At 43.0% G+C, this 70037-nt stretch overlaps 4 protein-coding genes across 4 annotated transcripts; all 4 read right to left on the minus strand.

Moving 5' to 3' along the window:
• Window positions 1-25: 25 nt before the first annotated feature.
• LOC148973612 (alpha-2-macroglobulin-like protein 1) lies at window positions 26-9336 on the minus strand. Its single transcript, XM_089119239.1, has 34 exons — window positions 9176-9336; window positions 8587-8770; window positions 8361-8517; window positions 8183-8235; window positions 8057-8077; window positions 7802-7967; window positions 7644-7728; window positions 7455-7569; window positions 7253-7373; window positions 7065-7174; window positions 6822-6992; window positions 6522-6749; window positions 6235-6447; window positions 6004-6156; window positions 5427-5552; window positions 5257-5350; window positions 4097-4241; window positions 3789-4014; window positions 3585-3708; window positions 3349-3470; window positions 3216-3267; window positions 3041-3124; window positions 2778-2954; window positions 2591-2666; window positions 2357-2513; window positions 2203-2277; window positions 1472-1634; window positions 1215-1399; window positions 922-1143; window positions 735-856; window positions 552-633; window positions 391-474; window positions 204-309; window positions 26-123 (listed from the first exon to the last, which is right to left on the minus strand). Exons 1-34 carry the CDS (start codon window positions 9256-9258, stop codon window positions 83-85), a joined length of 4323 nt encoding a protein of 1440 aa, XP_088975365.1. The 5' UTR covers window positions 9259-9336; the 3' UTR covers window positions 26-82.
• A 4576-nt stretch (window positions 9337-13912) lies between these two features.
• Window positions 13913-23246, minus strand: LOC120481284 (alpha-2-macroglobulin). The gene is made up of 34 exons (XM_089119238.1): window positions 23086-23246; window positions 22498-22681; window positions 22272-22428; window positions 22094-22146; window positions 21968-21988; window positions 21710-21875; window positions 21551-21635; window positions 21362-21476; window positions 21160-21280; window positions 20972-21081; window positions 20729-20899; window positions 20429-20656; window positions 20142-20354; window positions 19911-20063; window positions 19336-19461; window positions 19166-19259; window positions 18000-18144; window positions 17692-17917; window positions 17488-17611; window positions 17252-17373; window positions 17119-17170; window positions 16944-17027; window positions 16681-16857; window positions 16494-16569; window positions 16260-16416; window positions 16106-16180; window positions 15358-15520; window positions 15101-15285; window positions 14808-15029; window positions 14623-14744; window positions 14440-14521; window positions 14279-14362; window positions 14092-14197; window positions 13913-14012 (listed from the first exon to the last, which is right to left on the minus strand). Exons 1-34 carry the CDS (start codon window positions 23166-23168, stop codon window positions 13972-13974), a joined length of 4323 nt encoding a protein of 1440 aa, XP_088975364.1. The 5' UTR covers window positions 23169-23246; the 3' UTR covers window positions 13913-13971.
• A 4547-nt stretch (window positions 23247-27793) lies between these two features.
• On the minus strand, window positions 27794-37087 carry LOC148973613 (alpha-2-macroglobulin-like protein 1). Its single transcript, XM_089119240.1, has 34 exons — window positions 36926-37087; window positions 36315-36498; window positions 36090-36246; window positions 35912-35964; window positions 35786-35806; window positions 35528-35693; window positions 35370-35454; window positions 35181-35295; window positions 34979-35099; window positions 34791-34900; window positions 34548-34718; window positions 34239-34466; window positions 33952-34164; window positions 33721-33873; window positions 33266-33391; window positions 33096-33189; window positions 31922-32066; window positions 31614-31839; window positions 31410-31533; window positions 31118-31239; window positions 30985-31036; window positions 30810-30893; window positions 30547-30723; window positions 30360-30435; window positions 30126-30282; window positions 29972-30046; window positions 29239-29401; window positions 28982-29166; window positions 28689-28910; window positions 28502-28623; window positions 28319-28400; window positions 28158-28241; window positions 27971-28076; window positions 27794-27890 (listed from the first exon to the last, which is right to left on the minus strand). The coding sequence occupies exons 1-34, from the start codon at window positions 37006-37008 to the stop codon at window positions 27850-27852; spliced, it is 4323 nt and encodes a 1440-aa protein (XP_088975366.1). The 5' UTR covers window positions 37009-37087; the 3' UTR covers window positions 27794-27849.
• Window positions 37088-41582: 4495 nt separating this feature from the next.
• On the minus strand, window positions 41583-50886 carry LOC120481260 (alpha-2-macroglobulin-like protein 1). The gene is made up of 34 exons (XM_039674819.2): window positions 50726-50886; window positions 50132-50315; window positions 49906-50062; window positions 49728-49780; window positions 49602-49622; window positions 49344-49509; window positions 49185-49269; window positions 48996-49110; window positions 48794-48914; window positions 48606-48715; window positions 48363-48533; window positions 48063-48290; window positions 47776-47988; window positions 47545-47697; window positions 46971-47096; window positions 46801-46894; window positions 45652-45796; window positions 45344-45569; window positions 45140-45263; window positions 44904-45025; window positions 44771-44822; window positions 44596-44679; window positions 44333-44509; window positions 44146-44221; window positions 43912-44068; window positions 43758-43832; window positions 43027-43189; window positions 42770-42954; window positions 42477-42698; window positions 42292-42413; window positions 42109-42190; window positions 41948-42031; window positions 41761-41866; window positions 41583-41682 (listed from the first exon to the last, which is right to left on the minus strand). The coding sequence occupies exons 1-34, from the start codon at window positions 50806-50808 to the stop codon at window positions 41642-41644; spliced, it is 4323 nt and encodes a 1440-aa protein (XP_039530753.2). The 5' UTR covers window positions 50809-50886; the 3' UTR covers window positions 41583-41641.
• Window positions 50887-70037: the final 19151 nt, after the last annotated feature.

Here is a 70037-nt window from a genome sequence, read left to right on the forward strand (position 1 = left end):
AGTCAACAGAAACCAGCAACAAAACTTATTTAAAAAAAGGGTTTATTTGATTCATGTTTATAGCCAGTTTTGCTCTGCACAATCATGGACAGGGGGACGTGTATGTGGTCTCAAACTGATCACCTGAGAAAAAAAAAAAAAAGACAGGAAATTAGACCACGCATAAGCAATTCAGCCAAACGCACGAGTCAATGAAGGCCTACTTGTCTGATAGTAGTCATAAACGTTGATGACTGCTGGCTTGAGATTTTTGACTGCAAGAACCCGTTTTAGCCGAAGTGTGTAAGTTATGGGGAAGCCTTTGAGAACCTGCAATACAGAAGAGATGAAGAGCACAGAAGCACACAGACATGAAGGAGATCGCTAGTAATGTACCCAGTGTAGTCTCACCTCTTTCAGATACACTAGGACACGATCATCTTCAGCATCAACACGCTCCACTAGCGGAGCGAATGACTTGGGTGGAAAACCAAGCTGAGAATAAAACATTTACAGAGAATTACATCAAGGAGCTTCAAGCATCTTACAAGTCATCTAAAATCCATACAAACCGGTGACGTATCTGCTGTAAAGCCCGACAGCAGCTTAATGTCCACGATAACCATGTTAGTACTTGCTCGAGCACCATTGTATCTGAATGAAGGGGAATAAAGAGGTTTAGACAACAGGAACACGCAGCTTGAATGAGTTAAATCTGCTCATGCTTGTAGCTTTAAGTCCAAAGATGTCCTTACTTCACTGTGAAGTTCAACATAAGATTCGCCCCAAGCGGTCTGCAGTCTCCGGTCACCTTCGCTTCAACACTCAGCGTCTTGGAGACTTTAATAGGTGTCGGGATGTTGTAGAAACACGCAATCTATGATAAAACCAAATTAGTATGTGCACAATAGAAACAGAAATGGAGAGGGTGAAGATACAAACCTGCACAGACACACAAGCGGATCCTGACGCTTTAACGCTATATTTGCCTGGAACATTCTTCAGCGGCTTCTCCTGATACAGCAGCCGGTTGTCCTTATTCACACTGAAGCTATAAGAGTCTCCTCCTTCTACTGAGGACTGTACGGTAACGGTGCTGGAGCCAGTCAAACTGAACACTTGAGCAGCGTACACAGACAGGGCATGAAGAGCCACCACAGTGTCCTAAAACAAGCAAATGATTAAACTCCACTCACATATGGTTGATTGTGCTTATGTTTGGTAGTCAGAGGCACCTGGGTGGAGGAAAAGCCTCCATAGGGATTCTGCTGGGTCACCAGCCAGTTGACGATGCGGTTAGCATAGCTCAGAGAAGCCGTTGTGAGGGGCTTAACTGTGAGAACCGCTAGCAGCACGTACGAGCTGATCTCCACCGCCACAGTATCACCAGATTTAGTCTGAGACCAATGGAGTTTATTGCCTTAGGATGAGATGGAGGGGTTAAAGTTCATGCCAAAGAACCTGATAAATATCAGTGGCTTGTAAATTTCACCTTCAGAAATGGCAAGATTCTGCAAGGTGGTTAGAAGCTGTGATCGAGTGGCGGTCTCTTTAGCCAGACTGAAGGTGTAGGCCAGAAGAGCCGTAGTGTAAGTGTTTCCTACGTTCCCAACAACAGGCCTCAAGCAAGACAGAGCATTGGAAATGACGGGATCCTGAAAAATCAAAGCAAGCGTCAGACTAAAGCCAAAACAGGATGGTCATCTGTAATGCTACGTTCACACCGGACGCGAATAGCGCATAAAATTCACGTCTAGTTTGACCACTTTGTGTTAATTCAGGCATCAAGGAAAAAAAAAGAAAAAAAGGCTGCCAACAGATTGAGTCGGACGCGCGTAAATTTCTCTTCAAACTTTTGTTTTTACACGTCAGAATCAAAATTCGTTGGCGCCCATTTTTTTATGTCGATTGAGAGTGTCACCGCTCTGCATTTGCTATAGAGAGCAGAACTGCGGTGTGGGGATCATCGTCACCATATTTGTGTCCACCGGACCCTTTGGAGGCAAACCGTTTGGCGAGTTTCACCATTTGCTCGCTCCAGGAGCTGTGCTGGATGACGGCCGCTGTCACCGGTACTTCCGCCTGTCCTGCGCCCAGTTTGATGACCTGTTGTCCCACATTAAGCGAGAATCACCCTCACCCACTAATCGGTCATTTGTTATGAGATCAATTGAGTCCGGTGTGAATGTAGCATAAGGAGCTCATACAACGACTGAAGTTTACCGTGGACGGGACGCCCATCTCAAGTAGTGATGCAGTAATGTAGGCGGTCATGGTAATGTTATCGTCAACTCCACCCTAAAACACAAGGAAATGGGTTAAGAAGAGTATAATCACTTGAATACATTATGGTGCATTTGAAGAAACCCATGACCACCTTCAGTTCATAGTGGTACAGAGTTCCCTGCTGCATGAAACAGCCGTCTGAAACCTGCTGGCTGACCAACCAATCCTGTGCACTCTGAAGGACATTCGGATCGATGAAGACGAAGCTCCTCGCCAGGCCAAAAGATCTCATGACAAAGGCGGTCAACCTAACCATGGAGGAAGTTTCATGAGAAGCTAAGAAAACAAATGGATGACTTAAGTCTAGAACCAGCATGAAACTCACCATGTATTCGATTCATCATAACCAAATGTGCTGTATGATCCATCACTGTGCCTGTAGTTTAGTTGTGCTTGGCATCCTGTTCAAGTCAAAATCCACATGAAATTAAGAGTCACGCTCCAATGGGAAAAGAACTGAACGTTCTTTGGAGGGAGTTTAGAAAGTAAAGTTAAGAGATTGTCGTCCAAACCTCTTTGAATGTAGCCTGTGGCCGTCTCTCGGACGGCTGCAGTGAGTTGCTTCGTGCCTTCCAGGTACTGCAGTATGTAAATATTTGGAGCAAGAACCCCCATATTCTGTTCTCCACAGCCATATGGCATCTGCAACAACCCATCTAGATTATTCAGTGAACGACCCATTATGTCTCCTACGAGGGGAATAGAAACAAGGGGGTCAAGCCATGTTATTCTGCTGAATGTCACTGTTGGTTCCTCCAAAATTGACCTGCTTTACCTAGGACTGAAACGGAGCATTTGGCTGATCCCTGGATCACATTTGTAGGAAACGTCAGAGTCGCATCTTCAGAAAGGACATTTCCTGCGGTCCAAGAGGAACAGGTCAGCACAGAGCTAATGTTTGGCTGTAGGCTAAGGGGGATATGTTTGAGAATAATTGAGTGCAAACAAACCCTTTGGACACAGTAACCAACTCTGGGTGTTTGTCCTTTCAACTCCTTCAGGCTATAAAAGCAATAAAAACACCACATCAGTAAAGCAGCATGAGCTCCATGATCAAACTCCAGACGGCTGGTTAAAACTTACCAGGACAAGTAGACTTCGAGTGACTACGTCCACGCGTCCTCTCGTTGGCACAGTCACGATCTCAGTGCCACATCGATTCTGGGACGACTCAGCTGAAGCACTGACAGTCACATTAACAGCTCCTGCAGTGACAGACAAGTGGTGCTTAAATTAAAGTGCTTTAATTCAGATTAAAGTTACTATTGTGCATCCCTATGGTGAGTAACACCACAATTGAGACAAAGTCCAAAACTGACCAAGGAGAGACGCTGTGAAACCCCATTTAAGGGTTATTCTCCCTTTGGCACAAAGACAGGACGAAGACAGATCATTCAGGGGTTTCAGAGTGAAAGCCGAGGACTGAGCTGGAGTTACTCGAACCTGCCAATGAAAGAACATATGAAGCAAAGTCACAACGGCTTCTCTATACAGATCTATTTTATAAAGAAACCATGACAGACCATGATGCACTCGGACAGATAGCTGAAGACTGTGGCCTTGAGCTCAAAAGACTCGCCCCGGACGATGGAGTACGGCAGCGAGAGCTCCAGGAAGAAGGGCTGGAAGACCGTCAGCAGAGCAGGGGCAGCAACACCGAAACCATTGGAAGACAGGCAGAACGCCTCCGTCTCCCATGTGGTGATTGTGTCAGGAACCTTGAGGGGAACTTTTGTGGATCCAGTGTCTCTGAGGAACGGATAGCAGAAAATAGAAGCAAGTGGGCAGGAGTTAAAAACTAGGCAAGTAGCTTTAGATACGTTTTACATACCCCACTTGAGCAAGCTGCCAGATCCAGGTTTCTGGAAAGTAAACCCTGATGGTCACATCATTAGTGGAGCTGCTCTCACGCAGACGTGGTTCTGATACAGAAACGGATTCCAACGCAGATGCCGCATAGGACCGCGAATCAAATACTGAAATGAGACAACATTAAGACTAGAAGTGCCTGCTTTTTGAATACAAATTCTGAAGGTATAAAAGATCAAACCCTCTTATTGGAGTTAAAGGTGAAGTGAGTGATTTTTAGTGGGATCTAGTTGGAAAATTGCCATCAACAGAAGTTACATTGCCGTCAGACGATGACATGTCTGACAGAGAGTAGCCAGTTAAGCAATGAGATTTCTTTACAGAGATAAATTAGGTTTAATTCAGTAAAACAATGTCACTGCGAATAATTCTGTTACTAGCTCAGTGTAAGTTTTATACAGTTTAGCTTGCTTTGTGACAATGCATTTGTCCGTTTAGGGCCACTGTAGAAACATGTCGGCACAAAATAACCATTTCAATGTAAGGGGAACCTGTTGAGCATGTAAATGAAATGGCTCATTCTAAGGCCCTATTTATACGAGACCGCTCGCAGGTGAAAAGGTAAAAATATTTGACCGGATGTGCCTTTCATTTACATGGCGACGGTGTTTTTGGGGCTTAAAAACAAAGTGAAAGCACCCTCCAGAGTGGACATCTTAAAAATGTTCCACCGCCGTGTTCCCGTGTAAGCAGAAGAAAAAAAAAAAAAAGTCTGCTTGTCAGTGAAGGTTGTACGCAGGCACACGGACTTGGCGTTGTTGTGTGGCAGTGCACCACCTAGCCGCCTGAAGCACATTCTACATTGAATTCACACTTTTGCGTCAATATGCACGCGGATTTCCCACCGAAAAACGCAGAATAAGTAGTGATAACGCAACGGCACTTTTGCGTTTTCTCTTCAGAATCGTTTCAGTGTAAACAGCCTTAGATAATAAAAATTTAACGGCTTATTATTTAAGGTCTTTAAACTGAACAGTTATGTATGCAACATTGCATTTGTCGACAGATCCTCCCAAATATTACACAATACACCTTTAAAAAAAAAGATTGGGATCAAATGCAACACTTTAGGCTCAATAAGTCAGTTTACATGAAAAGAACTTAATGACTGCATAGACCTACTTCTGGGGTAATTACGATAATAAACCAGGTCTTTGTACTTCAGACAATCAGGTTCTCGTACATCCAGATTTGTTGCGAGCTTCAACCCCATACTCTGCCAGAGAAACAAGACAAAACTGAAATCAAGGATCCTGTAATATTCGGTGACTACATGGTCATGAAGGACTTACCTTGAAACTTGTATAGGCATGATCTGTAGGAACAGCTCGACGGGGTCGAAGTGTAAGACACTCCTGTTGATCCTCAACGTTGAATGGATAATCTGATTGCGACCGCACCGGGAGCAAGTTAAACACCTGCGTTCATGTAAAAGCACTATAGTTACTTGTTTCAAGATTGTTTCAAAAGCAGCTTTACAGTGATGAAATGCAACAAAGTTTATTTCTAGAAGAGCTTAGTGTCTGAGTCCAGCCTAAGTTCAGTGATGGACTTTAGTGATGGTTAAGCTGCTCTGGAGAAAAGTGTTCTTATCGTCCAGTTCTGTTCTCATATGGTGTCAATGCAAGCAGATAGTTGAATGTTGAGTGATACAGGTGTTACAATGCCACGCACTTCTAGGAAATTGAACTAAAAGCACTACCATTTGGTCTGTTGGTCATAAGCGTTAAAAATGAGGGTTTTTAAAAATAACAGCCACGTCGTAATAGTAAGGATTTGTCTAACTGATCCAGAAGGACACTCAAATCCTAAAGTTGAACCTGGATGTCAAATAAAGTCCAACAGGAAAACTAAACCGCACATGGGTACCATTTCAGGACTCAGGCGTTGAGTCCCTGGCTTTAAGATCTGGACGCTCTGATCTACAGCACTGAGGCCACACAGGGATCCCGCTTGAGCAGAGACTGTCAGAACATTTTCCTCACCAGGAACCGCCTTAGCAGGAGAGAACTGTAGAGACACCTGGAACAAGGACCAACACACTGGAAGACATGTCATCGTTCCCCACTTAAAGCCAAAAGGTGCTAGTGCACATCATACCTTGTTTTGAAAACACATTTCAGTGTCAAACGACGCTGTACCAACAACTACACTCTGACTGGGCAGAACACAGTAGACCAGAATCTGCACTACTGGAGCCATATCAACATTGACAGACAGTTGGAACGACACAGAGCCAGTCGTGACGGCATTAGAAGCCCTCGCAGTGACCGGCTGAGATCCATGGAGGACGATCACTCCTCTGGACAAGACCTGACAAAAGAGACCGGTGCATAAAATGTGCCCAATGAAAACAGAAAACAATAAAATTAATATTTTTTAGTCACCATATAGATGATGTCGGTGTTGTAGTTGCCAGTTTCTCCAACAAAAGAATACTTGACGGTCACTGGAAACGCAGCACCACATTTGAGCGGCTGCTCAAGCTTCACTATAGTCAGTTCACTGAACTTTTGGCTGTCAGGAGCAGAAGGTTGGAGGAGCCGAACAACCCTCCTATCTGTGCTGAAGTACGGGGATTTATAACCATCAAAACTTGCTGGAGTTGCGCTTGCCTAGAGAACAAATGCAATTTTAGTCTTGCGAGAGAAGTCGTAACTTATAATGAGAAAGGAGAAAAATCGTACCACCAGATTTAGATCGGCCTTGGGAAGTTTTGCAGTTTTGAGGGAAAACGTGGCCAGTCCGTTCTGGTTAGTGGTTAGATCCAGCAGGAGCTCATCAGGCCAATTGTTCCCATTCAGGAGATACACTGCTTTGTTTGCAATTGGAGTCCCATTGAAAAAAGACACCAAGACCTTTTGAAAAAGACAAGGCTAGGAAAGCGAACCAATATGGAGTCTTCTGTAACGTCATGAACTTTTACTTGCCTTTCCAACAATCGGTGATCCAGATCTAAAAGTCTCTGGGAGCTCCACAAATGTGATATTCCCAACTTCAAACGTAATGGTCACAGTTGTGGATTTTGATACAACTTCGTCTGGGACGAAAAAGCACAAGAATAAACCAAACAAACAAGTAGACATGCGTCACTAGTTTAAATCAGCCTATAACTCACCCGTTCCCTCCTCCGTGATATTCACGTTAACTTGAAACATATCTTCCATGTTTCTCTCAAATTTGGTGTTGAAAAACATAGAGGTCCTGAAGGTAACGGAGACACAGCCTGTGGCATTCATCTGCTTTCAGAACAGAGATAGTCAGTGAAATGTCAAGCAGAAGCAGAAGAAAAGCCTTGCTCTGAACGGCAGGAGTCACACCTTAACGGTTTTATTCTGGCACAGACGAGTCAGGCCAGGAACCTCAGAGAACTGATATGGCTCACGGCATACTTCCACCAACGCTTGACCAGGTACAGGTTGGCCATATGTATATCTGGGGAAGATATGTTACAAGGAATGAGATAAAGACCCATCCACCCACAATACAGGAATGGAAGAATCACTCACTTGGCACAAGCCTCAACTTTCAGTCCCACAACTCCAACGCTGTACGTCTGTGGTGTTTTTACGGTCACGTCAAACTTGGGTAAAACTAAACCAGAAACAAACTGCTTAATGAGGACCTCAGCTCTGCTGTTATAATTCGCTCTCAAACATTGACTTACCGTATTTTCTCACTTCAAATTCCTGGGAGATCTCTCGGCCATCAATAAAAGCCTTTAGTGTGTACATGCCTATCGGAGCCTCTGGGTTCAACTCATGAGAAAGCTGCAAGATCCAACCCGTTGAGGCAACGTTTGTCCACTGACCGATCCGGTAATTTTGATTATCCTATCAAAAAAATAACTCGGTAAAAGAAACTTTATTTCTGCAAGTCTTTAGGTTCAGACATAAAACGACTAGCACCAGAGCAAACTCACCTCCACCACCACAAGACTGTACTGTAAAGACAAATAGAAGACATTAAAGTTACATGAATGAGGTTAACAACCTGCATTTAACTTGTTTACCAGTAAAATAAATGGATGGGACAGATGCAGACATACCATTTGATCAAGGGGCACAAATTTGGCATTCATGGTCACAACTCTGAAATTCACTGCAAAAGGGAAAACCGATAAGAACTTGCATCCATTACATGATGAACTTGAACATGAAGTCAGTCCATTACACTACAAGTTCTGATCACTTCTAAGACTCAAACAAGGGTCCTTCACAGCTCACCCGTTTGTCCTGGATTGTAGATGGGTTTGTCCGTCTGGATGAAGGTCAAAGGTAGATAAGATCTGAACATGACTTTCCTCTCCTCGGTCATTTTGAAGGTCCTCCCTTGGACTTCCACCTTAAGCGTCTGCACAGATTCCACATCACCTAGTGGAGCCTGTAGAGAAGTGTTGTTAAATAAATAAAAAGCAGAAAAAAATACTGCATGTGCTGCACAATGACAGACCTTAAAATTAAAGCAACGGTGAAACTCGGTCAAAGAAGTGTGCTGCACAAGTGGAGTCGTCTTATTTTGATCATCAAGCAGAGAAACAGTCATCTTGAGACTCTCATTGGGCTTTAACAGACTCGCACACAGTTTGGCATCCGAGCCGAACTCAATCACAGCAGGGAACGACACCAAGAAGGCTCTGTGGAAACATCAGTAAGACGTTTAGTACAGGAAATCAGAACTGAACATAATCATGCAAGTGTATAAAATCAGAGTTGCCATGATGTTGTACTAGGGACTACAAACACAACAGTAATTGCTGAGAAATGCCAATGCCAGCTCACGACCAATCGTACAACAAGTGATTAAGGTGGCTTCATACGATTTGTCTAAACCCAAGTGATTAGGTTCAGGAGTAGGTAATCCATACTATTGAATACAAGTTTGGCAATTCATAAAAAAAAAACGTACAAATTAGCAAGAATCATGCAAATTCGAGTGGGAATTAACGAATTAACGTGGGATCAGGTTAGAAATGCATTAACTTTGAATCAGGTTAAAAGAGATGGTATACTTTCATTCACTTCAAAGCACATTTACTTACGGTCCTGATCCCTGTCCCTCAAAAGCAAAGAGGAAAAGGGCTAAAATGAGCCCTTTCCATACACAAATCTCCCTCACAGCCATGAAGAGCGATCATCCAACACTAAACGTGAAACAAGCGTCTCTTTCAGAAACCCCACAGAACCCAACAGCTCCTGTCAATCTTCTTCATGATTGCAGCTATATTTAAATGCTTAATTGTCGCGAGGTATTCATTAAGCTCGTTAATTTCAATGATTAACCTAACCTGGAATTAATTTAGTTTGTTTATTTTTCCATCCTTTTAAATACATGATCCTAAATACAGCTGATATAACGTACAGATAATTAAAAAAAAAGTTACATGGGTCCAGAGTAAAATAATGTTCACGTGTAAAAAATTCACATCAAATAAATTTGGCCTCCTTTTACGAAGAAACTTGGCAGATAATTGTGGCAGTGAAAAAGTTTAAAAATGGAAAAAAAAATATATATGTTATAGAGGTTTAAGTTTATAAAATGGTTTATGAATGTTATTTTATATAAAATATGAAACTGCTAGAAATCTTAATAAGTTGCTCCAAATTTGAGGTTGACCTCTATGTAAAAAAAAAAGGTTTTCAGTAAGATTTTTTGGGGCGCAGCACCAGATTTCCCCCATGGATTTACTAAAGATGCAAAGAAAACTACAGTGAGTTAAGTGTGTCACAAAAAAGAGCATAGCAACCTACAGCCAACTACAGGACATTTTTTTTTGTTATTCTGTTAATTATTTAAGTGAAATATATTTAATTTAGTCCTATTTAATTAATTCATTTTACTGATTTATTTCTGTTTTTCTCGGTTCACAGAAGCGTTGCAGGTGCGTGATGTGTAGGAATCCTAACACAAAAGTATTTCCAACTAAAAACACAAGAAGGACATTGTCTTTCACTTAGAAGCTTAGCTTTCGTTTTGACTCTGAGTTTCTACAGACTGCTGCTATATTGAAGACTGTGTTGAAAACAGGAAGAAGAACTCTGTTCCAGTGCTGGTGTGACAGCGCAGTCAGCGATAGCCCAGCCGCAAGCATTTACAACTTACAACTGCTGTTTTCACAACATTGCTTGTGTGTGTGTCAGTCTCGGTGAGTGTGTACCCCAATCACACCGCGGGGGTGCTTATGTACTGAAGAGTTTTTTATTTTCTATTTTTTTTGTTTTCATTAAAAGAGCAACACAAGGACCCTGCGTCCTTTTCAGGATGTCATTCCGCTTGTGCGTTTCTGGATATGGTCATTCCCTGGCACCAGCAGACGGCCACAATAGTTGAGCATTCGGCATGCTGAGGCAGTCTTTGTGAATTGCTCATGTTCCCATTGCGGATCGATCTGAATCTCAGAATAGACCTATTTCAGTACATGACCAGGGTGATCTGAGGATTACCCTGAGGGCTTCCTCGCTGAGGCAATGTCCTTGGGTCCCTCATGCCTCACAAGCGCTGCCGCCGTTGGAGCCTCCAAAGTAACGCACTGGCCCTTTTCTCCATCTGACAACCAGATGTCAATCGCAGCATCAGAGGGGGAGCTTCAGTCCTCTGCAGATGAGGATTCAGCTGCGTTGCCCCCTTTGGGGTGTGTAGTGTTGCCTGAGTCCGATCCAGAATGGGCGGCTATGCTTTCCCAGGCTGCCAAGTAGGTCGGGCATGCGTGGAACCCTCCACCACGTCTCGAACCTTCCCAGTTGTCCGATTGGTTTCTGAATTTTTTCTGCCCCAGGTACCATTATTTCAGGAAGTGGGCTTTTCCTCACTATGACATGGACGGTACCATATAGTGCCAGAAGCCGTCCTAGTGGCTCCTCCCTCCTCACCACCCTTGACAGCGGGGCAACTAAGGCGTATGTGGATATCCAGCCAGTGGAGCGTGGTTGCGATGTAGCTGTGTCCAGTATTCGTTTCCTCTTGGCAGGGTAATCCACGCCTCCTGTCCAAGGACTTTAATTTTTTGTCCGATGTCTCGGCATAGACTTTTAAGGCCGGCTTTTGGAGGCTGCTTCCGCCCTCCATGCCATGTCCAGCAGTCCCAGGCGCTCATGGACATGAACGAGGGTGGTTCTGACCCAGAGCTCCACCCGTGTTCTGGCGGACAGTGCACCTACTGGCGAAGGACGCAATAGAGCCGGTCCCTCCAGCCGATATGAAGACCGGCTTCTACAGCCCGTACTTATTGTACCCAAGAAAGGTGGTGGATTATGACCAATCTTGGACCAGCATGTACTGAACCGGTCCCATCACAGGCTGCCATTCAAGATGCTTAAGCTGAAACGTATGATTGGTTTGCAGCGATCAACCTGAAGGACGCGTTCTTTCATGATTCTCCCTCGACACAGACCGTTTCTTCGCTTTGGGTTCAAGGGATGGGCACATCTTACACTTCGGACTGGCCTTGTTGCCCGCTGTCTTCACGAAAGTTGCGGAGGTGGCCATTGCTCCCATGTGCGAGCGTGCTGTTCTCATACTCATTCATTCTTGACGACTGGCTTATTCTCGCCCAGTCGAAAGAGCAGTTGTGCGAAAGAGCAATTGGGAAAAGCGACCTGATTGTCAGATTCCTGAGGTGGGCGAGGAGACTAAATCCTCCTCGCCCACCATCTATACCCTCTTGGGATTTGTCTCTGGTCCTTTTGGCTTTTCATCAAGAGGGTAGGCGACCTACATTCATTTCCGGTCGATGAATCGTGCCTAGAATTCGGCCTGATCTTGAGACCCTGGCCTGGATATGTGCCCAAGGTTCCTACCACTCCCTTCTGGGACCAGTCAGTGAACCTGCAAGTGCTGCCTTCAGAGGACGAAGACCCTGCCCTGGCTTTTCTCTGTCCCGTCCGCGCTCTGAGCCTGTACGTGGACAGAACACAAAGCCTCAGGACCTTAGATCAGCTCAGTCTGTTATAGAGGCCAGCAGAAGGGATAGGCTGTCTCCAAGCAGAGGATGGCCCACTGGATAGTGGATGCCATCGCCTTGGCTTATGGAGCCCAAGGCGTGCCTTGCCCACCCGGGTTGAGAGCCTACTTCACTAGGGGTGTCTCTTATTCCTGGGCGCTGGCACACGCGCCCCGGTGACAGACATCTGTAGAGCTGCGGCCTGGGCAACACCTAACACGTTGGCTAGGTTTTATAACCTACGTGTTGAGCCGGTTTCTTCCTGTGTGCTCGCTTTAACTAGCCGGTAACACATGAAGTTCCCGCTCTAGTATCGGCTTGCTGCTCCATTTCCCTCCACATGGAGTAAATACGTGCAACTCTGCTCCAGTTGAGTTCCCCACTTAGGCGAACCCTGTGAGTTCCTCCGCACCTCTTCGGCAGTCAGACATTGTGGAGCGTCTGACACCAGGCCTAGTGCTCGTATGCTTGTGTAACTTGTGCTTGGCCAGGTTCCATATGTGGTGATCCCATATGTGTATTCTTGCACGACCATTTCCCTGCGGTGAGTCCGCTCTGCCGTCACTGTCCTGTGCAGCCTCCCCCTTCTCAGGCTGGAGCCACCCCAGTCACATTGTATATGTTGCACTGCCCCTTCCAGCCAGTGTCAACCTTAATTTCTTTTCGACTGAAGAAAAGACATGGACATCTTGGATGACATGGTGGTGAGTAAATTATCAGCAAAAGTGAACTACTCCTTTAACTGTTTAATTTCCTACAGTCAATGTGCAGGGGTTTAGTACCATGTGTTTACAAGGCAAAAGGCTGTGAATGTTAGTTTGACAGAAAAAAAAGTCATACATATTTTCTTCCACACACCATTATTTTGGTACTTTATTATTGTGAAAGCATCTGTATAAAAAGAACCATAATTTTCCACTGAAATTGTTTTGAAAGGTAAGAGAGGACCCACCAAATGAAAAAGTGCAAATAACTATGTCTTTGATGAAACAAGGGAGATGTCTCCAGATAAGGGTATAAACATAAAACCTCTTCTCATAAAGATGAACAGAAATAGCCTTCAAACGGAGCGTAAAGGCAAATAGCAGAAATCCTCTTGGGTGATACACAGAGCAGAGAACAGCAGATAAACCAGGGTCTGGTGGGATCAAGCCTCAGGTCTCTCAGAGATTTAAAGGTGGGCAGGGGGCTGGGTTCAGGTGCTGGACGGCCTTCTGCACTCTAAAAAAATACAGTTGTTTCTACCCAACTTTGGGAAAAGTTCCTGCGGTGGATGTGGCTATAACTAGATATTTACAGACAGTCACTTGCTGTGTTGGCAGTTTTTAGCCAAACACTACAAATGTACAGTACTTTGTGTACAGTACACATACTTGCCAGAAGAAGAAATTACTCTTTATTTCAAAACATTAGAAACAGAAAAGAAACAGGCAGAAAAATGAAATGTTTGTCTAACATTTTTAAAGTTACTACTAGTTTTACAATGTTGTTAGAACATTCAAAAGTAACACTCCCATAGTGTTTTAAGAAGGATAAAAATGGAATGTCATGTTTTTTTAGAGTCCGTAAAACCAAGAAATGTTTTAATGTTCAGAGAACATTCAAAAATAGTATTCATGACTTATTTGGAACGTTAGCAAAACGTTCTAAGAACCTGTTTTTGTTGGTTGGGTGTGATGGAGCAGAGTTGCACGCACTTGCTCCATGTGGAGGGAAGTGGAGCAGCAAGCCAACACTAGAGTGGGAACTTCCATCCATAAACCATTTGTAATATTTCTTTCATCACTGTAGAGCAGCTTCCAGACTCAAACTTTAATCAACAGAAACCAGCAACAAAACTTATTTTTAAAAAAATGGTTTATTTGATTCATGTTTATAGCCAGTTTTGCTCTGCACAATCATGGACAGGGGGACGTGTATGTGGTCTCAAACTGATCACCTGAAAAAAAAAAAATGACAAGAAATTAGACCACGCATACAAGCAATTCAGCCAAACGCACGAGTCAATGAAGGCCTACTTGTCTGATAGTAGTCATAAATGTTGATGACTGCTGGCTTGAGATTTTTGACTGCAAGAACCTGTTTTAGCCGAAGTGTGTAAGTTATGGGGAAGCTTTTGAGAACCTGCAATACAGAAGAGATGAAGAGCACAGAAGCACACAGACATGAAGGAGATCGCTAGTAATGTACCCAGTGTAGTCTCACCTCTTTCAGATACACTAGGACATGATCATCTTCAGCATCAACACGCTCCACTAGCGGAGCGAACGACTTGGGTGGAAAACCAAGCTGAGAATAAAACATTTACAGAGAATTACATCAAGGAGCTTCAAGCATCTTACAAGTCATCTAAAATCCATACAAACCGGTGACGTATCTGCCGTGAAGCCCGACAGGAGCTTAATGTCCACGATAACCATGTTAGTACTTGCTCGAGCACCATTGTATCTGAATGAAGGGGAATAAAGAGGTTTAGACAACAGGAACAAGCAGCTTAAATGGAATTAAAGCTACAAGCATGAGCAGATTTAAGTCAAAGATGTTCATACTTCACTGTGAAGTTCAACATAAGATTCGCCCCAAGCGGTCTGCAGTCTCCGGTCACCTTCGCTTCAACACTCAGCGTCTTGGAGACTTTAATAGGTGTCGGGATGTTGTAGAAACACGCAATCTATGATAAAACCAAATTAGTATGTGCACAATAGAAACAGAAATGGAGGGTGAAGATACAGACCTGCACAGACACACAAGCGGATCCTGACGCTTTAACGCTATATTTGCCTGGAACATTCTTCAGCGGCTTCTCCTGATACAGCAGCCGGTTGTCCTTATTCACACTGAAGCTATAAGAGTCTCCTCCTTCTACTGAGGACTGTACGGTAACGGTGCTGGAGCCAGTCAAACTGAACACTTGAGCAGCGTACACAGACAGGGCATGAAGAGCCACCACAGTGTCCTAAAACAAGCAAATGATTAAACTCCACTCAGATATGGTTGATTGTGCTTATGTTTGGTAGTCAGAGGCACCTGGGTGGAGGAAAAGCCTCCATAGGGATTCTGCTGGGTCACCAGCCAGTTGACGATGCGGTTAGCATAGCTCAGAGAAGCCGTTGTGAGGGGCTTAACTGTGAGAACCGCTAGCAGCACGTACGAGCTGATCTCCACCGCCACAGTATCACCAGATTTAGTCTGAGACCAATGGAGTTTATTGCCTTAGGATGAGATGGAGGGGTTAAAGTTCATGCCAAAGAACCTGATAAATATCAGTGGCTAGTAAATTTCACCTTCAGAAATGGCAAGATTATTCAAGGTGGTTAGAAGCTGTGATCGAGTGGCGGTCTCTTTAGCCAGACTGAAGGTGTAGGCCAGAAGAGCCGTAGTGTAAGTGTTTCCCATGTTCCCAACAACAGGCCTCAAGCAAGACAGAGCATTGGAAATGACGGGATCCTGAAAAATCAAAGCAAGCGTCAGACTAAAGCCAGAACAGGATGGTCATCTGTAATGCTACGTTCACACCGGACGCGAATAGCGCATAAAATTCACGTCTAGTTTGACCACTTTGTGTTAATTCAGGCATCAAGGAAAAAAAAAAAAAAAAAAAAAAAAAAGGCCGCCAACAGATTTCGATTCGGACACGCGTAAATTTCTCTTCAAACTTTTGTTTTTACACGTCAGAATCAAAATTCGTTGGCGGCCATTTTTTTATTTTATGTCGATTGAGAGTGTCACCGCTCTGCATTTGCTATGGAGAGCAGAACAGCGGTGTGGGGATCATCGTCACCGTATTTGTGTCCACCGGACCCTTTGGAGGCAAACCGTTTGGCGAGTTTCACCATTTGCTCGCTCCAGGAGCTGTGCTGGATGACGGCCGTTGTCAGCGGTACTTCCGCCTGTCCTGCCCCCAGTTTGATGACCTGTTGTCCCACATTGAGCGAGAAATCACCCTCACCCACTAATCGGTCATTTGTTATGATGTCAATTGAGTCCGGTGTGAATGTAGCATAAGGAGCTCATACAACGACTGAAGTTTACCGTGGAGGGGACGCCCATCTCAAGTAGTGATGCAGTAATGTAGGCGGTCATGGTAATGTTATCGTCAACTCCACCCTAAAACACAAGGAAATGGATTAAGAAGAGTATAATCACTTGAATACATTCTGGTGCATTTGAAGAAACCCGTGACCACCTTCAGTTCATAGTGGTACAGAGTTCCCTGCTGCATGAAACAGCCGTCTGAAACCTGCTGGCTGACCAACCAATCCTGTGCACTCTGAAGGACATTCGGATCGATGAAGACGAAGCTCCTCGCCAGGCCAAAAGATCTCATGACAAAGGCAGTCAACCTAACCATGGAGGAAGTTTCATGAGAAGCTAAGAAAACAAATGGATGACTTAAGTCTAGAACCAGCATGAAACTAACCATGTATTCGATTCATCATAACCAAATGTGCTGTATGATCCATCACTGTGCCTGTAGTTTAGTTGTGCTTGGCATCCTGTTCAAGTCAAAATCCACATGAAATTAACAGTCACGCTCCAATGGGAAAAGAACTGAACGTCCTTTGGAGGGAGTTTAACAAGTAAAGTTAAGAGATTGTGGTCCAAACCTCTTTGAATGTAGCCTGTGGCCGTCTCTCGGACAGCTGCAGTGAGTTGCTTCGTGCCTTCCAGGTACTGCAGTATGTAAATATTTGGAGCAAGAACCCCCATATTCTGTTCTCCACAGCCATATGGCATCTGCAACAACCCATCTAGATTATTCAGTGAACGACCCATTATGTCTCCTACGAGGGGAATAGAAACAAGGGGGTCAAGCCATGTTATTCTGCTGAATGTCACTGCTGGTTCCTCCAAAATTGACCTGCTTTACCTAGGACTGAAACGGAGCATTTGGCTGAACCCTGGATCACATTTGTAGGGAACGTCAGAGTCGCATCTTCAGAAAGGACATTTCCTGCGGTCCAAGAGGAACAGGTCAGCACAGAGCTAATGTTTGGCTGTAGGCTAAGGGGGATATGTTTGAGAATCATTGAATGTAAACAAACCCTTTGGACACAGTAACCAACTCTGGGTGTTTGTCCTTTCAACTCCTTCAGGCTATAAAAGCAATAAAAACACCACATCAGTAAAGCAGCATGAGCTCCATGATCAAACTCCAGACGGCTGGTTAAAACTTACCAGGACAAGTAGACTTCGAGTGACTACGTCCACGCGTCCTCTCGTTGGCACAGTCACAATCTCAGTGCCACATCGATTCTGGGACGACTCAGCTGAAGCATTGACAGTCACATTAACAGCTCCTGCAGTGACAGACAAGTGGTGCTTAAATTAAAGTGCTTTAATTCAGAATAAAGTTACTATTGTGCGTCCCTATGGTGAGTAACACCACAATTGAGACAAAGTCCAAAACTGACCAAGGAGAGACGCTGTGAAACCCCATTTAAGGGTTATTCTCCCTTTGGCACAAAGACAGGACGAAGACAGATCATTCAGGGGTTTCAGAGTGAAAGCCGAGGACTGAGCTGGAGTTACTCGAACCTGCCAATGAAAGAACATATGAAGCAAAGACACAACGGCTTCTCTATACAGATCCATTTTATAAAGAAACCATGACAGACCATGATGCACTCAGACAGATAGCTGAAGACTGTGGCCTTGAGCTCAAAAGACTCGCCCCGGACGATGGAGTACGGCAGCGAGAGCTCCAGGAAGAAGGGCTGGAAGACCGTCAGCAGAGCAGGGGCAGCAACACCGAAACCATTGGAAGACAGGCAGAACGCCTCCGTCTCCCATGTGGTGATTGTGTCAGGAACCTTGAGGGGAACTTTTGTGGATCCAGTGTCTCTGAGGAACGGATAGCAGAAAATAGAAGCAAGTGGGCAGGAGTTAAAAACTAGGCAAGTAGTTTTAGATATGTTTTACATACCCCACTTGAGCAAGCTGCCAGATCCAGGTTTCTGGAAAGTAAACCCTGATGGTCACATCATTGGTGGAGCTGCTCTCACGCAGACGTGGTTGTGATACAGAAACGGATTCCAACGCAGATGCCGCATAGTACCGCGAATCAAATACTGAAATGAGACAACATTAAGACTTGAAGTGCCTGCTCTTTGAATTGAAGTTCTGAAGGTATAAAAGATCAAACCCTCTTATTGGAGTTAAAGGTGAAGCGAGTGATTTTTAGTGGGATCTAGTTGTGAAATTGCCATCAACAGAAGTTACATTGCTTAACTGGCTAGATATCATCGTCTGAGACAGCAATGAGGTTTCTTTATAGAGCCAAATTAGGTTTAATTCAGTAAAACAAGGTCACTGCGAATAATTCTGTTACTAGTTCATCAGTGTAAGTTTTATACAGTTTAGCTTGATTTGTGACAATGCATTTTGTCCGTTTAGGACCACTGTAGAAACATGTCGGCACAAAAAGACCATTTCAATGTAAGGGGAACCTGTTGAGCATGTAAATAAAATGGCTCATTCTAAGGCCCTATTTATACGAGAGCGCTCGCAGGTGAAAACGTAAAAATATTTGACCGATGTGCCTTTCGTTTACATGGCGACGGCGTTTTTGGGGCTTAAAAACAAAGTGAAAGCAATCTTAAATCTTAAAAATGCTCCACCACGTTCCCGTGTAAACGGGGGAAAAAAAAAAAAAAAAAAAAAAAAAAAAAGCAAAAGTCTGCTTGTCAGTGAAGGTTGTACGCAGGCACACGGACTTGGCGTTGTGTGGCAGTGCGCCACCTAGCCGCCTGAAGCACATTCTACATTTAATTACACACTTTTTCGTCACCATATGCACGTAGATTTCCCACCCAAAAAAACGCAGAATAAGTAGTGATAGCGCAACGGCACTTTTGCGTTTTCTCTTCAGAATCGTTTCAATGTAAACAGCCTTAGATAATAAAAACATAACGGCTCATTATTTAAGGTCTTTAAACAACTGAACAGTTATGAATGCAACATTGCATTTGTCAACAGATCCTCCCAAATATTACACTATACACCTTTAAAAAAAGATTGAGATCAAATGCAACACCTCAGGCTCAAGAAGTCAGTTTACATGAAAAGAACTTAATGACTGCATAGACCTACTTCTGGGGTAATTACGATAATAAACCAGGTCTTTGTACTTCAGACAATCAGGTTCTCGTACATCCAGATTTGTTGCGAGCTTCAACCCCATACTCTGCCAGAGAAACAAGACAAAACTGAAATCAAGGATCCTGTATTATTCAGTGACTACATGGTCATGTAGGACTTGCCTTGAAACTTGTATAGGCATGATCTGTAGGAACAGCTCGACGGGGTCGAAGTGTGAGACACTCCTGTTGATCCTCAACGTTGAATGGATAATCTGATTGCGACCGCACCGGGAGCAAGTTAAACACCTGCGTTCATGTAAAAGCACTGTAGTTACTTGTTTCAAGACAGATTGTTTCAAAAGCAGCTTTACAGTGATGAAATGCAACAAAGTTTATTTCTAGAAGAGCTTAGTGTCTGAGTCCAGTCCTAAGTTCAGTGATGGACTTTAGTGATTGTTAAGCTGCTCTGGAGAAAAGTGTTCTTATTGTCCAGTTCTGTTCTCATATGGTGTCAATGCAAGCAGATGAATATTGACTGACAGGTGTTACCATATCACGCACTTTTGAAAAATTTAACTAAACGCACTACCATTTGGTCTGTTGGTCTTAAGCTTTAAAAAGGATGGCTTTAAAAATAACAGCCACGTCGTAATAGTAAGGATTTGTCTAACTGATCCAGAAGGACACTCAAATCCTAAAGTTGAACCTGGATGTCAAATAAAGTCCAACAGGAAAACTAAACTGCACATGGGTACCATTTCAGGACTCAGGCGTTGAGTCCCTGGCTTCAAGATCTGGACGCTCTGATCTACAGCACTGAGGCCACACAGGGATCCCGCTTGAGCAGAGACTGTCAGAACATTTTCCTCACCAGGAACCGCCTTAGCAGGAGAGAACTGTAGAGACACCTGGAACAAGGACCAACACACTGGAAGACATGTCATCGTTCCCCACTTAAAGCCAAAAGGTGCTAGTGCACATCATACCTTGTTTTGAAAACACATTTCAGTGTCAAACGACGCTGTACCAACAACTACACTCTGACTGGGCAGAACACAGTAGACCAGAATCTGCACTACTGGAGCCATATCAACATTGACAGACAGTTGGAACGACACAGAGCCAGTCGTGACGGCATTAGAAGCCCTCGCAGTGACCGGCTGAGATCCATGGAGGACGATCACTCCTCTGGACAAGACCTGACAAAAGAGACCGGTGCATAAAATGTGCCCAATGAAAACAGAAAACAATAAAATTAATATTTTTTAGTCACCATATAGATGATGTCTGTGTTGTAGTTGCCAGTTTCTCCAACAAAAGAATACTTGACGGTCACTGGAAACGCAGCACCACATTTGAGCGGCTGCTCAAGCTTCACTATAGTCAGTTCACTGAACTTTTGGCTGTCAGGAGCAGAAGGTTGGAGGAGCCGAACAACCCTCCTATCTGTGCTGAAGTACGGGGATTTATAACCATCAAAACTTGCTGGAGTTGCGCTTGCCTAGAGAACAAATGCAATTTTAGTCTTGCGAGAGAAGTCGTAACTTATAATGAGAAAGGAGAAAAATCGTACCACCAGATTTAGATCGGCCTTGGGAAGTTTTGCAGTTTTGAGGGAAAACGTGGCCAGTCCGTTCTGGTTAGTGGTTAGATCCAGCAGGAGCTCATCAGGCCAATTGTTCCCATTCAGGAGATACACTGCTTTGTTTGCAATTGGAGTCCCATTGAAAAAAGACGCCAAGACCTTTTGAAAAAGACAAGGCTAGGAAAGCGAACCAATATGGAGTTTTCTGTAACGTCATGAACTTTTACTTGCCTTTCCAACAATCGGTGATCCAGATCTAAAAGTCTCTGGGAGCTCCACAAATGTGATATTCCCAACTTCAAACGTAATGGTCACAGTTGTGGATTTTGATACAACTTCGTCTGGGACGAAAAAGCACAAGAATAAACCAAACAAACAAGTAGACATGCGTCACTAGTTTAAATCAGCCTATAACTCACCAGTTCCCTCCTCTGTAATATTCACGTTAACTTGAAACATATCTTCCATGTTTCTCTCAAATTTGGTGTTGAAAAACATAGAGGTCCTGAAGGTAACGGAGACACAGCCTGTGGCATTCATCTGCTTTCAGAACAAAGATAGTCAGTGAAATGTCAAGCACAAGCAGAAGAAAAGCCTTGCTCTGAACGGCAGGAGTCACACCTTAACGGTTTTATTCTGGCACAGACGAATGAGGCCAGGAACCTCAGAGAACCGATATGGCTCACGGCATACTTCCACCAACGCTTGACCAGGTACAGGTTGGCCATATGTATATCTGGGGAAGATATGTTACAAGGAATGAGATCAAGACCCATCCACCCACAATACAGAAACGGAAGGATCACTCACTTGGCACAAGCCTCAACTTTCAGTCCCACAACGCCAACGCTGTACGTCTGTGGTGTTTTTACGGTCACGTCAAACTTGGGTAAAACTAAACCAGAAACAAACTGCTTAATGAGGACCTCAGCTCTGCTGTTGTACTTTCACTCTCAAACAGTGACTTACCGTATTTTCTCACTTCAAATTCCTGGGAGATCTCTCGGCCATCAATAAAAGCCTTTAGTGTGTACATGCCTATCGGAGCCTCTGGGTTCAACTCATGAGAAAGCTGCAAGATCCAACCCGTTGAGGAAACGTTTGTCCACTGACCAATCCGGTAATTTTGATTATCCTATCAAAAAAATAACTCGGTAAAAGAAACTTCTTTATTTCTGCAAGTCTTTAGGTTCAGACATAAAACGACTAGCACCAGAGGAAACTCACCTCCACCACCACAAGACTGTACTGTAAAGACAAATAGAAGACATTAAAGTTACATGAATGAGGTTAACAACCTGCATTTAACTTGTTTACCAGTAAAATAAATGGATGGGACAGATGCAGACATACCATTTGATCAAGGGGCACAAATTTGGCATTCATGGTCACAACTCTGAAATTCACTGCAAAAGGGAAAACCGATAAGAACTTGCATCCATTACATGATGAACTTGAACATGAAGTCAGTCCATTACACTACAAGTTCTGATCACTTCTAAGACTCAAACAAGGGTCCTTCACAGCTCACCCGTTTGTCCTGGATTGTAGATGGGTTTGTCCGTCTGGATGAAGGTCAAAGGTAGATAAGATCTGAACATGACTTTCCTCTCCTCGGTCATTTTGAAGGTCCTCCCTTGGACTTCCACCTTAAGCGTCTGCACAGATTCCACATCACCTAGTGGAGCCTGTAGAGAAGTGTTGTTAAATAAATAAAAAGCAGAAAAAAATACTGCATGTGCTGCACAATGACAGACCTTAAAATTAAAGCAACGGTGAAACTCGGTCAAAGAAGTGTGCTGCACAAGTGGAGTCGTCTTATTTTGATCATCAAGCAGAGAAACAGTCATCTTGAGACTCTCATTGGGCTTTAACAGACTCGCACACAGTTTGGCATCCGAGCCGAACTCAATCACAGCAGGGAACGACACCAAGAAGGCTCTGTGGAAACATCAGTAAGACGTTTAGTACAGGAAATCAGAACTGAACATAATCATGCAAGTGTATAAAATCAGAGTTGCCATGATGTTGTACTAGGGACTACAAACACAACAGTAATTGCTGAGAAATGCCAATGCCAGCTCACGACCAATCGTACAACAAGTGATTAAGGTGGCTTCATACGATTTGTCTAAACCCAAGTGATTAGGTTCAGGAGTAGGTAATCCATACTATTGAATACAAGTTTGGCAATTCATAAAAAAAAACGTACAAATTAGCAAGAATCATGCAAATTCGAGTGGGAATTAACGAATTAACGTGGGATCAGGTTAGAAATGCATTAACTTTGAATCAGGTTAAAAGAGATGGTATACTTTCATTCACTTCAAAGCACATTTACTTACGGTCCTGATCCCTGTCCCTCAAAAGCAAAGAGGAAAAGGGCTAAAATGAGCCCTTTCCATACACAAATCTCCCTCACAGCCATGAAGAGCGATCATCCAACACTAAACGTGAAACAAGCGTCTCTTTCAGAAACCCCACAGAACCCAACAGCTCCTGTCAATCTTCTTCATGATTGCAGCTATATTTAAATGCTTAATTGTCGCGAGGTATTCATTAAGCTCGTTAATTTCAATGATTAACCTAACCTGGAATTAATTTAGTTTGTTTATTTTTCCATCCTTTTAAATACATGATCCTAAATACAGCTGATATAACGTACAGATAATTAAAAAAAAGTTACATGGGTCCAGAGTAAAATAATGTTCACGTGTAAAAAATTCACATCAAATAAATTTGGCCTCCTTTTACGAAGAAACTTGGCAGATAATTGTGGCAGTGAAAAAGTTTAAAAATGGAAAAAAAAAATATATGTTATAGAGGTTTAAGTTTATAAAATGGTTTATGAATGTTATTTTATATAAAATATGAAACTGCTAGAAATCTTAATAAGTTGCTCCAAATTTGAGGTTGACCTCTATGTAAAAAAAAAGGTTTTCAGTAAGATTTTTTGGGGCGCAGCACCAGATTTCCCCCATGGATTTACTAAAGATGCAAAGAAAACTACAGTGAGTTAAGTGTGTCACAAAAAAGAGCATAGCAACCTACAGCCAACTACAGGACATTTTTTTTTGTTATTCTGTTAATTATTTAAGTGAAATATATTTAATTTAGTCCTATTTAATTAATTCATTTTACTGATTTATTTCTGTTTTTCTCGGTTCACAGAAGCGTTGCAGGTGCGTGATGTGTAGGAATCCTAACACAAAAGTATTTCCAACTAAAAACACAAGAAGGACATTGTCTTTCACTTAGAAGCTGAGCTTTCGTTTTGACTCTGAGTTTCTACAGACTGCTGCTATATTGAAGACTGTGTTGAAAACAGGAAGAAGAACTCTGTTCCAGTGCTGGTGTGACAGCGCAGTCAGCGATAGCCCAGCCGCAAGCATTTACAACTTACAACTGCTGTTTTCACAACATTGCTTGTGTGTGTGTCAGTCTCGGTGAGTGTGTACCCCAATCACACCGCGGGGGTGCTTATGTACTAAAGAGTTTTTTATTTTCTATTTTTTTTGTTTTCATTAAAAGAGCAACACAAGGACCCTGCGTTTCTGGATATGGTCATTCCCTGGCACCAGCAGACGGCCACAATAGTTAAGCATTCGGCATGCTGAGGCAGTCTTTGTGAATTGCTCATGTTCCCATTGCGGATCGATCTGAATCTCAGAATAGACCTATTTCAGTACATGACCAGGGTGATCTGAGGATTACCCTGAGGGCTTCCTCGCTGAGGCAATGTCCTTGGGTCCCTCATGCCTCACAAGCGCTGCCGCCGTTGGAGCCTCCAAAGTAACGCACTGGCCCTTTTCTCCATCTGACAACCAGATGTCAATCGCAGCATCAGAGGGGGAGCTTCAGTCCTCTGCAGATGAGGATTCAGCTGTGTTGCCCCCTTTGGGGTGTGTAGTGTTGCCTGAGTCCGATCCAGAATGGGCGGCTATGCTTTCCCAGGCTGCCAAGAAGGTCGGGCATGCGTGGAACCCTCCACCACGTCTCGAACCTTCCCAGTTGTCCGATTGGTTTCTGAATTTTTTCTGCCCCAGGTACCATTATTTCAGGAAGTGGGCTTTTCCTCACTATGACATGGACGGTACCATATAGTGCCAGAAGCCGTCCTAGTGGCTCCTCCCTCCTCACCACCCTTGACAGCGGGGCAACTAAGGCGTATGTGGATATCCAGCCAGTGGAGCGTGGTTGCGATGTAGCTGTGTCCAGTATTCGTTTCCTCTTGGCAGGGTAATCCACGCCTCCTGTCCAAGGACTTTAATTTTTTGTCCGATGTCTCGGCATAGACTTTTAAGGCCGGCTTTTGGAGGCTGCTTCCGCCCTCCATGCCATGTCCAGCAGTCCCAGGCGCTCATGGACATGAACGAGGGTGGTTCTGACCCAGAGCTCCACCCGTGTTCTGGCGGACAGTGCACCTACTGGCGAAGGACGCAATAGAGCCGGTCCCTCCAGCCGATATGAAGACCGGCTTCTACAGCCCGTACTTATTGTACCCAAGAAAGGTGGTGGATTATGACCAATCTTGGACCAGCGTGTACTGAACCGGTCCCATCACAGGCTGCCATTCAAGATGCTTAAGCTGAAACGTATGATTGGTTTGCAGCGATCAACCTGAAGGACGCGTTCTTTCATGATTCTCCCTCGACACAGACCGTTTCTTCGCTTTGGGTTCAAGGGATGGGCACATCTTACACTTCGGACTGGCCTTGTTGCCCGCTGTCTTCACGAAAGTTGCGGAGGTGGCCATTGCTCCCATGTGCGAGCGTGCTGTTCTCATACTCATTCATTCTTGACGACTGGCTTATTCTCGCCCAGTCGAAAGAGCAGTTGTGCGAAAGAGCAATTGGGAAAAGCGACCTGATTGTCAGATTCCTGAGGTGGGCGAGGAGACTAAATCCTCCTCGCCCACCATCTATACCCTCTTGGGATTTGTCTCTAGTCCTTTTGGCTTTTCATCAAGAGGGTAGGCGACCTACATTCATTTCCGGTCGATGAATCGTGCCTAGAATTCGGCCTGATCTTGAGACCCTGGCCTGGATATGTGCCCAAGGTTCCTACCACTCCCTTCTGGGACCAGTCAGTGAACCTGCAAGTGCTGCCTTCAGAGGACGAAGACCCTGCCCTGGCTTTTCTCTGTCCCGTCCGCGCTCTGAGCCTGTACGTGGACAGAACACAAAGCCTCAGGACCTTAGATCAGCTCAGTCTGTTATAGAGGCCAGCAGAAGGGATAGGCTGTCTCCAAGCAGAGGATGGCCCACTGGATAGTGGATGCCATCGCCTTGGCTTATGGAGCCCAAGGCGTGCCTTGCCCACCCGGGTTGAGAGCCTACTTCACTAGGGGTGTCTCTTATTCCTGGGCGCTGGCACACGCGCCCCGGTGACAGACATCTGTAGAGCTGCGGCCTGGGCAACACCTAACACGTTGGCTAGGTTTTATAACCTACGTGTTGAGCCGGTTTCTTCCTGTGTGCTCGCTTTAACTAGCCGGTAACACATGAAGTTCCCGCTCTAGTATCGGCTTGCTGCTCCATTTCCCTCCACATGGAGTAAATACGTGCAACTCTGCTCCAGTTGAGTTCCCCACTTAGGCGAACCCTGTGAGTTCCTCCGCACCTCTTCGGCAGTCAGACATTGTGGAGCGTCTGACACCAGGCCTAGTGCTCGTATGCTTGTGTAACTTGTGCTTGGCCAGGTTCCATATGTGGTGATCCCATATGTGTATTCTTGCACGACCATTTCCCTGCGGTGAGTCCGCTCTGCCGTCACTGTCCTGTGCAGCCTCCCCCTTCTCAGGCTGGAGCCACCCCAGTCACATTGTATATGTTGCACTGCCCCTTCCAGCCAGTGTCAACCTTAATTTCTTTTCGACTGAAGAAAAGACATGGACATCTTGGATGACATGGTGGTGAGTAAATTATCAGCAAATGTGAACTACTCCTTTAACTGTTTAATTTCCTACAGTCAATGTGCAGGGGTTTAGTACCATGTGTTTACAAGGCAAAAGGCTGTGAATGTTAGTTTGACAGAAAAAAAAGTCATACATATTTTCTTCCACACACCATTATTTTGGTACTTTATTATTGTGAAAGCATCTGTATAAAAAGAACCATAATTTTCCACTGAAATTGTTTTGAAAGGTAAGAGAGGACCCACCAAATGAAAAAGTGCAAATAACTATGTCTTTGATGAAACAAGGGAGATGTCTCCAGATAAGGGTATAAACATAAAACCTCTTCTCATAAAGATGAACAGAAATAGCCTTCAAACGGAGCGTAAAGGCAAATAGCAGAAATCCTCTTGGGTGATACACAGAGCAGAGAACAGCAGATAAACCAGGGTCTGGTGGGATCAAGCCTCAGGTCTCTCAGAGATTTAAAGGTGGGCAGGGGGCTGGGTTCAGGTGCTGGACGGCCTTCTGCACTCTAAAAAAATACAGTTGTTTCTACCCAACTTTGGGAAAAGTTCCTGCGGTGGATGTGGCTATAACTAGATATTTACAGACAGTCACTTGCTGTGTTGGCAGTTTTTAGCCAAACACTACAAATGTACAGTACTTTGTGTACAGTACACATACTTGCCAGAAGAAGAAATTACTCTTTATTTCAAAACATTAGAAACAGAAAAGAAACAGGCAGAAAAATGAAATGTTTGTCTAACATTTTTAAAGTTACTACTAGTTTTACAGTGTTGTTAGAACATTCAAAAGTAACACTCCCATAGTGTTTTAAGAAGGATAAAAATGGAACGTTCATGTTTTTTTAGCGTCCGTAAAACCAAGAAATGTTTTAATGTTCAGAGAACATTCAAAAATAGTATTCATGACTTATTTGGAACGTTAGCAAAACGTTCTAAGAACCTGTTTTTGTTGGTTGGGTGTGATGGAGCAGAGTTGCACGCACTTGCTCCATGTGGAGGGAAGTGGAGCAGCAAGCCAACACTAGAGTGGGAACTTCCATCCATAAACCATTTGTAATATTTCTTTCATCACTGTAGAGCAGCTTCCAGACTCAAACTTTAATCAACAGAAACCAGCAACAAAACTTATTTTTAAAAAAATGGTTTATTTGATTCATGTTTATAGCCAGTTTTGCTCTGCACAATCATGGACAGGGGGACGTGTATGTGGTCTCAAACTGATCACCTGGAAAAAAAAAAAAAGACAAGAAATTAGACCACGCATACAAGCAATTCAGCCAAACGCACGAGTCAATGAAGGCCTACTTGTCTGATAGTAGTCATAAACGTTGATGACCGCTGGCTTGAGATTTTTGACTGCAAGAACCCGTTTTAGCCGAAGTGTGTAAGTTATGGGGAAGCCTTTGAGAACCTGCAATACAGAAGAGATGAAGAGCACAGACGCACACAGACATGAAGGAGATCGCTAGTAATGTACCCAGTGTGGTCTCACCTCTTTCAGATACACTAGGACATGATCATCTTCAGCATCAACACGCTCCACTAGCGGAGCGAACGACTTGGGTGGAAAACCAAGCTGAGAATAAAACATTTACAGAGAATTACATCAAGGAGCTTCAAGCATCTTACAAGTCATCTAAAATCCATACAAACCGGTGACGTATCTGCTGTGAAGCCCGACAGCAGCTTAATGTCCACGATAACCATGTTAGTACTTTCTCGAGCACCATTGTATCTGAATGAAGGGGAATAAAGAGGTTTAGACAACAGGAACACGCAGCTTGAATGAGTTAAATCTGCTCATGCTTGTTGCTTTAAGTCCAAAGATATCCTTACTTCACTGTGAAGTTCAACATAAGATTCGCCCCAAGCGGTCTGCAGTCTCCGGTCACCTTCGCTTCAACACTCAGCGTCTTGGAGACTTTAATAGGTGTCGGGATGTTGTAGAAACACGCAATCTATTATAAAACAGAATTAGTATGTGCACAAAAGAAACCGAAATGGAGAGGGTGAAGATACAGACCTGCACAGACACACAAGCGGATCCTGACGCTTTAACGCTATATTTGCCTGAAACATTCTTCAGCGGCTTCTCCTGATACAGCAGCCGGTTGTCCTTATTCACGCTGAAGCTATAAGAGTCTCCTCCTACTACTGAGGACTGTACGGTAACGGTGCTGGAGCCAGTCAAACTGAACACTTGAGCAGCGTACACAGACAGGGCATGAAGAGCCACCACAGTGTCCTAAAACAAGCAAATGATTAAACTCCACTCACATATGGTTGATTGTGCTTATGTTTGGTAGTCAGAGGCACCTGGGTGGAGGAAAAGCCTCCATAGGGATTCTGCTGGGTCACCAGCCAGTTGACGATGCGGTTAGCATAGCTCAGAGAAGCCGTTGTGAGGGGCTTAACTGTGAGAACCGCTAGCAGCACGTACGAGCTGATCTCCACCGCCACAGTATCACCAGATTTAGTCTGAGACCAATGGAGTTTATTGCCTTAGGATGAGATGGAGGGGTTAAAGTTCATGCCAAAGAACCTGATAAATATCAGTGGCTTGAAAATTTCACCTTCAGAAATGGCAAGATTATTCAAGGTGGTTAGAAGCTGTGATCGAGTGGCGGTCTCTTTAGCCAGACTGAAGGTGTAGGCCAGAAGAGCCGTAGTGTAAGTGTTTCCTACGTTCCCAACAACAGGCCTCAAGCAAGACAGAGCATTGGAAATGACGGGATCCTGAAAAATCAAAGCAAGCGTCAGACTAAAGCCAGAACAGGATGGTCATCTGTAATGCTACGTTCACACCGGACGCGAATAGCGCATAAAATTCACGTCTAGTTTGACCACTTTGTGTTAATTCAGGCATCAAGAAAAAAAAAAGAAAAAAAGGCCGCCAACAGATTTCGAGTCGGACGCGCGTAAATTTCTCTTCAAACTTTTGTTTTTACACTTCAGAATCAAAATTCGTTGGCGCCCATTTTTTTATGTCGATTGAGAGCGTCACCGCTCTGCATTTGCTATAGAGAGCAGAACTGTGGTGTGGGGGATCATCGTCGCCGTATTCGTGTCCACCGGACCCTTCAGAGCCGAACCGTTTGGCGAGTTTCACCATTTGCTCACTCCAGGAGCTGTGCTGGATGACGGCCGCTGTCAGCGGTACTTCCGCCTGTCCTGCGCCCAGTTTGATGACCTGTTGTCCCACATTGAGCGAGAATCACCCTCACCCACTAATCGGTCATTTGTTATGATGTCAATTGAGTCCGGTGTGAACGTAGCATAAGGACGATAATAACGACTGAAGTTTACCGTGGAGGGGACGCCCATCTCAAGTAGTGATGCAGTAATATAGGCGGTCATGGTAATGTTATCGTCAACTCCCCCCTAAAACACCAGTAAATGGATTAAAAAGAGTATAATCACTTGAATACATTATGGTGCATTTGAGGAAACCCGTGACCACCTTCAGTTCATAGTGGTACAGAGTTCCCTGCTGCATGAAACAGCCGTCTGAAACCTGCTGGCTGACCAACCAATCCTGTGCACTCTGAAGGACATTCGGATCGATGAAGACGAAGCTCCTCGCCAGGCCAAAAGATCTCATGACAAAGGCAGTCAACCTAACCATGGAGGAAGTTTCATGAGAAGCTAAGAAAACAAATGGCTGACTTAAGTCTAGAACCAGCATGAAACTCACCATGTATTCGATTCATCATAACCAAATGTGCTGTATGATCCATCACTGTGCCTGTAGTTTAGTTGTGCTTGGTATCCTGTTCAAGTCAAAATCCACATGAAATTAAGAGTCACGCTCCAATGGGAAAAGAACTGAACGTCCTTTGGAGGGAGTTTAACAAGTAAAGTTAAGAGATTGTCGTCCAAACCTCTTTGAATGTAGCCTGTGGCCGTCTCTCGGACAGCTGCAGTGAGTTGCTTCGTGCCTTCCAGGTACTGCAGTATGTAAATATTTGGAGCAAGAACCCCCATATTCTGTTCTCCACAGCCATATGGCATCTGCAACAACCCATCTAGATTATTCAGTGAACGACCCATTATGTCTCCTACGAGGGGAATAGAAACAAGGGGGTCAAGCCATGTTATTCTGCTGAATGTCACTGTTGGTTCCTCCAAAATTGACCTGCTTTACCTAGGACTGAAACGGAGCATTTGGCTGATCCCTGGATCACATTTGTAGGGAACGTCAGAGTCACATCTTCAGAAAGGACATTTCCTGCGGTCCAAGAGGAACAGGTCAGCACAGAGCTAATGTTTGGCTGTAGGCTAAGGGGGATATGTTTGAGAATAATTGAGTGCAAACAAACCCTTTGGACACAGGAACCAACTCTGGGTGTTTGTCCTTTCAACTCCTTCAGGCTATAAAAGCAATAAAAACACCACATCAGTAAAGCAGCATGAGCTCCATGATCAAACTCCAGACGGCTGGTTAAAACTTACCAGGACAAGTAGACTTCGAGTGACTACGTCCACGCGTCCTCTCGTTGGCACAGTCACGATCTCAGTGCCACATCTATTCTGGGACGACTCAGCTGAAGCTTTGACAGTCACATTAACAGCTCCTGCATTGACAGACAAGTGGTGATCAATCGTTTAAGATAGATTAAGTCAACTATGAATGGATGTTCTCTTGATTTGTGCTTAAATTAAAGTGCTTTAATTCAGATTAAAGTTACTATTGTGCATCCCTATGGTGAGTAACACCACAATTGAGACAAAGTCCAAAACTGACCAAGGAGAGACGCTGTGAAACCCCATTTAAGGGTTATTCTCCCTTTGGCACAAAGACAGGACGAAGACAGATCATTCAGGGGTTTCAGAGTGAAAGCCGAGGACTGAGCTGGAGTTACTCGAACCTGCCAATGAAAGAACACGTTAGGCAAAGACACAACGTCTTCTCTATACAGATCCATTTTATAAAGAAACCATGACAGACCATGATGCACTCGGACAGATAGCTGAAAACTGTGGCCTTGAGCTCAAAAGACTCGCCCCGGACGATGGAGTACGGCAGCGAGAGCTCCAGGAAGAAGGGCTGGAAGACCGTCAGCAGAGCAGGAGCAGAAACACCGAAACCATTGGAAGACAGGCAGAACGCCTCCGTTTCCCATGTGGTGATTGTGTCAGGAACCTTGAGGGGAACTTTTGTGGATCCAGTGTCTCTGAGGAACGGATAGCAGAAAATAGAAGCAAGTGGGCAGGAGTTAAAAACTAGGCAAGTAGCTTTAGATACGTTTCACTAACCCCACTTGAGCAAGCTGCCAGATCCAGGTTTCTGGAAAGTAAACCCTGATGGTCACATCATTGGTGGAGCTGCCCTCACGCAGACGTGGTTCTGATACAGAAACGGATTCCAACGCAGATGCCGCATAGGACCGCGAATCAAATACTGAAATGAGACATTAAGACTAGAAGTGCCTGCTTTTTGAATACATGTTCTGAAGGTATAAAAGATCACAACCCGTCTTATTGGAGTTAAAGGTGAAGCGAGTGATTTTTAGTGGGATCTAGTTGTGAAATTGCCATCAACAGAAGTTACATTGCTGTCTCAGACGATGACATCTGTGTGAGAGTAGCCAGTTAAGCAATGAGATTTCTTTACAGAGATAAATTAGGTTTAATTCAGTAAAACAATGTCACTGCGAATAATTCTGTTACTAGTTCATCAGTGTAAGTTTTATTCACTTTAGCTTGCTTTGGGACAATGCATTGGTCCATTTAGGGTCACTGTAGAAACATGTCGGCACAAAATGACCATTTCAATGTAAGGGGAACCTGTTGAGCATGTAAATGAAATGGCTCATTCTAAGGCCCTATTTATACGAGACCGCTCGCAGGTGAAAAGGTAAAAATATTTGACCGGATGTGCCTTTCATTTACATGGCGACGGTGTTTTTGGGGCTTAAAAACAAAGTGAAAGCACCCTCCAGAGTGGACATCTTAAAAATGTTCCACCGCCGTGTTCCCGTGTAAGCAGAAGAAAAAACAAACAAAAAAAAAACAAAAGTCTGCTTGTCAGTGAAGGTTGTACGCAGGCACACGGACTTGGCGTTGTTGTGTGGCAGTGCACCACCTAGCCGCCTGAAGCACATTCTACGTCGAATTCACAATTTTGCGTCAATATGCACGCGGATTTCCCACCGAAAAACGCAGAATAAGTAGTGATAACGCAAAGGCACTTTTGCGTTTTCTCTTCAGAATCGATTCAGTGTAAAAAGCCTTAGATAATAAAAATTTAACGGCTTATTATTTAAGGTCTTTAAACTGAACATTTACGTATGCAACATTGCATTTGTCAACAGATCCTCCCAAATATTACACAATACACCTTTAAAAAAAAAGATTGAGATTAAATACAACACCTTAGGCTCAAGAAGTCAGTTTACATGAAAATAACTTAATGACTGCATAGACCTACTTCTGGGGTAATTACGATAATAAACCAGGTCTTTGTACTTCAGACAATCAGGTTCTCGTACATCCAGATTTGTTGCGAGCTTCAACCCCATACTCTGCCAGAGAAACAAGACAAAACTGAAATCAAGGATCCTGTAATATTCAGTTACTACATGGTCATGAAGGACTTACCTTGAAACTTGTATAGGCATGATCTGTAGGAACAGCTCGACGGGGTCGAAGTGTAAGACACTCCTGTTGATCCTCAACGTTGAATGGATAATCTGATTGCGACCGCACCGGGAGCAAGTTAAACACCTGCGTTCATGTAAAAGCACTATAGTTACTTGTTTCAAAAGCAGCTTTACAATGATAATGCGTCCAGTTCTGATCTCATATGGTGTCAATGCAAACAGATGAATATTGACTGACAGGTGTTAGCATATCACACACTTTTGAAAAATTGAACTACACGCACTACCATTTGGTCTGTTGGTCTTAAGCTTTAAAAAGGATGGCTTTAAAAATAACAGCCACGTCGTAATAGTAAGGATTTGTCTAACTGATCCAGAAGGACACTCAAATCCTAAAGTTGAACCTGGATGTCAAATAAAGTCCAACAGGAATACTAAACCACACATGGATACCATTTCAGGACTCAGGCGTTGAGTCCCTGGCTTCAAGATCTGGACGCTCTGATCTACAGCACTGAGGCCACACAGGGATCCCGCTTGAGCAGAGACTGTCAGAACATTTTCCTCACCAGGAACCGCCTTAGCAGGAGAGAACTGTAGAGACACCTGGAACAAGGACCAACACACTGGAAGACATGTCATCGTTCCCCACTTAAAGCCAAAAGGTGCTAGTGCACATCATACCTTGTTTTGAAAACACATTTCAGTGTCAAACGACGCTGTACCAACAACTACACTCTGACTGGGCAGAACACAGTAGACCAGAATCTGCACTACTGGAGCCATATCAACATTGACAGACAGTTGGAACGACACAGAGCCAGTCGTGACGGCATTAGAAGCCCTCGCAGTGACCGGCTGAGATCCATGGAGGACGATCACTCCTCTGGACAAGACCTGACAAAAGAGACCAGTGCATAAAATGTGCCCAATGAAAACCGAAAACAATAAAATTAATATTTTTCAGTCACCATATAGATGATGTTTGTGTTGTAGTTGCCAGTTTCTCCAACAAAAGAATACTTGACGGTCACTGGAAATGCAGCACCACATTTGAGCGGCTGCTCAAGCTTCACTATAGTCAGTTCACTGAACTTTTGGCTGTCAGGAGCAGAAGGTTGGAGAAGCTGAACAACCCTCCTATCTGTGCTGAAGTATGGGGATTTATAACCATCAAAACTTGCTGGAGTTGCGCTTGCCTAGAGAACAAATGCAATTTTAGTCTTGTGAGAGAAGTCGTAACTTATGAGAAAAAAAAAAAAAAAAAAAAAAAATCATACCACCAGATTTAGATCGGCCTTGGGAAGTTTAACAGTTTTGAGGGAGAACGTGGCCAGTCCGTTCTGGTTAGTAGTTAGATTCAGCAGGAGCTCATCAGGCCAATTGTTCCCATTCAGGAGATAGACTGCTTTGTTTGCAATTGGAGTCCCATTGAAAAAAGACGCCAAGACCTTTTGAAAAAGACAAGGCTAGGAAAGCGAACCAATATGGAGTCTTCTGTAACGTCATGAACTTTTACTTGCCTTTCCAACAATCGGTGATCCAGATCTAAAAGTCTCTGGGAGCTCCACAAATGTGATATTCCCAACTTCAAACGTAATGGTCACAGTTGTGGATTTTGATACAACTTCGTCTGGGACGAAAAAGCACAAGAATAAACCAAACAAACAAGTAGACATGCGTCACTAGTTTAAATCAGCCTATAACTCACCGGTTCCCTCCTCTGTGATATTCACGTTAACTTGAAACATATCTTCCATGTTTCTCTCAAATTTGGTGTTGAAAAACATAGAGGTCCTGAAGGTAACGGAGACACAGCCTGTGGCATTCATCTGCTTTCAGAACAGAGATAGTCAGTGAAATGTCAAGCAGAAGCAGAAGAAAAGCCTTGCTCTGAACGGCAGGAGTCACACCTTAACGGTTTTATTCTGGCACAGACGAGTCAGGCCAGGAACCTCAGAGAACTGATATGGCTCACGGCATACTTCCACCAACGCTTGACCAGGTACAGGTTGGCCATATGTATATCTGGGGAAGATATGTTACAAGGAATGAGATCAAGACCCATCCACCCACAATACAGGAACGGAAGAATCACTCACTTGGCACAAGCCTCAACTTTCAGTCCCACAACGCCAACGCTGTACGTCTGTGGTGTTTTTACGGTCACGTCAAACTTGGGTAAAACTAAACCAGAAACAAACTGCTTAATGAGGACCTCTGCTCTGCTGTTATAATTCGCTCTCAAACATTGACTTACCGTATTTTCTCACTTCAAATTCCTGGGAGATCATTCGGCCATCACTAAAAGCCTTTAGTGTGTACATGCCTATCGGAGCCTCTGGGTTCAACTCATGAGAAAGCTGCAAGATCCAACCCGTTGAGGCAACGTTTGTCCACTGACCGATCCGATAATTTTGATTATCCTATCAAAAAAATAACTCGGTAAAAGAAACTTCTTTATTTCTGCAAGTCTTTAGGTTCAGACATAAAACGACTAGCACCAGAGGAAACTCACCTCCACCACCACAAGACTGTACTGTAAAGACAAATAGAAGACATTAAAGTTACATGAATGAGGTTAACAACCTGCATTTAACTTGTTTACCAGTAAAATAAATGGATGGGACAGATGCAGACATACCATTTGATCAAGGGGCACAAATTTGGCATTCATGGTCACAACTCTGAAATTCACTGCAAAAGGGAAAACCGATAAGAACTTGCATCCATTACATGATGAACTTGAACATGAAGTCAGTCCATTACACTACAAGTTCTGATCACTTCTAAGACTCAAACAAGGGTCCTTCACAGCTCACCCGTTTGTCCTGGATTGTAGATGGGTTTGTCCGTCTGGATGAAGGTCAAAGGTAGAGAAGATCTGAACATGACTTTCCTCTCCTCGGTCATTTTGAAGGTCCTCCCTTGGACTTCCACCTTAAGCGTCTGCACAGATTCCACATCACCTAGTGGAGCCTGTAGAGAAGTGTTGTTAAATAAATAAAAAGCAGAAAAAATACTGCATGTGCTGCACAATGACAGACCTTGAAACTAAAGCTACGGTGAAACTCGGTCAAAGAAGTGTGCTGCACAAGTGGAGTCGTCTTATTTTGATCATCGAGCAGAGAAACAGTCATCTTGAGACTCTCATTGGGCTTTAACAGACTCGCACACAGTTTGGCATCCGAGCCGAACTCAATCACAGCAGGGAACGACACCAAGAAGGCTCTGTGGAAACATCAGTAAGACGTTTAGTACAGGAAATCAGAACTGAACATAATCATGCAAGTGTATAAAATCAGAGTTGCCATGGCAGAGTTGCCATGATGTTGTACTAGAGACTACAAACACAACAGTAATTGCTGAGAAATGCCAATGCCAGCTCACGACCAATCGTACAACAAGTGATTAAGGTGGCTTCATACGATTTGTCTAAACCCAAGTGATTAGGTTCAGGAGTAGGTAATCCATACTATTGAATAGAAGTTTGGCAATTCATAAAAAAAACGTACGAATTAGCAAGAATCATGCAAATTCGAGTGGGGTCGTATGAATTGGTACGAATTAACGTGGGATCAGGTTAGAAATGCATTAACTTTGAATCAGGTTAAAAGAGATGGTATACTTTCATTCACTTCAAAGCACATTTACTTACGGTCCTGATCCCTGTCCCTCAAAAGCAAAGAGGAAAAGGGCTAAAATGAGCCCTTTCCATATACAAATCTCCCTCACAGCCATGAAGAGCGATCATCCAACACTAAACGTGAAACAAGCGTCTCTTTCAGAAACCCCACAGAACCCAACAGCTCCTGTCAATCTTCTTTATGATTGCAGCGATATTTAAATGCTTAATTGTCGCGAGGTATTCATTAAGCTCGTTAATTTCAATGATTAACCTAACCTGGAATTAATTTAGTTTGTTTATTATTCCATCCTTTTAAATACATGATCCTAAATACAGCTGATATAACGTACAGATAATTAAAAAAAAAAAGTTACATGGGTCCAGAGTAAAATAATGTTCACGTGTAAAAAATTCACATCAAATAAATTTGGCCTCCTTTTACGAAGAAACTTGGCAGATAATTGTGGCAGTGAAAAAGTTTAAAAATGGAAAAAAAATATATATGTTATAGAGGTTTAAGTTTATAAAATGGTTTATGAATGTTATTTTATATAAAATATGAAACTGCTAGAAATCTTAATAAGTTGCTCCAAATTTGAGGTTGACCTCTATGTAAAAAAAAAAAGGTTTTCAGTAAGATTTTTTGGGGCGCAGCACCAGATTTCCCCCATGGATTTACTAAAGATGCAAAGAAAACTACAGTGAGTTAAGTGTGTCACAAAAAAGAGCATAGCAACCTACAGCCAACTACAGGACATTTTTTTTTTGTTATTCTGTTAATTATTTAAGTGAAATATATTTAATTTAGTCCTATTTAATTAATTCATTTTACTGATTTATTTCTGTTTTTCTCGGTTCACAGAAGCGTTGCAGGTGCGTGATGTGTAGGAATCCTAACACAAAAGTATTTCCAACTAAAAACACAAGAAGGACATTGTCTTTCACTTAGAAGCTGAGCTTTCGTTTTGACTCTGAGTTTCTACAGACTGCTGCTATATTGAAGACTGTGTTGAAAACAGGAAGAAGAACTCTGTTCCAGTGCTGGTGTGACAGCGCAGTCAGCGATAGCCCAGCCGCAAGCATTTACAACTTACAACTGCTGTTTTCACAACATTGCTTGTGTGTGTGTCAGTCTCGGTGAGTGTGTACCCCAATCACACCGCGGGTGTGCTTATGTACTGAAGAGTTTTTTATTTTCTATTTTTTTTGTTTTCATTAAAAGAGCAACACAAGGACCCTGCGTCCTTTTCAGGATGTCATTCCGCTTGTGCGTTTCTGGATATGGTCATTCCCTGGCACCAGCAGACGGCCACAATAGTTGAGCATTCGGCATGCTGAGGCAGTCTTTGTGAATTGCTCATGTTCCCATTGCGGATCGATCTGAATCTCAGAATAGACCTATTTCAGTACATGACCAGGGTGATCTGAGGATTACCCTGAGGGCTTCTTCGCTGAGGCAATGTCCTTGGGTCCCTCATGCCTCACAAGCACTGCCGCCGTTGGAGCCTCCAAAGTAACGCACTGGCCCTTTTCTCCATCTGACAACCAGATGTCAATCGCAGCATCAGAGGGGGAGCTTCAGTCCTCTGCAGATGAGGATTCAGCTGCGTTGCCCCCTTTGGGGTGTGTAGTGTTGCCTGAGTCCGATCCAGAATGGGCGGCTATGCTTTCCCAGGCTGCCAAGAAGGTCGGGCATGCGTGGAACCCTCCACCACGTCTCGAACCTTCCCAGTTGTCCGATTGGTTTCTGAATTTTTTCTGCCCCAGGTACCATTATTTCAGGAAGTGGGCTTTTCCTCACTATGACATGGACGGTACCATATAGTGCCAGAAGCCGTCCTAGTGGCTCCTCCCTCCTCACCACCCTTGACAGCGGGGCAACTAAGGCGTATGTGGATATCCAGCCAGTGGAGCGTGGTTGCGATGTAGCTGTGTCCAGTATTCGTTTCCTCTTGGCAGGGTAATCCACGCCTCCTGTCCAAGGACTTTAATTTTTTGTCCGATGTCTCGGCATAGACTTTTAAGGCCGGCTTTTGGAGGCTGCTTCCGCCCTCCATGCCATGTCCAGCAGTCCCAGGCGCTCATGGACATGAACGAGGGTGGTTCTGACCCAGAGCTCCACCCGTGTTCTGGCGGACAGTGCACCTACTGGCGAAGGACGCAATAGAGCCGGTCCCTCCAGCCGATATGAAGACCGGCTTCTACAGCCCGTACTTATTGTACCCAAGAAAGGTGGTGGATTATGACCAATCTTGGACCAGCATGTACTGAACCGGTCCCATCACAGGCTGCCATTCAAGATGCTTAAGCTGAAACGTATGATTGGTTTGCAGCGATCAACCTGAAGGACGCGTTCTTTCATGATTCTCCCTCGACACAGACCGTTTCTTCGCTTTGGGTTCAAGGGATGGGCACATCTTACACTTCGGACTGGCCTTGTTGCCCGCTGTCTTCACGAAAGTTGCGGAGGTGGCCATTGCTCCCATGTGCGAGCGTGCTGTTCTCATACTCATTCATTCTTGACGACTGGCTTATTCTTGCCCAGTCGAAAGAGCAGTTGTGCGAAAGAGCAATTGGGAAAAGCGACCTGATTGTCAGATTCCTGAGGTGGGCGAGGAGACTAAATCCTCCTCGCCCACCATCTATACCCTCTTGGGATTTGTCTCTGGTCCTTTTGACTTTTCATCAAGAGGGTAGGCGACCTACATTCATTTCCGGTCGATGAATCGTGCCTAGAATTCGGCCTGATCTTGAGACCCTGGCCTGGATATGTGCCCAAGGTTCCTACCACTCCCTTCTGGGACCAGTCAGTGAACCTGCAAGTGCTGCCTTCAGAGGACGAAGACCCTGCCCTGGCTTTTCTCTGTCCCGTCCGCGCTCTGAGCCTGTACGTGGACAGAACACAAAGCCTCAGGACCTTAGATCAGCTCAGTCTGTTATAGAGGCCAGCAGAAGGAATAGGCTGTCTCCAAGCAGAGGATGGCCCACTGGATAGTGGATGCCATCGCCTTGGCTTATGGAGCCCAAGGCGTGCCTTGCCCACCCGGGTTGAGAGCCTACTTCACTAGGGGTGTCTCTTTGTCCCCGGTGACAGACATCTGTAGAGCTGCGGCCTGGGCAACACCTAACACGTTGGCTAGGTTTTATAACCTACGTAGTATCGGCTTGCTGCTCCACTTCCCTCCACATGGAGTAAATACGTGCAACTCTGCTCCAGTTGAGTTCCCCACTTAGGCGAACCCTGTGAGTTCCTCCGCACCTCTTCGGCAGTCAGACATTGTGGAGCGTCTGACACCAGGCCTAGTGCTCGTATGCTTGTGTAACTTGTGCTTGGCCAGGTTCCATATGTGGTGATCCCATATGTGTATTCTTGCACGACCATTTCCCTGCGGTGAGTCCGCTCTGCCGTCACTGTCCTGTGCAGCCTCCCCCTTCTCAGGCTGGAGCCACCCCAGTCACATTGTATATGTTGCACTGCCCCTTCCAGCCAGTGTCAACCTTAATTTCTTTTCGACTGAAGAAAAGACATGGACATCTTGGATGACATGGTGGTGAGTAAATTATCAGCAAATGTGAACTACTCCTTTAACTGTTTAATTTCCTACAGTCAATGTGCAGGGGTTTAGTACCATGTGTTTACAAGGCAAAAGGCTGTGAATGTTAGTTTGACAGAAAAAAAAGTCATACATATTTTCTTCCACAGACCATTATATTGGTACTTTATTATTGTGAAAGCATCTGTATAAAAAGAACCATAATTTTCCACTGAAATTGTTTTGAAAGGTAAGAGAGGACCCACCAAATGAAAAAGTGCAAATAACTATGTCTTTGATGAAACAAGGGAGATGTCTCCAGATAAGGGTATAAACATAAAACCTCTTCTCATAAAGATGAACAGAAATAGCCTTCAATCGGAGCGTAAAGGCAAATAGCAGAAATCCTCTTGGGTGATACACAGAGCAGAGAACAGCAGATAAACCAGGGTCTGGTGGGATCAAGCCTCAGGTCTCTCAGAGATTTAAAGGTGGGCAGGGGGCTGGGTTCAGGTGCTGGACGGCCTTCTGCACTCTAAAAAAATACAGTTGTTTCTACCCAACTTTGGGAAAAGTTCCTGCGGTGGATGTGGCTATAACTAGATATTTACAGACAGTCACTTGCTGTGTTGGCAGTTTTTAGCCAAACACTACAAATGTACAGTACTTTGTGTACAGTACACATACTTGCCAGAAGAAGAAATTACTCTTTATTTCAAAACATTAGAAACAGAAAAGAAACAGGCAGAAAAATGAAATGTTTGTCTAACATTTTTAAAGTTACTACTAGTTTTACAATGTTGTTAGAACATTCAAAAGTAACACTCCCATAGTGTTTTAAGAAGGATAAAAATGGAACGTTCATGTTTTTTTAGCGTCCGTAAAACCAAGAAATGTTTTAATGTTCAGAGAACATTCAAAAATAGTATTCATGACTTATTTGGAACGTTAGCAAAACGTTCTAAGAACCTGTTTTTGTTGGTTGGGTGTGATGGAGCAGAGTTGCACGCACTTGCTCCATGTGGAGGGAAGTGGAGCAGCAAGCCAACACTAGAGTGGGAACTTCCATCCATAAACCATTTGTAATATTTCTTTCATCACTGTAGAGCAGCTTCCAGACTCAAACTTTAATCAACAGAAACCAGCAACAAAACTTATTTTTAAAAAAATGGTTTATTTGATTCATGTTTATAGCCAGTTTTGCTCTGCACAATCATGGACAGGGGGACGTGTATGTGGTCTCAAACTGATCACCTGAAAAAAAAAAAAGACAAGAAATTAGACCACGCATACAAGCAATTCAGCCAATTGCATGAGTCAATGAAGGCCTACTTGTCTGATAGTAGTCATAAACGTTGATAACCGCTGGCTTGAGATTTTTGACTGCAAGAACCCGTTTTAGCCGAAGTGTGTAAGTTATGGGGAAGCTTTTGAGAACCTGCAATACAGAAGAGATGAAGAGCACAGAAGCACACAGACATGAAGGAGATCGCTAGTAATGTACCCAGTGTGGTCTCACCTCTTTCAGATACACTAGGACATGATCATCTTCAGCATCAACACGCTCCACTAGCGGAGCGAACGACTTGGGTGGAAAACCAAGCTGAGAATAAAACATTTACAGAGAATTACATCAAGGAGCTTCAAGCATCTTACGAGTCATCTAAAATCCATACAAACCGGTGACGTATCTGCCGTGAAGCCCGACAGGAGCTTAATGTCCACGATAACCATGTTAGTACTTGCTCGAGCACCATTGTATCTGAATGAAGGGGAATAAAGAGGTTTAGACAACAGGAACAAGCAGCTTAAATGGAATTAAAGCTACAAGCATGAGCAGATTTAAGTCAAAGATGTTCATACTTCACTGTGAAGTTCAACATAAGAATCGCCCCAAGCGGTCTGCAGTCTCCGGTCACCTTCGCTTCAACACTCAGCGTCTTGGAGACTTTAATAGGTGTCGGGATGTTGTAGAAACACGCAATCTATGATAAAACCAAATTAGTATGTGCACAATAGAAACAGAAATGGAGGGTGAAGATACAGACCTGCACAGACACACAAGCGGATCCTGACGCTTTAACGCTATATTTGCCTGGAACATTCTTCAGCGGCTTCTCCTGATACAGCAGCCGGTTGTCCTTATTCACACTGAAGCTATAAGAGTCTCCTCCTTCTACTGAGGACTGTACGGTAACGGTGCTGGAGCCAGACAAACTGAACACTTGAGCAGCGTACACAGACAGGGCATGAAGAGCCACCACAGTGTCCTAAAACAAGCAAATGATTAAACTCCACTCAGATATGGTTGATTGTGCTCATGTTTGGTAGTCAGAGGCACCTGGGTGGAGGAAAAGCCTCCATAGGGATTCTGCTGGGTCACCAGCCAGTTGACGATGCGGTTAGCATAGCTCAGAGAAGCCGTTGTGAGGGGCTTAACTGTGAGAACCGCTAGCAGCACGTACGAGCTGATCTCCACCGCCACAGTATCACCAGATTTAGTCTGAGACCAATGGAGTTTATTGCCTTAGGATGAGATGGAGGGGTTAAAGTTCATGCCAAAGAACCTGATAAATATCAGTGGCTTGTAAATTTCACCTTCAGAAATGGCAAGATTCTCCAAGGTGGTTAGAAGCTGTGATCGAGTGGTGGTCTCTTTAGCCAGACTGAAGGTGTAGGCCAGAAGAGCCGTAGTGTAAGTGTTTCCTACGTTCCCAACAACAGGCCTCAAGCAAGACAGAGCATTGGAAATGACGGGATCCTGAAAAATCAAAGCAAGCGTCAGACTAAAGCCAGAACAGGATGGTCATCTGTAATGCTACGTTCACACCGGACGCGAATAGCGCATAAAATTCACGTCTAGTTTGACCACTTTGTGTTAATTCAGGCATCAAGGAAAAAAAAAAAAAGGCCGCCAACAGATTTCGATTCGGACGCGCGTAAATTTCTCTTCAAACTTTTGTTTTTACACGTCAGAATCAAAATTCGTTGGCAGCCATTTTTTTTATGTCGATTGAGAGTGTCACCGCTCTGCATTTGCTATGGAGAGCAGAACAGCGGTGTGGGGATCATCGTCACCGTATTTGTGTCCACCGGACCCTTTGGAGGCAAACCGTTTGGCGAGTTTCACCATTTGCTCGCTCCAGGAGCTGTGCTGGATGACGGCCGTTGTCAGCGGTACTTCCGCCTGTCCTGCGCCCAGTTTGATGACCTGTTGTCCCACATTGAGCGAGAAATCACCCTCACCCACTAATCGGTCATTTGTTATGATGTCAATTGAGTCCGGTGTGAATGTAGCATAAGGAGCTCATACAACGACTGAAGTTTACCGTGGAGGGGACGCCCATCTCAAGTAGTGATGCAGTAATATAGGCGGTCATGGTAATGTTATCGTCAACTCCACCCTAAAACACAAGGAAATGGATTAAGAAGAGTATAATCACTTGAATACATTCTGGTGCATTTGAAGAAACCCGTGACCACCTTCAGTTCATAGTGGTACAGAGTTCCCTGCTGCATGAAACAGCCGTCTGAAACCTGCTGGCTAACCAACCAATCCTGTGCACTCTGAAGGACATTCGGATCGATGAAGACGAAGCTCCTCGCCAGGCCAAAAGATCTCATGACAAAGGCAGTCAACCTAACCATGGAGGAAGTTTCATGAGAAGCTAAGAAAACAAATGGCTGACTTAAGTCTAGAACCAGCATGAAACTCACCATGTATTCGATTCATCATAACCAAATGTGCTGTATGATCCATCACTGTGCCTGTAGTTTAGTTGTGCTTGGTATCCTGTTCAAGTCAAAATCCACATGAAATTAACAGTCACGCTCCAATGGGAAAAGAACTGAACGTCCTTTGGAGGGAGTTTAACAAGTAAAGTTAAGAGATTGTGGTCCAAACCTCTTTGAATGTAGCCTGTGGCCGTCTCTCGGACGGCTGCAGTGAGTTGCTTCGTGCCTTCCAGGTACTGCAGTATGTAAATATTTGGAGCAAGAACCCCCATATTCTGTTCTCCACAGCCATATGGCATCTGCAACAACCCATCTAGATTATTCAGTGAACGACCCATTATGTCTCCTACGAGGGGAATAGAAACAAGGGGGTCAAGCCATGTTATTCTGCTGAATGTCACTGTTGGTTCCTCCAAAATTGACCTGCTTTACCTAGGACTGAAACGGAGCATTTGGCTGAACCCTGGATCACATTTGTAGGAAACGTCAGAGTCGCATCTTCAGAAAGGACATTTCCTGCGGTCCAAGAGGAACAGGTCAGCACAGAGCTAATGTTTGGCTGTAGGCTAAGGGGGATATGTTTGAGAATCATTGAATGTAAACAAACCCTTTGGACACAGTAACCAACTCTGGGTGTTTGTCCTTTCAACTCCTTCAGGCTATAAAAGCAATAAAAACACCACATCAGTAAAGCAGCATGAGCTCCATGATCAAACTCCAGACGGCTGGTTAAAACTTACCAGGACAAGTAGACTTCGAGTGACTACGTCCACGCGTCCTCTTGTTGGCACAGTCACAATCTCAGTGCCACATCGATTCTGGGACGACTCAGCTGAAGCATTGACAGTCACATTAACAGCTCCTGCAGTGACAGACAAGTGGTGCTTAAATTAAAGTGCTTTAATTCAGAATAAAGTTACTATTGTGCGTCCCTATGGTGAGTAACACCACAATTGAGACAAAGTCCAAAACTGACCAAGGAGAGACGCTGTGAAACCCCATTTAAGGGTTATTCTCCCTTTGGCACAAAGACAGGACGAAGACAGATCATTCAGGGGTTTCAGAGTGAAAGCCGAGGACTGAGCTGGAGTTACTCGAACCTGCCAATGAAAGAACATATGAAGCAAAGACACAACGGCTTCTCTATACAGATCCATTTTATAAAGAAACCATGACAGACCATGATGCACTCGGACAGATAGCTGAAGACTGTGGCCTTGAGCTCAAAAGACTCGCCCCGGACGATGGAGTACGGCAGCGAGAGCTCCAGGAAGAAGGGCTGGAAGACCGTCAGCAGAGCAGGAGCAGCAACACCGAAACCATTGGAAGACAGGCAGAACGCCTCCGTCTCCCATGTGGTGATTGTGTCAGGAACCTTGAGGGGAACTTTTGTGGATCCAGTGTCTCTGAGGAACGGATAGCAGAAAATAGAAGCAAGTGGGCAGGAGTTAAAAACTAGGCAAGTAGCTTTAGATACGTTTTACATACCCCACTTGAGCAAGCTGCCAGATCCAGGTTTCTGGAAAGTAAACCCTGATGGTCACATCATTGGTCGAGCTGCTCTCACGCAGACGTGGTTGTGATACAGAAACGGATTCCAACGCAGATGCCGCATAGTACCGCGAATCAAATACTGAAATGAGACAACATTAAGACTTGAAGTGCCTGCTCTTTGAATTGAAGTTCTGAAGGTATAAAAGATCAAACCCTCTTATTGGAGTTAAAGGTGAAGCGAGTGATTTTTAGTGGGATCTAGTTGTGAAATTGCCATCAACAGAAGTTACATTGCTGTCTCAGACGATGATATCTAGCCAGTTAAGCAATGAGGTTTCTTTATAGAGCCAAATTAGGTTTAATTCAGTAAAACAAGGTCACTGCGAATAATTCTGTTACTAGTTCATCAGTGTAAGTTTTATACAGTTTAGCTTGATTTGTGACAATGCATTTTGTCCGTTTAGGACCACTGTAGAAACATGTCGGCACAAAAAGACCATTTCAATGTAAGGGGAACCTGTTGAGCATGTAAATAAAATGGCTCATTCTAAGGCCCTATTTATACGAGAGCGCTCGCAGGTGAAAACGTAAAAATATTTGACCGATGTGCCTTTCGTTTACATGGCGACGGCGTTTTTGGGGCTTAAAAACAAAGTGAAAGCAATCTTAAATCTTAAAAATGCTCCACCACGTTCCCGTGTAAACGGGGGAAAAAAAAAAAAGCAAAAGTCTGCTTGTCAGTGAAGGTTGTACGCAGGCACACGGACTTGGCGTTGTGTGGCAGTGCGCCACCTAGCCGCCTGAAGCACATTCTACATTTAATTACACACTTTTTCGTCACCATATGCACGTAGATTTCCCACCCAAAAAAACGCAGAATAAGTAGTGATAGCGCAACGGCACTTTTGCGTTTTCTCTTCAGAATCGTTTCAATGTAAACAGCCTTAGATAATAAAAACATAACGGCTCATTATTTAAGGTCTTTAAACAACTGAACAGTTATGAATGCAACATTGCATTTGTCAACAGATCCTCCCAAATATTACACTATACACCTTTAAAAAAAGATTGAGATCAAATGCAACACCTTAGGCTCAAGAAGTCAGTTTACATGAAAAGAACTTAATGACTGCATAGACCTACTTCTGGGGTAATTACGATAATAAACCAGGTCTTTGTACTTCAGACAATCAGGTTCTCGTACATCCAGATTTGTTGCGAGCTTCAACCCCATACTCTGCCAGAGAAACAAGACAAAACTGAAATCAAGGATCCTGTATTATTCAGTGACTACATGGTCATGTAGGACTTGCCTTGAAACTTGTATAGGCATGATCTGTAGGAACAGCTCGACGGGGTCGAAGTGTGAGACACTCCTGTTGATCCTCAACGTTGAATGGATAATCTGATTGCGACCGCACCGGGAGCAAGTTAAACACCTGCGTTCATGTAAAAGCACTGTAGTTACTTGTTTCAAGACAGATTGTTTCAAAAGCAGCTTTACAGTGATGAAATGCAACAAAGTTTATTTCTAGAAGAGCTTAGTGTCTGAGTCCAGCCTAAGTTCAGTGATGGACTTTAGTGATGGTTAAGCTGCTCTGGAGAAAAGTGTTCTTATTGTCCAGTTCTGTTCTCATATAGTGTCAATGCAAGCAGATGAATATTGACTGACAGGTGTTACCATATCACGCACTTTTGAAAAATTTAACTAAACGCACTACCATTTGGTCTGTTGGTCTTAAGCTTTAAGAAGGATGGCTTTAAAAATAACAGCCACGTCGTAATAGTAAGGATTTGTCTAACTGATCCAGAAGGACACTCAAATCCTAAAGTTGAACCTGGATGTCAAATAAAGTCCAACAGGAAAACTAAACCGCACATGGGTACCATTTCAGGACTCAGGCGTTGAGTCCCTGGCTTTAAGATCTGGACGCTCTGATCTACAGCACTGAGGCCACACAGGGATCCCGCTTGAGCAGAGACTGTCAGAACATTTTCCTCACCAGGAACCGCCTTAGCAGGAGAGAACTGTAGAGACACCTGGAACAAGGACCAACACACTGGAAGACATGTCATCGTTCCCCACTTAAAGCCAAAAGGTGCTAGTGCACATCATACCTTGTTTTGAAAACACATTTCAGTGTCAAACGACGCTGTACCAACAACTACACTCTGACTGGGCAGAACACAGTAGACCAGAATCTGCACTACTGGAGCCATATCAACATTGACAGACAGTTGGAACGACACAGAGCCAGTCGTGACGGCATTAGAAGCCCTCGCAGTGACCGGCTGAGATCCATGGAGGACGATCACTCCTCTGGACAAGACCTGACAAAAGAGACCGGTGCATAAAATGTGCCCAATGAAAACAGAAAACAATAAAATTAATATTTTTTAGTCACCATATAGATGATGTTTGTGTTGTAGTTGCCAGTTTCTCCAACAAAAGAATACTTGACGGTCACTGGAAACGCAGCACCACATTTGAGCGGCTGCTCAAGCTTCACTATAGTCAGTTCACTGAACTTTTGGCTGTCAGGAGCAGAAGGTTGGAGGAGCCGAACAACCCTCCTATCTGTGCTGAAGTACGGGGATTTATAACCATCAAAACTTGCTGGAGTTGCGCTTGCCTAGAGAACAAATGCAATTTTAGTCTTGCGAGAGAAGTCGTAACTTATAATGAGAAAGGAGAAAAATCGTACCACCAGATTTAGATCGGCCTTGGGAAGTTTTGCAGTTTTGAGGGAAAACGTGGCCAGTCCGTTCTGGTTAGTGGTTAGATCCAGCAGGAGCTCATCAGGCCAATTGTTCCCATTCAGGAGATACACTGCTTTGTTTGCAATTGGAGTCCCATTGAAAAAAGACGCCAAGACCTTTTGAAAAAGACAAGGCTAGGAAAGCGAACCAATATGGAGTCTTCTGTAACGTCATGAACTTTTACTTGCCTTTCCAACAATCAGTGATCCAGATCTAAAAGTCTCTGGGAGCTCCACAAATGTGATATTCCCAACTTCAAACGTAATGGTCACAGTTGTGGATTTTGATACAACTTCGTCTGGGACGAAAAAGCACAAGAATAAACCAAACAAACAAGTAGACATGCGTCACTAGTTTAAATCAGCCTATAACTCACCGGTTCCCTCCTCTGTGATATTCACGTTAACTTGAAACATATCTTCCATGTTTCTCTCAAATTTGGTGTTGAAAAACATAGAGGTCCTGAAGGTAACGGAGACACAGCCTGTGGCATTCATCTGCTTTCAGAACAGAGATAGTCAGTGAAATGTCAAGCAGAAGCAGAAGAAAAGCCTTGCTCTGAACGGCAGGAGTCACACCTTAACAGTTTTATTCTGGCACAGACGAGTCAGGCCAGGAACCTCAGAGAACTGATATGGCTCACGGCATACTTCCACCAACGCTTGACCAGGTACAGGTTGGCCATATGTATATCTGGGGAAGATATGTTACAAGGAATGAGATCAAGACCCATCCACCCACAATACAGGAACAGAAGAATCACTCACTTGGCACAAGCCTCAACTTTCAGTCCCACAACGCCAACGCTGTACGTCTGTGGTGTTTTTACGGTCACGTCAAACTTGGGTAAAACTAAACCAGAAACAAACTGCTTAATGAGGACCTCAGCTCTGCTGTTGTACTTTCACTCTCAAACATTGACTTACCGTATTTTCTCACTTCAAATTCCTGGGAGACCTCTCGGCCATCAATAAAAGCCTTTAGTGTGTACATGCCTATCGGAGCCTCTGGGTTCAACTCATGAGAAAGCTGCAAGATCCAACCCGTTGAGGCAACGTTTGTCCACTGACCGATCCGGTAATTTTGATTATCCTATCAAAAAAATAACTCGGTAAAAGAAACTTCTTTATTTCTGCAAGTCTTTAGGTTCAGACATAAAACGACTAGCACCAGAGGAAACTCACCTCCACCACCACAAGACTGTACTGTAAAGACAAATAGAAGACATTAAAGTTACATGAATGAGGTTAACAACCTGCATTTAACTTGTTTACCAGTGAAATAAATGGATGGGACAGATGCAGACATACCATTTGATCAAGGGGCACAAATTTGGCATTCATGGTCACAACTCTGAAATTCACTGCAAAAGGGAAAACCGATATGAACTTGCATCCATTACATGATGCACTTGAACATGAAGTCAGTCCATTACACTACAAGTTCTGATCACTTCTAAGACTTAAACAAGGGTCCTTCACAGCTCACCCGTTTGTCCTGGATTGTAGATGGGTTTGTCCGTTTGGATGAAGGTCAAAGGTAGATAAGATCTGAACATGACTTTCCTCTCCTCAGTCATTTTGAAGGTCCTCCCTTGGACTTCCACCTTAAGCGTCTGCACAGATTCCACATCACCTAGTGGAGCCTGTAGAGAAGTGTTGTTAAATAAATAAAAAGCAGAAAAAAATACTGCATGTGCTGCACAATGACAGACCTTGAAACTAAAGCTACGGTGAAACTCGGTCAAAGAAGTGTGCTGCAAAAGTGGAGTCGTCTTATTTTGATCATCGAGCAGAGAAACAGTCATCTTGAGACTCTCATTGGGCTTTAACAGACTCGCACACAGTTTGGCATCCGAGCCGAACTCAATCACAGCAGGGAACGACACCAAGAAGGCTCTGTGGAAACATCAGTAAGACGTTTAATACAGGAAGTCAGAACTGAACATAATCATGCAAGTGTATAAAAATCACAGAGTCACCATGATGTTGTACTAGAGACTACAAACACAACAGTAATTGCTGAGAAATGCCAATGCCATCTCACGACCAATCGTACAACAAGTGATTAAGGTGGCTTCGTACGATTTGTCTATTAGGGGCTGGTTCAGGAGTAGATAATTCATACAATTGAATACAAGTTTGGCAACTCATAAAAAAAACATACGAATTACCAAGAATCTTGCAAATTCGAGTGGGGTCGTATGAATTGGTTCGAATTAACGTGGGATCGGGTTGGAATGCATTAACTTTGAATCAGGTTAAAAGAGATGGTATATTTTCATTCAATTGAAAGCACATTTACTTACGGTCCTGATCCCTGTCCCTCAAAAGCAAAGAGGAAAAGGGCTAAAATGAGCCCTTTCCATACACAAATCTCCCTCACAGCCATGAAGAGCGATCATCCAACACTAAATGTGAATCAAGCGTCTCTTTCAGAGAACCCAACAGCTCCTGTCAATCTTCTTCGTGATTGCAGCGATATTTAAATGCTTAATTGTCGCGAGGTATTCATTAAGCTCGTTAATTTCAATGATTAACCTAACCTGGAATTAATTAATCTGTTTATTACTCCATCCTTTAAAACACACAATCCTAAATACTGCTGACAAAACGTACAGATAATTAAAAAAAGTTACATGGGTCGAGAGTAAAATAATGTTCACGTGTAAAAATGTTCACATCATATAAATTTGGCCTCTTTTTATGAAGAAACTTGGCAGATAATTGTGTCAGTGAAAAAGTTTTAGAAGTGAAACAAAAATATGTTATAGAGGTTTAAGTTAATGAAATGGTTTATGAACGTTATTTTATATAAAATATGAAACTGCTAGAAATCTTAATAAGTTGCTCCAAATTTGATGTTGACCACTATTAAAAAAAAGTTTTTCAGTAAATTTTTTTGGACGCAGTACCAGATTTCACCCATCAGATGGCAGCAAAAACTCCACTGACACACACAGTGGTTGGGTTTGTGATTTGCAGTTGAGTTTTTCTCTCTCAAATGTTACAAGCAAACACACATACAAACCATACTCTGACATTCAAACCAACACACCTACACAATTACAGCTGAATAATTTATGCAATTGGCTTTATAATATGCAGAAGCAGAAAACATTTTGTTTGTATGGATTGGATAGATATCTATATTGGATAGATAGAGGTGCGTACAGTTTTACTGCAACGTTTTGTGTGTGCAATGAGGCACCGGAACGATCTATTGGATTTACTAAAGATGCAAAGAAAACAACAATGAGTTAAGAGTGTCACAAAAACGAGCATAGCAGCCTATAGCCAACGACATATTTAGTGCTGGTGTGACAGCGTGGTCAGCGATAGCCACAAGCATTTACAGCTCACAACTGCTGTTTTCACAACATTGCTTGTGTGTGTGTCGGTCTCGGTAAGTGTGTGCCCAAATCACACCGCGGATATACATAGGTGCTTACGTACTGAAGAGTTTTTTATTTTCTGTTTTTTTTTTTTATTAAAAGAGCAACACAAGGACCCTACGTCCTTTTCAGGATGTCATTCCGCTTTGCTTGTGTGTTTCTGGATACGGTCATTCCCTGGCGCCAGCACTGCTGCCGCTGCAGCCTCCAAAGGAACGCACTGGCCCTTCTCTCCACCTGACAACCAGATGTCAATCGCAGCTTTCCCGGGCTGCCGAGAAGGTCAGGCTTGCGTGGAAGGAACCCTCCACCACGTCTGGAACCTTCCCAGTTGGACGATTGGTTTCTCAATTTTTTCTACCAACCTTGACAGCGGGGCAACTAAAGCGTATGTGGATATCCAGCCAGTAGTGTGTGGTTGCGATGCAGCTGTGTCCAGCATCTGTTTCCTCTTGATTACCCTACGCCTCCTGTCCAAGGACTTTCTGTCCGGTATCTCGGCGTAGACTTTTAGGGCCGGCTTTTGGAGGCTGCTTCCGCCCTCCATGCCATGTCCACCAGTCCCAGGCTCTCATGGACGTTAACGAGGGTGGTTCTGACTCAGAGCTCCACCCTTGTTCTGGCGGATAGTGCCCCTATGCTCAGGGCGGAGATTGCTGTCCTACTGGCGAAGGACACGATCGAGCCAGTCCCTCCAGCGGATATGAAGACCGGCTTCTAAAGCCCATACTTCATTGTACCCAAGAAAGGCAGTGGATTATGACCAATCTTGGACCTGCATGTCCTGAACCGGTCCCTTCACAGGCTGCCATTCAAGGTGCCTATGCAGAAATGCATTTTCAAATGCATCCGTCCCCATGATTGGTTTGCAGCTATCCAATCTTGGACCTATGTGTCCTGAACCGGTCCCTTCACAGGCTGCCATTCAAGGTGCCTATGCAGAAATGCATTTTCAAATGCATCCGTCCCCATGATTGGTTTGCAGCGATCGACCTGAAGGACATGTACTTTCATGTCTCGATTCTCCCTCGACACAGACCGTTTCTTCGCTATGTGTTCGAAGGACGGGCACATCAGTACAAAGTCTTACACTTCGGGCTGGCCCTGTTGCCCCCTGTCTTCATGAAAGTCGTGGAGGCGGCCATTGCTCCCATGTGCGAGCGTGGTGTTCTCACACTCATTCATTCTTGACGACTGGCTTCTTCTCGCCCAGTCGAGAGTTCAGTTGTGCAAACACCGGGATATGGTGCTCAGTCACCTCAGCCACCTAGGGCTTCGGGTCAACTGGGAAAAAAGAAAACTCATCCACTGGCACAGGATCACTTTTCTTGGTCTGTATCCAGACTCAATCAACATGACAGTGCGCCTCACCGATACGCCTTTATGCGTTGAAGTAGAACCTATTTGTTGACTAGTGTCTTTCTCATGAGGAGAACCCCTGAACTTGCTGATCAGAGCCGTGCTTTTCTTCCTGCAAGATGGGTTGGAGCAAAGTCCGTCTCCCTCTACCCTTAAAGTGTCTGTTCGCTGCTATCACCACATATGACAATGCAGTTGAAGGTAAGTCGTTGGGGAAGCACAACCTGATCATCAGATTCCTGAGGGGGGCGAGGAGACTAAATTCTCCTTGCTCACCATCTATACCCTCGTGGGATTTGTCTCTGGTCCTTTCAGCTTTTAATCAAGAGGGTAGGGGACCTTCATTCATTTTCCGTCGACGAATTGTGCCTAGAATTCGGTCCGACTAACTCTCATGTAATCTTGAGACCCCAGCCTGGATACGTGCCCAAGGTTCCTACCACTCCCTTCTGGGACCAGGCAGTGAACCTGCAACTGCTGTTTTCGGAGGATGAAGACCCCACCCTGGCTTTTCTCTGTGCCGTCTGTGCTCTGAGCCTGTACGTGGACAGAACGCAAAGCCTCAGAACCTCAGATCAGCTCTTCGTCTGTGACAGAGGCCAGCAGAAGGGAAAGGCTGTCTCCAAACAGAGGATGGCCCACTGGATAGTGGATGCAATCGCCTTAGATTACGGAGCCCAAGGCATCCAGGTTGAGAGCCTTCTCCTCTAGGGTTGTCTCTAGAAGGTTGTCTCTTCTTCTTGGGCGCTGGCACACGCGCCCCAGTGACAGACATCTGTAGAACTGCGGCCTGGGCGACACCTAACACGTTGGCTAGGTTTTATAACCTACATGTTGAGCTGGTTTCTTCCTGTGTGCTCGCTTCAACTAGCCGGTAACACACAAAGATCCCGCTCTAGTGTCGACTTGCTGCTCCACTTCCCTCCACATGGAGCAGATACGTGGGATCCACTGGCGAACCCTGTGAGTTCCTCCACACCCCTTTGGAAGTCAGACGTTATGGAACATCTGACACCAGGCCTAGTGCTCGTATGCTTGTGTAACTTGTGCTAGGCTGGGTTCCATATGTGGTGATCCCTGCAGCGATCCCATATGTGTATTCTTCCACAACCAGCTCCCTGCGGTGAGCCCGAGTCTGCTCTGCCAACACTGTCCGATGTAGCCTCCCCCTTCTCAGGCTGGAGCCACCCCAGTGAAATTGCATATGTTGCACTGCCCCTTCCGGCCAGTCCATATGTGTATTCTCCACATGGTACCTCCCCTCAGGCAGGATGTAGCTTCTGCAGCGTCTCTCTTCCCTGGAGAGGCACACATTCCCAAAATTATCGAAGAGTTCTACTGTGTGGGTTATAACGGAACAGCAGTCCAAACTCCCTCTACGCAGGCCTTCCGGCCCAGCCAGTTGGGGGTCTGAGAGTCCTGCATAGGATGCTTTCCATTGGACACCAATTATGTCGTCACGTCAACGTTACATTGAACGTGAGCGACTGAAAGGGAACGTCTCGTTTACTATTGTAACCCTTATTCCCTGAAGGAGGGAACATGAGACGTAACGTCCCGTCCCCACGGTTGCTGACCATCGTTGCACGGCCGTCTCAATCTCGGCTCCTCAACGAATAACAATGTGTGCGTGCACCCACTTCCTGTTTATACCCGTGGGGTGGGGCGGGGCATGTGACGTGTTTATACTTAAAATACAAAGTACTCAAAGTTGATAGGGCTCCCTGAAGTGATCCCAATTACCTTGTCATGTCAACGTTAAGTCTCCCATGCCCTCCTTCAAGGAACGAGGGTAACAATAGTAACCGAGACGTTTGGTGGCCTGAAAACACAAACTTTGGAAAACAGAGTGCAAGATTTTGAAAACGTGTTACTATCTAATTGAATTGTGAAAAAGTGACATCATGCTTATTATGTGATGTGGTGCTAGAAAGATGTCACTAATAAAGTGGCCGGTATGTATACACAAAAATGTATCAAAAAATGAAGTGTTGAACCTAAAGATTAATGGTAAACCAGTCAGGATGCTATGGCCGCTTACAGTCCATTCACAAACTGTCTGATGCATTTTACAAACAAACATGTGAAAATCAAGAGTTCCAATCAGATTGACTGGTTAGCAGGGGTTTAATGTGCAGGGGTTTATTTGCATGTGTTTACAAGGTAAAAGGCTGCGAGTATTAGGTTTGGACAGAATAAAGTCATACATTTTTTTCTTCCACACACAATTATTTTGGTACTTTATTATTGTGGTAGCATCAATTTCATATCTTCCTTAAACTGTATAAAAAGAACCATAATTTTCCACTGAAATTCTTATGAAAGGTAAGAGAGGACCCAAATGAGAAAATGCAAATAACAATGTCTTTGATGAAGTGTGTGTGTAGCACTAAGAATATAAAATGGGACAGATATCAATGCACCCCCTTTAAATTTTTAAAACTCTAAAACTTTCTAAAACTGTTAATGTTATTGTTAGTGACTGGTACTTTATTACATGGTGTTCAATTTGGTGTGACTCGGAGTCGCCAGCAGCGGGCACTAGGGAGTTGCGCAGCGCATGAGTGAGCAGCGTAGAAGTAGTCCAGCACGAGATGAAGCGCGAATGTGCAGAGAAATGTGCTCCTTTTTGAACATTGCATTTTCTTCTGTTTCATACAGGTAAGCTGACAATAACCTTACACTGGTATATGTATAACCGTATTATATTCTTATAGAGCCATAGTTCGTGCCTTAAACGTTAAGAAAAGTGAAGTTTTAACAGTGATTGAGAGTGATATGCGTGAAATGGCGGACAAGAGTGTTAACTATTCAATTAGTAGAAAACTAGTAACTCTTAACGTGGGCAAAACGGAGTAATAAAGGTTTAAAAAGATATATACTCGACATGAGTGTGGAACGAGGCATAATTAATGAATATAAGTGTATGGACATTGATTAAGATGCGTGTAGTGACTGTTGTTAGCCCTCGTATATACATGTGACCCTCGTTTAGCATTACTTTGTCAGCCATTACATGTAAGAATAAATAAAGTTAATACGGTTAAATAAGAACCACAGTCAGATTGAGAGGTAAAATAGTTTATTAATAATTTTGTGAGTTTATAGTGATAAAACAGTAACTGTTAAATGGTTAACTTAGTCCTTAATGCAGTCAGTTCATTAGCATATTTCATGGAAGAGTAAAAACAGATTAAAGACAAGTGAAACAGTGATATGAAAGAGTATTAGGAATATATGTGCAGTTATAAATGCTAGAGTAATGTGAATATAAATTAAACTATTGCTGATACCTGAATATCTATTCTAAATTCCAAATATTATTCACATGCTTACTTGTTTGAGTTTAAATGTATGACTCAGAGTTTATTGTACTTTAATGATGTTATTTTTCAGACCTTTTCCTTTTTATATCGTTTATATCGTTGTGCTATCGGGCATAGCACATGTTTATATCCATGTTAATGTGTTTGTGTATAGGACATGTCTTTTCTGAGAATGGAGTATTGTATAAAGAGTCTAGTCTACTGTGACGTATCAGCCTAGACATCAGACATGTGATTTGTTAAGAGAATTTGTGAACGTATCACAGGATAAGAGTGTAGAAGTTAGGGCTGGGTAATAAATATCGATTTCTCGATATTAATCGATTCTCATTTTTACAGACCGATATCGATTCTTAAATCTCAAGAATCGATCCTGTTACATTTGAATGAATGAGACATTGTATCACGGCTGCGCACATCCAACAAATCGCAATAATCTTTGTCCTTTGTTACTATTGATATGAAACAAAGTCTCAATTTTCAAATTACGTCCATTTTCTTTAGAAATTCAAAAACATAAATAGCGTTTTGCCGTTTTTGCGCTGTGTCATGAGATCGCTCTGGAGAAGCAGCAGCGCTGATCTCTCTTCCGGCTTAATAATACCAGTCACAGCGCCAAATAAACATGAATGAGCATCTGAAAGTGTGTTAAAGATCGAGTACAACTTATCTAAATCCGTATCATGACGCATTGATTCACTCAATCAGCGTTTCAACCGTGGAAAGACGTCAATTAAACAGCTTGTAATCAATGTCATGTATCGTCATATTTACCTCAGAAAACCCACATAAACTCGTTAGTCCACACTCGTTAGTGTTCTTCAATATTTAATGCATATTTGAATAAATCTGGCAAGTTTTTATGACTGCCACCATTTAAATGTTTATATTTCATATAATCTTATTATAAAAATAAATAAAAGTGTAATTTAAGTGCTTGTATAGCTACAAAACAGTTCATTATTACCTTCATATTAGGTTAATGAAGCCTAGTAGGCTACAACTAGACTATATATATAGACCATAGTTCATGATTCAAATAAAATGCTGCGTGGAGTCAACCAATCAATGCAGGGCATGAACTCAACCAATGAAACCCACCCCCGAAAGTTCCTGAACTTTGAAAAAGTACTACCTCGCTAGCAGGGACTTTCGGACGGGGAAATATTTACCCGAAACATCATTTGATCCCCGAGTACCAACACGAAGTTTAGTTCCTGCGGTGGACGTGGCTATAGTTGGATATTTACAGACAGACACTTTCTGTGTTGGCAGTTCTTAGCCAAAGTACACTAGAAAAGTACAGTACTCTATATGTGTACAGTACACATACTTGCCAGAAGAAGAAAAAAACTCTTTATTTCAAAACATAAGAAAATAGAACGTTTGTCTAACATGTTTAAAATGTTTCAAAATGTTGTTAGAACATTCAACAGTAACATTCCCAGTGTTTGAAGAAGGATAAAATGGAATGCTCATGTTTTTTAATGTTCGTGGAACCAAGAAATTTTTTAATCTTTCAGAAACAGTGTTTTCATAACTTAATTGGAACGTTAGCAAAACATTCTAAGAGCCTGTTTTTGTTAGCAGCGAGTGACGTAAACTCTTCCATATGATCAGTCTAGATGAGGAGGATTCTACATGTTCATCTTCCTCTAAACTCCAGGCATCTGCAAATGCCATTTAAGGAAATATCTTTGGAAAGCTATAATTGTCTACATTCCTATAATGAATGTAGGCTACGACACCCCAGTCATGTGTTCTGTTCTGTTCAAAGTTAGCGTTCTGTTAACATATGCTAAATAAGGGCACAGCAGACATCTCGCCTCTCTTTGTTGCTGTCGTCAAGTATGCTAATAAGAACACACACACACAGCAATTAGCCTCATTGGCATGCAGCTCATCACGGTGATGTCACGACGAGCAAACACGAGGAGGTCGTGACCTTTTCAGCCCTCTGTGGCTCTGAGCATGAACTGAATACTGACGTAAATCCGGGAGAACTCTTGAGGAAAATGCTAAATGAACCGGCGTGGAAAGAACGAATACAATGGAATTAAAGCAAAAGATTGAGCAAGAGCAACAGAAAAGGAGAAGTGGTAACACTTTAGAAAACTATTCCTTCATTGATGAATAACTTCACTGGAACAAATGAGTAACAAACTACATTAGCTAACAAGAAACTCTGATTAACGAATTAGTTAGTAATAAATGCTCAGTCGAATGTGGTAGTTCACTGTCGGCTAATCAGGAACTACTGTTTTTCATACAGTATCTCAAGACTAAGAACTACTATACAGGTTCATAACTAATATTAATAATGCATAGTGTATATTATAAGGTAATGGTAACCCATAAGTAATAATTCAAGTGTTACTACAGTACGTCCTTCTAAAGAAACCAATAATAATTTGGATCATTATTAAAGAGAAAAACATGATAAGAACCGAATTGTCATTGTAAATGTTGATGTTTTGGACATGATTCAACTGTTACATCTTTCTAAAGAATCTAATTCTGTGGATCATTATTCTAAAGTGAGGAATACACTCGTAATGACTAAAATGTTACTAAATCCATCGGAAGGAATTATCCAAACTTACAAAAATCTCAAAAGCTTACAATAACTTCAGTCAATATTAGGTACTTATGTTTTTACTTGGAATACCGATCTAAATAATTAGTAGTCCCTTTAGAAAGATGAAGTAACACTTGAGTCATTACTTACTAGTCGGTTACTATACTTTTATTATAAATTGAACCTGTATTTATCTGGGAGGGATGGAAAAATAATAGTTACTGATTAGCTAATAGTGAACTACAATTCAACTAGGCGCTATTACTCATTAATTCATTATTCAGAGTTTCTTGATAGCTAGAATGTTAATAGTGTGTTTCTCATTTGTTTGTGTGTAGTTAATCATTAATGAAGAAACAGTATTATAAAGTGTTACTGGGAAAGCACATTTTGATATAAGTTGCCTTATCATATATAACTTTGATGATTCACTAATGCATGTGCCGTTTCAGTGTATATTTAAAAGTGTGGTTGTGTATCTGTGTGGGACGGATCTTATTCCGGAAAGACCAAGCTTATTAGTATGTCTAAATAATTACAAGTCTTTCTTACCTTAATGAACCAGTACAGGCGTGGAACAACTGTTTGTCAGAGAAAACGGTATGACAACCTATTGTTACACCTCCAGCGGATCTGAAGAGAGGGAACCTCGTAACACCATCAGTTTCACCACGTCGTCATTCATTTTGAGGTACAAAAACAGTTCTTGGTTGTAATTTGATATCAAGTGAACAGTTGCTTTAAATAGGACCGTGAGTAAGGCAACATTTGACACACTGTCTGATGGTTTTTAAATTTGTTCAATAAATTCTCCTTTTCATACTGCTGTCAGTGTTTCCTCTAGGATTTTTCCAAGCTGTGGGGGCAGGCCCATTTCCCCGGTGGGGGGCCTTGTCTCCCCAAAGTATTATAATCGATCATGCGCATCCCGTGTGCAGAATGATGCACTTGAAGCAACACCAAGTCACAGCAAGCAACGCTTCACATTGAAAAGAACATAGCGAAGGGATTATATCTATAATATGCTTAGTAGGGCTGCACGATTTGGGGAAAATGTCATATTGCCATTGCAATTACTGAGGTCAATATTGCAATTGTGATATGCGATTCCGATATAATAAAATGGTTTCATGAGTCCAACTTGCTTGGTTCTAAAGTAAAATGCACACACAGATTAGTGATCATTCTGTGTATTAATGTTTATTTCTCAACTCAAACTACAGACAACAACTAAATGATTGATAACACCTATAATGATCAATAAACCATCAACCAAACCATCATTACAGTGAAAGCTATCAACTTTTAAAAAAAAATTATTAGGCTAAAAAAAAAATTTAAGAAATTTTAAATTAAGTGAACTTCAAACAATCCCCACATAAACCCATAATAAAAACCATATTTACCTGTGCCCTTCCTGTCTTAACAGGTAGGATACAGAAATTGAATAAAGTTATCAAACAGTATGTTCTGCATGAATTATAAATTATATATAGAATAATCCTTATTAAAGCTACAAAAGTTCTTTAGTCAAGATCAGTGAGTAATTTTCTAATTTCCCTTTATTCTTTTAACTTTACTGACAGAACGCTTTATTCGCTGCTGGCCCTTTAAGAGCACCCGTTGCCGAGACGCGGATCTCACATGCGCCTCATAGCACAACTCCTTTCGACCTTAAGACTTTTCTTACGTTATGAAGATACTCGACAAAACGACATTTTGGCATAATTGTGTGTGTTATTGTCGTTCAAGCTCGAAAGAGAACTGTAATCTGGCACGCGTCAGTGCATGCGCATTATGGCGCGCGTCTTTCTGCGAGTCTCATTTAGGGCATTCACAGGCAGCTTTTCAGTTCTTGTCGTGCAAAATGCGAAAAGGCATTTGCACGAATAAGAACAGGATCGTGTAACACTAGTCAAAGGATGACAAAAAAGAAGAGATGCTGCGTTAATAGCCCTAATTTGTTTATTTCATATAAAATCGCGGCATTTTGCGTTATATAATTGCATAGGTTTGAGATCGCTATTACGATTGCGATATGATTAATCGTGCAGCACCAATGCTTAGTGTATTCTATATGCAACAGTTTTTTGAGCCTTTTCTTTTAACAGTTTTAAATTTCAGTGCGCATGAAGAACAATAGCACTCTCTCGACTCCATGCTGTAATCTTACATAAAGGGAATGTGAAAGGTATGGGCAATAAACTCCACTCCAGCAAGATAAAGTCATTTTATGAAAACCATCTACTTTATGCTTTATCTACAAATAAAGTATAATAATGGGAATATTGACCTTGAAGAGAGTGTCGTCGTGTCGCAAACGAACGCGACGAGCTGTGTGAATTCTGAATGGAGAATGACTGAGGCGAGATGACTTTCCGTTAACTTTAACTTAGCGACTAAAATTACACATTATGCAATGACTTTAGAAGTCTTGGAATATAGGGTGAAAACTTGATTGTGCTTTACAAAGTTTTTTATGCCTTTAGTGGGGCTTAACAAAATAACATAATACTATGCAGAATATCGGACGTCACTGAGAAGCTGCAGCCGTGGCGGGAGGATTTTAAGTGTGGCGGCCCGCCACGGGAGAATGAATGTAGAGGAAACACTGGCTGTATTGTGATTTCAGAGTGACACAGCTATTTGATCATGGAAAACATTTGCTTGTGCTATCAAAATAATTTGGCAGATTTCTTTCTTTTTCGATAATGCCAGAAAATCACAAACCTAACACGCCACATTTTAACAGGATTACAAAAAAGCAAACCACATGTATGTGAACAAATCAGTAATATATTAAATTAACTAGCTTATAATATTCATTTTAAGGTAGACAAGTAATATTTTCTGAAGCTTTTTCTGAGCGTTTGTTGATGATGACTTTGATTTTTCATCAATCTCTTTCATAACCTTACTGAAGAAAGTCTGTTGGCCTTCATCGTTTCCTTATGAAAACGAACAACTCTTGTTTTATGTGTTTGTCTCTGTTTTTCTTCCTCTGACCATTATTGCTCTGCTCTACCCTTCAAAGATCAAAAGTCATACAATGCTTTCCTTTTCATAATGAGTGTTTCAAAGTACAAGACTCAAACATATAACTCTATAACACATGTTCTCATTGCTTAACCAAAGCTTTAGGGACGCTGAAGGGAATGCTGCAGAAGTTTGTCACAGACATTGGCTGTGACTTGGACAAATGGCTGCCCTTCGTTCTCTTCGCATACAGAGAGGTACCTCAGGCTTCAACCGGGTTTACACCCTTTGAACTCCTGTATGTCTGGCAAGTCCAAGGACCACTGGACATCTTGAAAAAGCCCTGGACAAAGTCAACAGCAGACACAGAGGAGAGAAGCATTGTGAGGTTCATTCTGGAGATGAGGGACGGGCTAGAGACGTATAGAGAGCAAGCAAGGGAAAGACTTCAAGAAGCAAAGGTGGCGCAGAAACGATGGTACGACCAACGAGCCAGACTGCATCAATTCTAACGGGGATAGAATTTGCTGCTGTTATTACCCACCTTGGCAAACAAGTTACTCGCCAAGTGGCAAGGGCCGTACACCATCGTGAGGAAGATGGGGCCAGTAACTTTTGAGGTTCATCACCATGACAAAAGAAGATCTCACCAGACTTCCATGCAAACCTGTTGAAAGAGGCATTCAATGAGACATCACTGATGATAAGGAATAAGACCTTTAGAGACATTGTGCAACAATGGAGTTGGAACATCTAGATGAATGATGTACAAGACCTCCTGGATTTTTTTCCATTAGTATCCCGTCAAGTTCTCCAGGGCTGTGAAGAGTGGTCTGCTGCATATTTGGACAATGTAGTGATCTACACCAACACTTGGATAGACCACCTGGAACATCTACGACGGACTCTGGGGAAGATCCAAGCAGCGGGCCTGTCCTTGAATGTGGCGAAATGTGAGTGGGTTTGGCTAAAGACTAGTTACCTGATATATGGTGAACTGCGCCCTCAGGTGTACAAAGTGGAAGCGATTCAGCACCGCCCCCTACCTAGGACAAAAAGGGAGGTGAGATCCTTCCTGGGCCTAGTGGGCTGGTAACGCAGATTCGTCCCTGACTTCGCTACGATTGCTACACCACTGCCAGATTTGTTGACCAACACAGGGAAGAACCCTGTGGCATGACCTGGGGCCTGTGAGTGTTGATAAGATGCGAGATGTTCCAGCTCAGTTCTGCAAAGCCCCAACTTCGATCAACGGTTCCTGGTGCAAGTCGATTCTTCAGAGAAGGGAACTGGAGTGGTACTAGCCCAAGGGATGGCGGGAGAGGAAAAGCCAGTATTGTTCCTGAGCAGGAAACTATTGCCCAGAGAAACCAGGTTTTCCACAATTGAAAAAGACTGTCTCATTATGAAGTGGTCCCTGGAAGCTCTCTGGTACTACCTCGTGGGGAGAGAATTCGATTTGGAGACGGACCATCAGTCAACGTGCAGAGTCGTGAGCTATAATTATTTTGTATGTTGTGGATACGTGTGAGTTTGTGTACATATTTGTCTAGTTTAATCTCTTTGATTTATTTTGTTGTTTATTTTTGTTGATTTGTCACTTTCTTTTACGGGTCTGTACACTTGAACGTCAACTTAATTTACTAACCTTAACCTAATTGTCCACTATTACTCTAATGGGAGTTTACATTTAATAACTTAGCAGATGCTCAAACCAACAAAAGGGATGATGGCACCAGAAGATGCCGTTCACTTGCAGAACGGAAGCTTCTGGAGGGCACATAGGTCCGAAGTTTTGATCCATCCTTCGGATAAGACGTTGCAACCAAGGTCCTGACTCTCTGTGGTCATTAGAAATCCCAGGATGTTCTTCAGAAAAAGAGTTGGGGTTTAACCCCAGCATCCTGGCCAAATTTGCCCATTGGCCTCTATCCATCATCCCCATCTATACTGATTGGCTTCAACACTCTTGTCTCCTCTCCACCAATACGCTGGTGTGTGGTGCAGTGCCTTCTGGAAATTAGGGTTGGGTATCGAGTATCGATTGGAACCGAGACTAACTTTTCGTTTTTCCCGGAATCGTTCAAAAGTAAAAATTTCGATTCCTAGTTTCGATATTCACAGTCCGCCGAGCGGAAGAAGAAACCGCGAACAACACCAACGAAGAAGCGTCTACCGGAAGTGTTGGCATAACCACGCGAGTCGAACATGAGTACCTTACGTTGGCGATCCAAAGTGTGGCTTCACTTTTCTAAAAATAACGAAATCTCTGCAAAATGCTAAATTAGTGACAAAAGGAGTATTTTTACAGAAGGAGTATTTCCTTCAGAAAGGTCGTTGGTTAGCAAGGTTAGTTAAACTTTTTTGACCCTGCCTCTTAAAAGAATCGGAATCGAACGTTAGGAACCGGAATCGAAACAAGGAATCGGAATCAGAATCGTTCAAATTCAAACGATACCCAACCCTACTGGAAATGCCTTCTGGCACAATATGTCTGCCATCGCATCATCTAGTTGGAGCTGCACATTGGTGGTGGTTGAGGAGATTCCCCTTCTATATGTGAAGAGCTTTGAGCACCTAGAAAATCGCTATATACGGTAAATGTAACATTTGTAACAATGTAAATATGAAGTAGGGAGTTTAGGTATAGGGATGTAGAGCCAGTGGTTGTTCTGTAGGCGAACATCAGTGCCTTGAATTTGATACGAGCTGCCGATTGGCAAACGATTTTGTGAGGGGAGGAGTGACGTGCGTCTCTACGGCTTAATAAAGACACTCTAGCTGCAGCATCTGGATCAGTTGCAGAGGTTTGACAGTGATGCTGGAAGGAGAGAGCATTGCAATAGTCCAGTCACAAGAGCTAGGACAAGGAGTTTTGTAGCTCCGATAGGAAGGATCTGATTCTCCTAATGTTGTAAATGTATCTATAGATGTAAATGTATCTATAGATGGAGAAGAGAAGTAGTCCCATCACAGAGCCCTGTGGCACTCCAGTAGCTAGATTATAACAGTGATGGGATAAACCATGTTTCTGAATGTCAGATCCTAGTGATGACATGTAGATGGAGAAGAGAAGCGGTCCCAGCACTGAACCCTGAGGCACTCCAGTAGCTAGATGATAACAGTGATGGATAAACCATGTTTCTGAATGACAGACGCTAGTGATGACATGTAGATGTAGAAGAGAAGCGGTCCCAGCACTGAGCCCTGAGGCACTCCAGCAGCTAGATGATAACAGTGATGGATAAACCATGTTTCTGAATGACAGACGCTAGTGATGACATGTAGATGGAGAAGAGAAGCGGCCCCAGCACTGAGCCCTGAGGCACTCCAGTAGCTAGATGATAACAGTGATGGATAAACCATGTTTCTGAATGACAGACGCTAGTGATGACATGTAGATGGAGAAGAGAAGCGGTCCTGACCCCTCCACGTCACCCTGAAAGACCAACTTAGAGATAAGACTTGACCACTGGAGTGTGGTTCCTAAGATGCCCTTTGTCTTGAGGAGGATGACAGGAGGATCAGGATGATCAGGATCTGGTGGTTAATGAGTCAAACGCAGCAGACAGACCCAGCAAGATGAGTACTGAGGATTTGGAAGCTGCTTTTGTCAGCCACAGAGCTTCAATAACCAAGAGCAGTTCAGTGGCCACTTTTGAAACCAGGCTGGTTGTTGTCCAGGAACTTGTTCTGTGTGAGAAAGGTAGAGACTTGGTTGAACAAGACTCGTTCAATTATAGTATTTATATCAAGCTGTACATATAGTCTATACTAGCGGAGCTGTGAATTTGTCTCATACTGTATATGATGAAGCTTGCATCTTTGATTCTGTTATGAAGCTGCTGGAAAACAATCTGTATTGTATAAAGCACTATAGAAATAAACTTTCACAGTTGTGTCAGATGTCTGCTTATAAACTGTCCCATTGTGATACAATCACAGATTTGGATGTTGCCTGTTAATTGCAGAGGAGCAGATGAAATATGATGCAGAAGTGTCTAGGGTGGTATAGATGCCAATCTTTGTGCAAGCTTCAATTAATCTGTGAAGTGACAGACATTGTATCCTCTTCTAAGAGACACTCAATTAGCTTTCAAAAGCATCTTGACTGGGATCTCAGCCTAGCATGTAGACACTTATGGGCTGAGTTACATAAACACAGAGCAAAGGCTGGATATATATATGAGGACTGATGTGCGTGTGGAAAAGAGAGCGAGGCAGACCGCGTCATCCTCCAGTGATTTGCAGCACGACGCGCTGCTCCCAGGGTTCACTCACTCTCACACTCACACACTCACCTGAGATCGATGGGGGTCTGCAGTCTCCGTCGCTCACCCTCACCAGCCTCTTCTCCATTAACGCCAGGTAGGCGGCGAGGAGACTGTAATTGGAGAGAGCCACAGGGATCGTGTGTGTGTGTGTGTGTGTGTGTAGACTCAATAAGATAGAGAGCCATCCGCTAACACTAATGTTTTCCATTATGTCTTTGCTTTTCCAGAGAAAAACAGCCTGTCTTCTAAGCCTGTGTGTTTAGATCCTTCTGGATATGTGTATAACTAATTTTTGACAATTCCATCAAATTAAATTCACATTTATTTGAATAGCACTTTCTAAATATATATAATTTCAAAGCAGCTTCACAGAAAATGCACGTGTCTTCATTACAATTTAGTGGCTACTGAAGCGAAAAGAGAAAATAAATGTTTGTGTAAAGGAATAGCCAAACATTACAGCCAAATACAGGCGAACATGTTCCCTTGTGCACAAAGTGCATGTTGCCATTCTTTATCAATACGCAGACTGATCTCATGAAGTAGCGTGTGTATGACACGCCGTATTTCCATTTTTGGCGTGCCATCAAGACGCATAATCGCCTTTCAGCGCGTTTATGAACGCCGTTGACTTAACGTTATAAATATATGACTTACCTCAACCTCATCCCTAAACCTAACCATCACTGGGGTTAATGGCATTTATGACTGGAAATTTGACTGCGTGTACAGACACGCAGAATGACGCGAACGTTAATGGCGTAGACATACACGCGGATAGCTCAAAATGTGTAGAGATAACACGCCACCTGACTCAAAAGTGGCGTATATGTTTACGCAAAAGTCATGTCACGTTGCAATACGGTAAGATAAAAAAATAATGTGTACTGTCAAGTGTTTATTAGAAATTTCATATCATTCACTATTATGAATGAATTGACAAAACAAGATGGTTTCAACCATTTTTCAGTATAGTCAGATATGAAATAATAGTTGGGATTGACAGTTTATGTTATTGACAAACTAATCATACTCACACATGTATAGGCTATATGATCTTAAAACTACACTGTTAAAATTTCAGTGTGAAATTTTATTATATTCCAGGTTAATAATTAACTTTCACAGTAATTTCACTTATACATGCAATGCATAAGTGTGTTTTGTTGTTGTTGTTTTAAAATTAATTAATTATTAAATTAACATTTGACCATGCTTCAATATCTGACGCTTTAGGCGCCCTTTAACGTCAGTCAGATGATGCCGTAGGATCGCGTCATGCAACTGACGCTAAAGGGCGCCTAGAGTGTCAAAAATTGAAGCATGGTCAAAGCTGACGCCTTGGGGTGAGAATGCGTTGGTTCACAGTAAAACAAGAGCAGCTCTGCACACTGTCCTATGATGTTACATCGTTCTGCTGTTGATTCATCTTCATTTGTAAGAAAATGAACCAGCATGCATTGATTTCATAGTACATTTATTATGACTAAAGTAATTAATTGCTCAATAATACTATTTCATACTGTAAATTCCTGGCAAATGTATCCAGTGCAAATCTCTTTGTGTAATGTGCATGTGTTCACTAAAGTGTGTGTGTTAATGATGTTTGTCTTGTATATATCTCTTTCCTCCATGTTTGCTGTCACGTCTGCTTCTGTTTTTTTTATTTACAAGCTTTTTAGGTTCGAAAGTGGAGAATGGCGCAGTTGTTTACTTGATTTTAATGGACTGGTATAATACTTTCAGCTAAATTTGAACACAATGTGAAAGAACGAAACAAACACGAGCCTGTTTATCACAGAGTGAAACGTGGCACCTCTAAAGCATAGAGATACAAAAGAGAAGAAAAAAGTGGAAGTAGAAACATTGGAAGGTCAGAACTTTCGAGTTTTATATGCGCTCTTAAGATTGATTAATTGCCAACTAACTAGTCTAATCAGTCTGGAAATGCATTGGTCGTGCTTTAATTTAATTTGACGCCCATTTACCTTGTGAAAGTGCGTGTATATCCTCACTCAGTTTGATAAATACTGTTGCCATCATTCAGACATGTTCAGATGAATGAGGGACAGAGAATTAATAAACTTATATAAAAGATTCAACATTATTGGGAAATCTTTCTGCATATAGAAGACGGTGAGATTGATATAAGGAATTGCGGCTTTATCTAGTCATCACTATCACAAAAGAGAATATTTCTCAGGCACGCATAAGCATTTATTTTAATTATTAATGTGGACAGATGTGCATATGAGGGCTTTAAGTGAGAACATCTTATTCCTTCCTCGGGCGCATACCTGCTTTATTTATTCACTTTATATCAGGCTATTTTATCAAAATTCATACTAATGGAACTGTTTATTATTTAATATTATTTTTTAAACAGTTTAAGCTGTAAAGGGTACAAACCTTCTTCAGTAATTTATCTTTAAAATATTGCTGGGATGGCACTGCCATCTGCTGGACAATAGTTTATCACACCACATGACAAGCTCACGTTTATGCAATATCTCACCATAAAACGTGCATTTCTAGTTGCGTCAGAGAGAAATGATTGTGTGCATGTTTTCCGATTCAACAAGCATAATCAAAAGATGAATTCATGTTTATTTTCAGAGGCACTTTCAAGATTCAGACGAACTTTGATGCTTCTGTTCTGTAGATATGAAGCCACCCTTTCATGAAATATCTTTTTCTAATTTTGAACTGTTTTATCTGCCAGATATCATGTTATCATGTAAGCATTTAATAAGGTCTCACTTACTAAGGAATATATCAAACTTTAAATTAGTTTAAAATTACATAGCCTATCCGTTATGAATGATTTAATGAGATCCAAATAGTTGCTGGATTTATCAAAGTTTGAAAAGTACATGCAGTTACAGTATTTATGGCAGTTCAGAGGAGGATCCAAACGAACAAATCTTTTTCCGAGTCATTTGGTTCATTCAACGAACGAAACGAACATATTGACTTGGAAAAAGATTCGTTCATTTTGATGAGCAAGTTCGAAACAGGAGAGTCACGAATGCGCATCACAGAACAGAGCAAGGTGAGCATTTGAGCTTATAAAACTTAAACTTTGTTATTTATTTATAAAATGAGAGATCGTTTCGCTTGATAAGACCCTTATTCATCATCTGGTGTCGTTTAAAGCCCTTTGAACAGTTTGCACTGAAACTGTCTTTTGAACCTTGAGCCGTTTGGACCCCATTGAAGTCCATTATATGGAGAAAAATGCTGGAATGTTTTCTTCAAAAAACTTATTTTCTTTTTTTCCAATAGAAAGACATGGAAATCTTGGATGACATGGGGGTGAGTAGATTATCAGCAAAAGTTTCTTGAAAAGTGAACTACTCCTTTAATTAAAACAAAAGTCAATCCAGGCAACAGATAGCAGATCTCAAACTCGAGATACACATCCATGAAGGACAACACCACACAAGAACATGAGAAACACTGGGGTTTAAATACACAAGTGGTAAAATAAGACACACCTATGAACAAACAAGTGACTAATCGAAAAGAAAAACTACAACGGACTACAAAACGTGGTGCAGAACAGGAAATAACATAAAAGTCCACAAAACAAAGATATAACTATATCAGAGTAACAGGAATATTCCAGGTTTAGAACATCTTAAGCTAAATCGACTGCATTTATGGTATAAATGTTATCACAAAAATCACTTTTTCTTCCTCTTCTTCTTTTT

Source organism: Pimephales promelas, chromosome 14 (genome assembly GCF_988280905.1).
Source record: "Pimephales promelas chromosome 14, fPimPro1.hap1.1, whole genome shotgun sequence".
NCBI lineage: Eukaryota > Metazoa > Chordata > Actinopteri > Cypriniformes > Leuciscidae > Pimephales > Pimephales promelas.

Bases quoted from the DNA above. Each gene is read 5' to 3' on its own strand.
- LOC148973612 (XM_089119239.1), bottom strand. From the start codon at position 9,258: ATGGCTGTGAGGGAGATTTGTGTATGGAAAGGGCTCATTTTAGCCCTT. The intron at 4,242-5,256 runs GTAGGTCTATGC...GTCTCATTTCAG, and splicing joins TTATCGTAATTACCCCAGAA to TATTTGATTCGCGGTCCTAT. The intron at 1,635-2,202 runs GTAAACTTCAGT...TTGATTTTTCAG, and splicing joins AGATGGGCGTCCCGTCCACG to GATCCCGTCATTTCCAATGC.
- LOC120481284 (XM_089119238.1), bottom strand. From the start codon at position 23,168: ATGGCTGTGAGGGAGATTTGTGTATGGAAAGGGCTCATTTTAGCCCTT. The intron at 16,858-16,943 runs GTAAAGCAGGTC...TTCCCCTCGTAG, and splicing joins ATGCTCCGTTTCAGTCCTAG to GAGACATAATGGGTCGTTCA. The intron at 14,522-14,622 runs GTATGAACATCT...CCCTTCATTCAG, and splicing joins ATGTTGAACTTCACAGTGAA to ATACAATGGTGCTCGAGCAA.
- LOC148973613 (XM_089119240.1), bottom strand. From the start codon at position 37,008: ATGGCTGTGAGGGAGATTTGTATATGGAAAGGGCTCATTTTAGCCCTT. The intron at 35,965-36,089 runs GTGAGCTGTGAA...TCCCTTTTGCAG, and splicing joins CTACAATCCAGGACAAACGG to TGAATTTCAGAGTTGTGACC. The intron at 31,840-31,921 runs GTTAGTGAAACG...TCCGTTCCTCAG, and splicing joins TGGCAGCTTGCTCAAGTGGG to AGACACTGGATCCACAAAAG.
- LOC120481260 (XM_039674819.2), bottom strand. From the start codon at position 50,808: ATGGCTGTGAGGGAGATTTGTGTATGGAAAGGGCTCATTTTAGCCCTT. The intron at 50,316-50,725 runs GTAAGTAAATGT...ATGTTTCCACAG, and splicing joins GAGGGACAGGGATCAGGACC to AGCCTTCTTGGTGTCGTTCC. The intron at 44,069-44,145 runs GTGAGTTTCATG...CTCCATGGTTAG, and splicing joins TATGATGAATCGAATACATG to GTTGACTGCCTTTGTCATGA.